The sequence below is a fragment of the Leptinotarsa decemlineata genome, unplaced genomic scaffold (assembly GCF_025532065.1).
Source record: "Leptinotarsa decemlineata unplaced genomic scaffold, Ldec_3_MD MMD2_tig00002082_RagTag_RagTag, whole genome shotgun sequence".
In the NCBI taxonomy this organism is placed as follows: Eukaryota; Metazoa; Arthropoda; class Insecta; order Coleoptera; family Chrysomelidae; genus Leptinotarsa; species Leptinotarsa decemlineata.
Window position 1 is genome coordinate 5229304 of NW_027412573.1, and position 60948 is coordinate 5290251.

At 37.1% G+C, this 60948-nt stretch overlaps 1 protein-coding gene across 1 annotated transcript; it reads left to right on the forward strand.

Annotated features, from left to right (window-relative positions):
* Positions 1–2483: 2483 nt before the first annotated feature.
* Positions 2484–60516, forward strand: LOC111516467 (O-acyltransferase like protein-like). The gene is made up of 12 exons (XM_074176881.1): positions 2484–2684; positions 10522–10661; positions 14768–14991; positions 19071–19156; positions 24311–24504; positions 27500–27672; positions 28665–28833; positions 30401–30591; positions 36776–36923; positions 45002–45173; positions 51920–52062; positions 60233–60516. The coding sequence occupies exons 1-12, from the start codon at positions 2615–2617 to the stop codon at positions 60380–60382; spliced, it is 1860 nt and encodes a 619-aa protein (XP_074032982.1). The 5' UTR covers positions 2484–2614; the 3' UTR covers positions 60383–60516.
* The last annotated feature ends 432 nt before the right edge of the window (positions 60517–60948 follow it).

The following is a 60948-nucleotide window of genomic DNA, read 5'->3' on the forward strand; positions in this document are numbered from 1 at the left end:
AGATCAAAGAGTGGTGCGATGCTAATTTACTCTCCTTCAATATTAAAAAAACTAACTGCGTATCATTCCACTGTGCTTTGCCGGATATCCCTCTGGGTGATGGTGCAATAAGAAATAATGCATGTAATAAGTTTCTAGGGGTGCACATGGATAAGGAACTAAACTTCCAGCATCATGTTAGACAGCTAGGTTCAAGGATCGCCTCGGGTGGTTATGCACTACGCATCGTTGTAAATGAACTAGGTACAGCGACAGCAATGCAGGTTTATCATGCCTTGATCGAATCGCACATTCGATATGGAATCGCTTTCTGGGGAGTCTGTAATCAAGTACATTTCAACTCAATCTTTGTTCTTCAAAAACGTGCAATTTGCTATCTTTGTAAGGCGGCTCCCAGGGTATCATGTAAAGAACTATTCAAAACTCGTAAGTTGTTAACTCTGCCCTCATTGTTCATTCTCGAAACTGCCTGTCTAGTATATAAAAACAAAACACTTTACAAGTTCGCTGATGGAATCACCCGCCAGAGAAATGACATAAAACTTCCTATCCCAAAAACATATTTCATAAAAAATTCATACATATATAACGCTGCCAAAATATTCAATCATCTGCCAACAGAAATAAAACATTCTGAAACATATGCTGTGTTCAGAAAAAAATTGAAAACTTCTCTTCTGGATCTGGCTTTATATAGTATTACGGAATTTTTTGAGACAGTGTTCACTGACGTCTAACATCAGCTCAGTATGTTATATGTTATATGTGTTATTTAATTTATTTATCTTAATACTAGTTACAACCAATTGAAAATTAAATTAATTGATAGTCCTATATTTTATTGACAATATCATGTGAACCATGATATATCAAGTTTTATGAATGTCTACACTTTGTCGATAAGATTATTGTATCTTCAGACAATAAAGTATATTTATTATTATTATTATTATTATTAAGTTTTTTTTTTCGAGCCCTGAAAAAGAATTGAATTAAAATCGAAACGTCTCTAAGAAAACAATTGTTACCCAACCAACCTTTTTCAGAGGGAAGTATTTTAGGACCCTTGATGTTTTCAGTGTTTATTTTTGATTACCCTACTTTCTAATCACATTGTCAAGTACATTTATACGCAGATGATATACAGTTATAGTTGTCTTCTCATAACACCAATACAGAAAGTTGCATGGCCAATATAAACACAGATTTGCACAAAACATTCCTATACTCGGAGAATCTTGGACTGAAAATCAATCCAAATAAAACTTTGGCCTTATGCATAGGGTCTCAAACACAAATAGTAGAAACTCAGTGTAGCTTTAGGCTCACTCTCGATAATGCAAACATTTACTGGGTAGATAGTGCTAAAAATCTTGGCGTAACCATAGATAGCTCTTTGTCTTTCCATGAACATGTGACAAACATTTTCAAAGTATCATTCTTCAAACTCAAATCGCTATATAAATTCAAGTATCAGTTATCAGAAGAAATGAAACTCAGGTTAGTTAAAACTCTTATTTACCCCCATATCGAGTATTGTTGTTCGGTGTATTACAATTTTTTGCCGCAATATAACAAACAGAAGTTACAACGTATACAAAATGCTTGCATGCGATTCGTATGCTGTATACCATATGGGAACATGTCACCCCATTTTTGTTGAAAATGAAGAAGCTGAATGTGAGGTATAGAGTCCAATATTTTTAATCATTTTTGTATCAAGATGGAGTAGTAGAAAGCCAAAGACTTTCTTTCCCAAAAATTAATCACTCCTAAAAAATATAACCCCTTCAATTGATAAAAATGTTTTTGTTTAAGTTGCTCCAAACTAAAACATCTAGTTATTCATATAGTTTATCAAGCAGGCATTCTGACATACATATGGTCAATTTGAGAATTAACTCATTCAACTCATTCAACTTAGGCACCATACTTCCAAATTTCAAGGATGTTTTTCTTATATAGCCCCTTCTCTTATCTGAATGAAATTTCACCCCTTTTAAATCATACTATTCAAAAATTTAGAAAAGAAATAAAATCACAGATGCTTACTTCCCAGTGCTAATTTAAAAAATTTAAAATTCAATGTATATGGTAGTGGAATGGAATTGTTAAATTGACCAAAATAATGTTAAGAATATCAATAGTTATTAGCAACCATTGGATGTATTATTTTTTTTTTATTATTTTTATTATAGTAAATAAGTATGTTTATAATTATTTTCTTATACTAACTGTTTAATTTTTGGGAGGGGTGGAAGATAGCCTTTGGCTAACCCTTTTCCTTTTATGTATAAATGTATTTTTATGCATAATAAACGATATTTTTATTATTATTATATGTTATATGAACAATAAAAAAAAATTAGATTTTGTTTTAAGTTTTCACCTTGGTCTTAAATAATGTCTGGGCGATACGAAGGAGGCCGACGTTTTATCGAAAGTTGTTTGTCGAGTGACTATACTACAACTTATCTATGGAATAGAGTTCATTTTGTTCAATATCCTAATCCGGAATCGTCAGTTATCAAATGTTGGTAGTTCCACTCCTGATCTGTTCAAAACAGTCGTAAGAATCGTAAATTAAACAGTGAGTCTCTGTGTTTAAGGAAATATGTTACACATCTTCATAATATTTGGTGTCTTTTTGGTTTCAAGTGTGAATCCAATTATTTGTTCAACAGGTGAGTTATTTTTTTGTTTTTTTTTTTATTTTGATAAATGCTCGGTGTACATACCTACCTATAGTTTTCAACTCATACAGAATACAAGTGAAAAACTGCAGACGATAAAGTTCGTTTCAGAAAATTGCAAGTGACGAAATTTTGTTCAAATTCTCAGCCAACGTGGATCCCACATTTATAAATGAAAATGACTGAAAGTCAAAAACAAATTATTCGTCAGAAAAAATCAGGAATTGAATTTATTTTAGTTTTGCAACCTATTTAGTCGTTTCAAAAGTTTCGTCCGTTTTCATGAGTCCACTTCAAACTATAATATCTCACTGAATACGTATTCAATTTAATGAGAATGAGCGTCATTTGAATCACTGCACTTTCGCCAACGTAACACAAGTCGATTGATTCCGTCAGCATTAAAACTGGGGGCTCGGGATTTGATGAAGTTGACAAAGGTCGTTTTTGCCTGTTCCTAATTGGTGAATGTTATACCGGTGAGAAAGTTATCGACGTGCTTGAAAAGATCGTGGTCGATTGGCGAGAGGTCTGGAGAGTATGGTGAGTAAAACAGAACTTCGGCGCTCAATTAATTTAACGGTGATTCGTGAAACGTGGGAACCGGCGTTGTCATATAGCAGTATCGGACCTCTTCTGTTGACCAGTGTCGGCTGCTCCAGACGCAATTCTCGGTAGTCTAGTAACTTTATACATCACAGCATGCGTCAAATCCAGTAGTTATGATTTTTGCACACTTGTTTATGATGTTGACCTAATGAATAATCCAAGTTTGAGGCTTCGAGCGCCGAACGTAACTTTGTCAAAAATCGAAAAAAACGCGAAAAAATCGTGTTTTTTTTTTTTTATTTTTAGCGATTGAAATCCTGAAAGAGTAGTTTTTCAAAAAAGCTCGCTGTGGAAGTTTTCAAGTAGACTAAATTTGCTACAATATGATACTGAAACTGTCTCTGTAGACCCAACTGTTTCCGAGATTGAGCCTTTCAAAGTTCATCATTTTTTTCGAACTTCTCACTTTTTTGCAATTCTGTCTTTCTCGAAGCTTTTTATGATGGTATGTTGAAAAAGAAAATGAGAAGTGTGAATCGTCGACGTCTTGTGGCCACAAATCATCCTCCATTTCGACATGGGGCAGATCCTCGCCTTCTGGGAAGCAGCTGCTTCCACCACGCGTAGTCTTTCTGCTTGAGAATCTGAGCTTCTACTGTCATACCATGTACTGGTGAGAATTTTGTGACCTGTGTTTTTAAAGCAAACAGTCGTGTGTTTGAAGGGTCTCTCAACGATCAAAATGTCCTTTCCATACTTTGCAAACAAGCGAGTTCTGACTGTTCATAGTTGAGCTCGTTCTCCTTCTATCTGGTCCATAAATTCATCTACAGAGAACTGACACTCCCCAGCGTTCTCTTCCAGAAATGAATTAATCATTTCCATGGCCTTATCAACTGTGGGATGCTGACGATTTCACCTGGGCTTTTCTGTTGGTGGTGCCTGGTAGAGATTTGTTTGGCAAAACCGATGATATCTGGCATCAAGGGCTACCAAATCTGTGTGCTCAGATATACGCTCTTTTATTTTAAGAACCCATTATCAAGATCATTGCACCAAGGGAAAACTTTACCGCAGTAATGACATTGTTCCGTTTTTCTGGCTTCTTCTTCTTTTCTGCCATAAGGAACTCTTAAGTTATTTTGTCACCACTTACACAACTGTGTTCTCTGAAATTCAACTGCTCAGAGACTGATCTCGTGGCCCTTGATGGCATATTATTCGATTCTCCACTGCTAACAGCTGCTTTGATCAACTTCGGACGAGCACTGTGCACAAATATCTCATTCACGCCCTTCAATAAAGGCTGATTTTCTATGTTCTCAAGGGAAATACTCGACGCAAGAAGGGTTTTTACTGGACGCACTTGACCTTCACTTAAAGTCTCCTTACATATAAAACAAAAACTCAGGCTGAGACTGGGATAAGACATTCTGTAGATTTTGCGTTCAAATGACATTCACGTTATGGGCAGCTGACGGGTCCATAAGTGAAATGAAAAAAAAATTGAATCATTCATTAGGCCAACATCACAAACAAGTCTACAAAAAATCAGAACCACCGGATTTGACGCATACTATCCCATACTTTCAGGCGACAAAGTTACTGGATTACGGTACATTTCGTCGATTTTCTCACAGTAGGACTCTGCTGTAATGATTTGGCCGCCCCGTTGTAGAAACGTATATAGTTTGACAATTTTCAATTGAAGGTTACTCATATACAAATTGAACTGAGAGCTAAAGGCAACAATGTTGAATGTTAGAACTAAATTCTTACCGGGGTTATTTCTATTGTCTGTGCATCACCATTGTAAATAATTGAAAAGTAAGATTATTCCATAAAATTTGTTCCCCGTATCTATATCTGTAGAGCAGGAAGGGTGAGTGTGAGCCCACATCCTCCCAAGAAGTTGTCCTCCTAGGTCATCGTCCATCGTGTCCTTTCCAGGAAGGTGGACACACTCTAATATTGACGATGACTCCGGGCACTCGCACAGGACATGCCTGATAGTCTCATCTTCCTGTTCACGCATCCTGCATAGAGGTGTGACCAATAGCTCCATATTATGGAGGTGTTTCCTTAGTTGACAGTGGCCAGTCAGAAATCCTACAGTTAGGCGTAGATTTTTCGTGGTCATCGCCAGATATTTCTTCGGGGCCAGCTTCCCAGGGTCGCCCAAGGTGATCCTGGTAAGATAACATCCTTTGATTCCATCCCATTCCAGAAATTCCTTTCCTGGTTATTTCTTTTGTGGTGATTGAAATATCAGCCAGTTCTGTTTGGACCACGCTAGTATTTCTTTCCATTCCCCACTTAATTCGTAGGCTAAGTATACTAAGCCTAAGCCTTTTTTGGTTTTTGAGCCGTCTGTATAAATCCGTATTACATTTGTATCATCTGACTCTATGTTCTGCTTAATTTGTATTCTGTAGGGTTTATTAAACACACACCTGGGTTCAATTGTATCGCTTGTTGCTTGCAGAAAAGGTTGCGCAGTAAGCGCTTCCCTTCATAGGCCCAGCCTCAATTGACCCATTCCTATTTCGAGGTTAATACCAGCCGTGCGCAATCGTACCATGGCCATTAATGCAACCTCCTTAACGTACAGATCCAGAGGGGTCAGACCCATGATTAATTTCATTGCCGCGGTTGGTGTTGTTCTCATGACTCCCGTAACAAGATAGCTTCTGCATATCGATAGATTCTACGAGCGAATAGGTGAACCAGTTCGTTAAATACATCGGTGAACTGTTGAACACTTCGCAGGTCTATTATATTTGCGTCCTTAAAATGCCATAACCAGTCATTTGGTTTCTTCATTATCAAGCATCCTCATCAGCAATGAACAAAGAGAAGTTAAGGAAGAATATCAAAGGAAGATTCAAAATTTATATATGCCAAACGATCCCATAAATCTGTCTTAATAGAAAGAGAAGATATAGTTTCATGGCGACGGAGATATCTTCGCTGTATTAGAGAAATGCGTTCTGCTCACAAAAATATTTATTATCTGGACGAAACGTGGGTGAATGCTGGTCACACAGTATCTAAGATCTGGCAAGATAGTACTGTAACTAGTTATCGTCAAGCATTTGTGGACGGTTTATCAACAGGGTTACACGGACCAACGGGTGAAGGGCAACGACTAATTGTCGCCCATATAGGTAGCGAGAGTGGCTTTTTAGACGATAGTGCACTGAATTTTTTTATCAAAAAAAAACGGGGGATTACCACGAAGACATGGACGCCCAACGCTTTGAAGGATGGTTTGAATCCCGTCTTTCACGAGTCGAGCCAAATTCGGTAATAGTAATGGATATCGCTTCTTATCACAGCCGATTAGTAGAACAGCTGCCAACTATGACCACCAGAAAATCAGACATGCAGATTTGGTTAGGACAAAAAGGAATTCCAATGAGTGTCATTGAACAGCATCGTGACAGATATCGCCAGCATGTGGTGGATACAATAGCTCGTGCTGAAGGCATCACCATTTTGAGACTTCCTCCTTACCATTGCGAGTTGAATCCGATATAATTAAAAATTAAGGGTTACGTAGCTCGTAAAAACGTGACATATAAAATTTCTGATGTCCAACGTTTATTAGAACTCGCAATTGAACGGATACGGAAAGAAGATTGGGCTAATGTTGAAGCCCATTGATCAAGGAAGTAGAGAAAATGTGGAGATTGGACGGGTTGGTAGACACTGTTTTCGACCAAATAATAATAGATTCAAGTGTGACTGGGGATTCCTCTTCTGACGAGTCAATGGATTCTGAAACTTCATAAGCATCAGATAGGTAATTATTTCATTGCTTTGTAGTTCTCTTTCTATTTGAAAGGAACATAATAATTATTTTGTGAATTTTCCTGTTTTTTTGAAGTACTGTATAAGGCATAATAAGAAAATGTAATCAGTTGTACCATTGACACCAGGCAGCGCCACCTACTATAACAATTTTTACGTAATTACCTATGTGTTTGAATGAATGAAAATATTATTTTGGTTTGGCTCTGCAGAGTTGGTGAGAGAATTATCTGTTGGTCACTTCAAGTGCGGCGTTGCTAATGAATCACCTTTAATTGAAAATTGTTATGGTATAGTATAGTGAATGACACCAGCCGCTGACCACCTTACATTACTCGTGGCATGGGAAGTGCCTATGTGGCTCATCGGTGTTCGACCACTTTGTCGTAGAGGATCCTCTTTTCATCACACGTAGGGATCCAATCCAATGAAGGATCGTTTTGGTTGCGTAAAGCAAAGAACAGACCCCGAAATGTGACAATTTCTGTCGATTGTTCAAATCGTGGGGCACCCACTCTTTGACCTTTCCAATACGTGTTAACCATCGAAAACCGTATGGGAGCTGACGCTCAGTTCTTTCGCTACTCCACGCTCCACCGTTTGTGATTGGTCATTCTTCACCAGGATCCTCAAATCATCGTCCTGGACTACTGTATGTCAACCATTTTGGAGCTCATCTTCGAGGTAGAAATCTCCGGAACGAAATCTCGCAAACCAACGCCGTACAGTGCGTTCATCAACACTGTCATTGCATAATGCCTGATTGATTTTTCGGGCTATTTTGGCAGCGCTTTGGTCCAATTCGAATTCGTGGAAAAAAATTGGCCAAAAATCGCTCGAGACATCATATGTGATCAGTATATGATCAGTTCATACCACGACACAGTGAAATTAATATTCATTGACATATGGGGTTACAAAAACACATGACAATAAATCGGAATGTACTTTTGAAACAACCTGATATATTAGACACATTTACAGAGAAAACGAACCGGTTTCAGTGGCGTTTATTTTTGAATAAGTCTATATTCTCGAAACTGCACAGTCAGATATTGGGTTATTGATGATAATCTTTCGAGCAATTCTATCTATATCTGTTTAAAAAAAATATTGTAACGGATCTGAAGCCGCCCCTGACCCAGACGCCAGCCGACTGATCGACAAAATATGTTTCGGGATCTTCTCCTGATTCAATCAAATTATCCCACAGTCTCTTCTGGAGTACTGATTTCTTTCCTCCTCCCTTCCTCTCCTCTAATTTTTGCCTCAATTCGGCGACTTCCAAGTCCGTTAGACGCACTTTCCTCGAACACATTTTGTCTTTATGGTCTATTTTCCACAAAACTGTATATGTCCACTCATTTTAATCGAATCAGAAAACACTTATGCATTTCTACACGTCTATGTTTCGCGAGAAAGTTCAATCAGTTTATATTTCCGTAGTCCGGTACTGTCCACTACGCGAAACACAACGAATTACCAGTCTCTCGGCGCGCACAAATGAGTCTCATTGTCAATTTCACCGCAATACAAAGATGGTCCACCAAGCGCTCACAAATTTATTTTACAAATCCCACTCCTGACACCAGTTGTAATGAATTAAAGAATTAACTGTCTTAAACAAATTCATTTCTAATAATATTTCACTATCACAAACTAATTTATATTCAGCACTAAGCAACTACCGCTTAATTCATTTTCAATATTTGAATTCCTTGTTTAACAGCTCGATTTAATTTCTGAATTCAACTGCCCTCTTTGGACAAGAGCCGGCCTTATAAATCGGTAAAGTTCCATTGTAGAATTTTATAGTCGTTCGGTACTCGCCTAGAATTTTCCCGGCGGTTTCAGACTGCATTCTTTAGCGGTGAGTCATGTATTTATTCGATGAATCGGCTGGCGTATGGGTCTGGGGCGGCTTCAAATTCGTTACACTATGTTTAAAATCTGTTTTTTTTGTTATCCATGATACTTCATCATGATACTAGTTTCTAAAAAAAAAGCTGTGAAAGTGATTCCATTTCATATAAAATTTCAATACTGTTATTGATTCCTTCATTTAGCATAAGCTGATATACAATATGTTCGATCGTAACTATCATTAGGCGAATGTCAAAATATTCAAACAATGATTTACAAATATATACATATCTATGACTGCTTACAATCACAAATAATAAACTTCAACCACTCATATGAAATATCTACACATAAGTGGGCAACAAAGGTAAGGCAAAAGTATTGATACAGATACAAAGCAACAAACAAAACACTCTAAAAACATTAGAACAGTAATGAAGTTATTGAACTCAAGAAATAACAATAAATCAAAATCACCCACCCATTATGTGCATTTTCAACCTTTCCTTGAATTTCCTGCATGATAAATAGAATTTTCAGTACAACTTCTATTTTTGGTTTCTACATGGATATTTCGGTTAATTCTGGTATGAAAATTTTCATTATATGTTATTTTTCTGCTCAAGTAGTTCGGAAATAGATGGTGATGCATCTTATATACCATTGTTTGGTACCATTGTTTGATAGTACACATATTCATTTTTCTCAACATGTTGACTATTGGCGTGTCCCTTGGTACACCCAGTATGATTCTCATGACTCTTTTTTGTTTCTTTTAAAGTCGATCTAACTCGTTTCTATTAGCCGTAAATAGTATTAAAGAACAGAAAGTAAGATGTGGTGAAATTAATGTATTATAAATTGTAATTTTCGACCATCTAGATAGGCTAGGTGATACTCTCACCAGAAAATTTACCTTATTGGTGATAGTTTTTATCACTTCCAATACATGTTCTTTGAATGTTAGTCCTTGGTCAATCAATACTCCCAAATACTTCACCACTGTTATCACCACTTTCGATATCCTCATTAGCAATCTTTATACTTAATCCTCTAATTTTGATTTCGTCATAACCTGTTTTATTACTCAGAAAGACGAATTTCGTCTTTTCACTATTCAGTTTGAGAGTGTTGAGATTACACCATCGACTAACTCTGCAGAGCTCACTATTAAGAGTATCTACCAGATCATTAACGTTATAATAACATTAGTATATTACGGTGTCATCTGCAAACAAACTAATTTTGCACTCGGAGATCTCGGAAACAAAGTCATTCATATACAGAAGGAAGAGTATGGACCCAAGTGTACTACCCTGTGGCACTCCATCATCATTAATAATTTCGAAGGAGGTAATATTATTGACTTCATCGTCATCTTTGTGAATTCTTGATATATGCCTTTATGCTTTTGAAACTAAGTATATCAAATAAACACTTGCAGTCGAATTCATTTTCACGACTCAATTTTACTCATATTGTATCAAATATTGTGGATATGGAATAATGAGTGAATGAAATGAAATGATTGGAAATAGGTACATAATATTTTTGTTCATGCGATAAATTTTCCCATCTTGAATATTCTTTTTTGTATTTACAGAATGTGATCTACAAAATGTTCCAGCAGTATTCGCATCAGACAATTTTCCCGAATGCAAGACCAAGGGCAATAGCTTCTGCAGAATTACATTTTCTTTACAGTCTTTGAATAATAACACAATCACGTGGCGAGAAATCAAGGTTAGTTCAAATTCATTTCACTCACTTGAATCAATCAATTCATATGTGAGTCCAGTTCCGAAATAAGTATATGACTCAATAGTCGATAATTTACGGTGACAAAAATTGAAATGATATTGGATGATCCCAAAACACAGGTTATCTTTTTTGACTTACTCAAAACTGCTTCGTTTCAGGCATCTACATGTTATAGTTATATGATATGACCGTAAAGGTAACGTATCTCTAAGTTCATAGCACAGCCAAATCGGTTAACCGCCGGTTTGCAGGATTTCTCCACAAACTTTCCTAAGTGTCTTTCGAAAGTCCGAGTCACTGCATTGTGTTAGACATTGTAGTTCATCCCTACTGTAGTTCAACAACTGTTTGGTATCAAGCTTCGAAGGGTGAATAAACGCCTTGGAGTGAGCCAATTTTGGAAGATTCTGCCATCCAGGTGTTCAATATTTATTTGGCAAAGCCTAAAGCGATGTCAATGACAGGTTCTGGTCCGATGAAGCTGCTTGCAGCATCCTCCTTTGCAAGGGAGTCAGCAGCCTCATTGCCTCCCAAGCCAGTAAGGCCAGGAATCCAGACCAGAGACATAATGTTCAGTCTTCCTATTGAGGAGAATCGTTTTTGGCAGATTGCTACCAATTTAGACGTTGCTCGGTAGGAGCCAAGAGCTTCTAACGACGCTTGACTGTCCGAGAATATTTTCATTGCCTTGTGTATGAGGATGGATTCTCCCAATCTTATTCTTACAGTCGCATAGATTTCTAGACAGGTTGATATTTCTGTCTTGGGGCTGCGACTGAAAACTCCTGCACCGGAACCGGAAGGTGTTTTTGATCCATCTATGAACTAACAATGTCTCCTCCTCCCGGAGGATCCAGTCCTCTCTTCTCGGAAACGGTACTATTTGAGGCAGTTCGTAATTGACAGTTGCTGTGACTTCCAGTGTCAACCAACAGTCTGTTGCACTCTGAATCAAATTGATTACCAAATTAACATATCCGACACGATAATATCTCCTAAATAAATAATGGGATTTTTGCTGTTTCCGAAAGCCCTTCGACTCGTCCATTTCTTCCAAATTGTATAGGCCTATTGCTTTTTCCCCTATCTCTTCCATGACACGTGTTTCTTCAGTGCTGTTCCCAGTACTGTTTTGTACAGAGATGTTCGTCGTATTCTTCTAGGCACAATAGGTAGGTTGTCCATAAATTGCCTACTTTCAGTAAACTAGTATGTCACATTCGTCCTTTCGTTGCTTTGTCCGTAGCTGAGGTATCTGTTGAACCCATTTTATTATCGATGGACAGTGTCTAATGAGTAGCGGTATAACTGTTCTGAGTCAATTTCTGGTTTGTTGCCGGACTGTATCCGTTTTATTTCCATGTGGTCGTTTAATGAAGGTGTTCTTTGTGTGTTTCCGGCTAGGTGAGTGATTCCCAATACTATTTGTGATTCTGATAGACCTACTCTACAATCGAGTTCTGTACCGAAGCCCTTGAAGCCCAGCTGATTCAAAGGCTCAATATGGAGTTGGGTCTTCATGTCTAGCATACTCATCAGCTTTTTTGTTGCCTATGCCAAGCTGGCACCCAGAATAGAGTCAGTCTATATCCGTCCACCAGTTTTCTTTGTTCTTCGCTGTATTCTCAGACCAATCTCAATATCACTTTTGGTTTCATTGGTGTTCCTAGTGCAGCCTGACAAATTTGGTTGAGGCCTCAATTGTTTTCATTGTATTGTATTCATTTCAACCTGGAAGACTGATGTATATCGAAGTGAATGAATGAATTTCCTTGTACCTTGGTGAATTTTGCAGTCTCAATCGCTCTGCACTTGGCTCTCCTATTATCAAACAAAATGAAGATACAAAATTTCACCTACATCTCCAATGCAGATGTAGGTGTGGTTTTCATTGCTTCCTTTATTTTCAAATAAGCAAGTCTTTCCACCCTGGTCAATTTGTTTACAGCAGTCGTTTGCTTCATCTTCGGTCTCCAGACCGCACATGCATATGTTATCTTCGTTTTTCAAATAACCATCGTTTATAGCCAATACATCATGTCTGGTATTTCCTTCCATAAGTGTTTCTGGCTACTTTCGCCTCTATCTATATCTGTACCTGTACAGTAGGGAGGGTAAGTGTAGGCCCACAGCACTTAGGCCACACTTAGGCCACATGTCATCGTCAATCCTGCAGGAAGGTGGACCGGTTACTAGAATACAGTTTCTTCATATGCCTGACAGTTTCAACTTTCTGTTCACATATTCTGCACAGAGGTGTGTCCACTAGCCCCATAGTATGGGGGTATTTCCTCAGTTGACAGTGTTCAGTCAGAAATCCTACTGTTGAGCGTAGGTTTATCCTAGTCATCGCCAGATATTTCTTCGGTGCTAACTTCCCAGGGTCGCCCAGGGTGATCCTGACAAGACTGCATCCTTTGATTCCATCCCATTTCTTAAGGGATTGAGCATGGGTGTGACGTTTGGCTAGTTCCGCAATTGTCGAAGTCATCAGGCCGTAGGTGTCACTGTGTCCTGAAATTCTCAAACCAGCCGCTTCTTTGGCTAAAGAGCCGGCAATGGGATTACATTTACCCCTGTCGTACCCTTCAACCCACTTACCGAGGCTTTGGCTGAAACTTGTTGGCACTCTAGTACTCGCCCTGAGCCTGTTCAAGGTTAATGGTCTAGTATCAGTGCAGATTTATATGTTTTTGCCAGACATTTCTTGGTTATTTCTTTGTGGCGATTGGGATAGCAGCGAATTCTGTTTGAACCGTGCTGGTATTTTTTCCTATTCCCCACTTAATCTTTGAGCTTAGTGATCTGGAGTGAACTCCACATCCTGAGTCTACTTTGGTTTTCGAGCCGTCTGTATATATGCGTATTGCATTTGTAGCATCTGACTCTGTGTGTTCTGTTAAATTTATATTTTGTAGGGTGTATTGAACACAAACCTGGGTTCAATTGCTTCACTGGCTGCCTGCAGTAGAAGTTACGCAGTAAGTACTTCTCGCCAAAGGCTTAGCCTCAATTGACCCATTCCTACTTTGAAGTTCACACGAGCCGTGCGCAATCGTAACATGGCCATTAACCCAACCTCCTTAACGTACAGGTCCAGAGGGGTCAAAGCAGTAATAATTCCCATTGCTGCGATTGGTGTTATTCTCATGGCTCCTGTGATGTTTCAACAAGCCAATCGCTGTATTTGATAACAGTTTTGGATGGCCATTGCTCGTAGAACTTTCGGTCCCTATGCAATGGCTCCGTACGCTAACATAGATCTTATTATTGCAGTGTAGATCCAGGTGACCCCACGGGGTGAAAGACCCCATGTGAGTCTTACTATCCTCCGACATTGCTCATAAACCATATATGCTCTTTTTGCTCTACTCTGTAGGTGAGAGTTCCATGTTAGCTTCCTGTCGAGGGTACTACCAAGGTATTTCACCTCTTCAGAGAAGTTTATTCTGCTTTTGAAGATTTCGGGAGGTTTTAACCCCGATACACTTCTTTTCCTGGTGAAAAGGGCCATCTCAGTCTTCTTGGAATTGATCTACAGTGAGTGTTCCTTACACAATGTTTCTATTAATTTGAGTCCATCCTTTGCTCTATCGCTTTATCTATAAATATACCCAGGGTGGATTATTTGTTGTCCAATGATCTTTTGATTCTGACTCCTACATGGCGAAGGGCCGAATGGTGAAGAGCCGAATCAGTAGACCTACCCGGAGAATGTGCATGCTGATTTGGATGAAGTGGGTTGTGAACTAGTACTTTATCTCTTCCGCCTCTAGTTTCACTCTTTCAAAATGTTGGTTCCAGGTCAACTTGAAATTGAGTATCATTCCCAGATATCTGACCCGCACCGAAAATGTGTCTCCCCACCTCAAAGTTTTAAAGATCCTAGGCCCTCCGTTTCGGAACTCTTGGTGAAAAGAATTCCATTGCCTTTGAAATATTTCAATAACATTTCTAAAGTGATGTTTCATTGATGAAACAGAGTTTTCCGTCATCGACACTCATGTTCATTGATGTTCAACGCCCAAAGTTCACTTATATCATGAAAAAAAAAACTCAATCCAAGATTACATCAATTCCTATTGCAGAAATCTAGAAGTTACAGACACTGCTTCAGCCGTGATGTCGTGTATCGATTTCGCTGCCTTCCGAATGAACTCACAGATAATAATGAGGAGACATTGAAACACATTGCTACACAAAATGAAAACGATAACCTGAAGGATTTTCCATTGAAAGCTCACCTCAACTCACTGTCTTGCTACAAATACCCCATACGGGACACTTTGAGGACTTACGATTATATCGTCATGTAAGTATGAATATGTTTCATCATTTTCGGACTGGAAAACTTTCCAAATATGTAGCTAGAACGAAGGATCGTCAAAGAACTATCGTTGTGATTGACGTGGTGGCCCAAATTTTTATTTCATTGTTGGCAATCATGGTTCTTGCTGTACCTGCGAGTGACATTTGTGATAATAATTGCAAAATAAAATTGAATCACTATTTTTTCTGGTTTTTCAGTTTTTATTTCTGTTCATTGCGAGAAGAACAATACCAAAATATCAAACATCAGTGATTTGATTTCAATTTCGAATTATTGTGACAAATGATTTCCAAGCTTATTGAATATCTTAAATTCTTTGAGGATCGAGTATAAGTGACACCAATCAAAAATCAGATAATACAAATTGCCCGATTGAAAACTTCATTAATTCAAAAAATAATATAAAAAGTTTCTGACATTCTGTGTGTCTACTTACTCCAAACGTTATTTTGTTAATTCCTGACATTAATGGATTTTCACTTACTGTAATCAAAACTTTTTGAACATGAATAAAAAATAAAAGGTACCTAAATTGGTGAATTCGTTCAGAAATATTATCGACAATGAATAAAATGAATTCAGATAACGTTAAAAATTATTTCACCGCATTAGAACGAAAGTTTTATCCTTCGCATTTGGCCAACCAGTTAGCATCATCAGAAGGTAGATGAAACCTAATCTAACAGCTAAGTTACAGCTTTTATTTACATCTAGACAGACCATTACCTGCGGTGAAGAGGTCCATGCAATTAGATCCTAATATTAGATATTGTGTTATTTTCAATTCCATACGTAAATGTGATGTACTGTTTGGAACCTTTTGGACTCTGGAGCATAAAACAGGCTGAATTTGACCGATGGCATATGTTATATTGGCTTCCAGGACCGCTGTGGTTTGTGGCTTATTCGCATACACCTGCAACATCAGATGACCCCACAAAAAAATCTAGCAAGGTTATATCGCACGATCTCGATTGTCAGTGTGACACGTAGCGCCGTCCTGTTGAAACCACATGGTTTGGTGTACAAATGATCCAATTCAGGCCGAAAGAAGTTGATAATCATCGACCTGTAATGGCCTGTCCAACGTCGTTCACAAGGAAATATAGACCGTTGAAGCTGCTAGCCCAAAATCCATACCAAAGAATTTCTTTTTCGGGATGCATTGGATCTCATGTGGATTGGTATCATCCCAGATTCAACAATTTTGTTTGTTCACGTACCCATTCTTTAAGAAATGGGCCTCATCGATGATTTTTCGATGAAAATTAGGGTCAGTTGCCAACTGCTACAGGCCCTTTCAGCGAACAGGACAGGAATTGCCCCAATTCAGGCAGACAGTGACGTCATCATACCAGTCAGGTTGCCTTTCAGCTCTCCCAGTCAACCAGAGTGCACCAAATTGTCACGTGGTGTCCTGTCACCCAGCTAGCTAAGCGGTGAAACAATCAGAGTGTACCAAATGCTCACGTTTTGCAACATTCATAGCATGATTATAATTGGATTTCTCACATTCTTGAGGACCTACAGCTTGATAGCAATCTCTACGAAAAAGCGTTTGACCAAATTGATTTTTACATCCTCATTCAGCGACTATCATAGTTTGGCTTCTCTGGAAGTTTAATTGATTTCTTCACAAGCTATTTCTTTGATAGGAAGCAATACGTAGAACATGAAGGTTTTCAGTCCTCTTTGTACACACCTAGCTCAGGGGTACCACAAGGCTCGAACTTGGGACCTCTTTTATTTCTGCTTTTCATTGATGACCTGGCGAAAATGATGAACTGCCCAAAACTTCTTTACGCTGATGATCTGAAGCTATACAAAGTAATTGACAATTATGAAGACTGCTTAATTTTACAAAATGAAATCGATTTAGTATTCGACTGGTGTTTCGAAAACCATTTACGTTTGAACATATCGAAATGTTACATTTTATCATTTTCTAGAAAAAAGAATACAATAGAATTTTCTTATGTTATCAACAGCATTCCAGTCAGTCGACTAAATGAGATGACAGATCTTGGAATCACTTTTGATTATAAATTCACTTTCACATAGACCAGGCTATTTCATCAGCGAATTGAATGTTGGGCTTTATTATAAGAAGTACCAGAGAATTCAAGAATATTAATACGATTATAACACTGTTCAATGCCTATGTGAGGTCTAAACTAGAATATGGCGTGTTAATATAGTATCAAATTTACAATTGCCACATACATCATATTGATGCTGTTCGAAAACATTTTTTCAAATATCTGTCTTTCAAGGTCACAGGAATATATCCTCAGAGGGGAACCGACTATTCTATCCTTCTGAATCAATTTAATGTAATATCTCTAAATACACGACGAATTTTTGTCACAATCTCCTTTCTTCACAAACTGCTAAACAATAAGATCTCGTGTGCCCCTCTTTTACAAATGATCAACTTTCGCACCCCACGCCTTAATTCCAGATACCAAACGACATTTTACTGTAATCTTGTCAGAACAAATAACAGTTTGAAAGCACCAGTGTCAATACTTTGTAACAACTATAATTCAATATGTGATATGTGCGATATTAATCACAGTCCTCAAAGTTTTATTCTGAAATGTATTCTCACTAGAACCTTTTAACTGTGATCACATTTTCTTTTCGCTTCTTGTGATATATTTCTATTTCTACTTATTTTCCTTTCAGTTGTAGCAATCTTTTTTTTTAACTAATTATACTGTTTTGCATATATTTTCATCAACACCTTTGTACATTTCCTGTAATTGGGTGAATGCCTGTTGGAAATAAAGTGCTATCAATCAATCAATCAATCAATCAAAAAGGCAGTCCATCGACTATAATAGTTAGTGATCAGTTCAACGCCCTACTGATATATTTTGATTGAAAAAGAACTTTAAATAAATAAAACGGTTCAACATGTTCTGTTGCTATAGACTTTGTCTATTTAGCTGAATGTAAACATGAAGAGGAAAAGAAACGCTACCATGAAAGAAATATAAAAATGAATGTTTCGAAAATGTGGGTGTCTAAATGGTCTGTCTGCTTGAATCATTTATGTCCTGGGTCGGTTGAATTTTGTACGGATGCAGTCCCAAGTCACGACGCAAAAGTCGCCATGTTGTGGTCTGCAAAACTCCGAGTTGTTGTGAGCGACGCGAAATCGGCTGTCTCGGATTCTCCTACACACTCTTACAGACAACGGCAATGTTTTCGGAAGATCTTGTGTTTCATCGACGTACGGGTGTCGGTCGATCATTTACTGAACCAAGGAACTCAAATGCATCCACCACATTGTCTATAGTCCTCTCGGTAGGACGATTATGGCGACCGTAAAATTGGAGACGCGCGCGGTACGTTGCCCGAACAGAACAACTATTTTGATAAAACAATTTCATCATTTGCACGTGTTGTTGAATGCTACATCCGTCCATGGCAATTAATTTGACAGATGTAGCGCTTCAACAAGATGGCAGTTATCAATTGTCAAAGCTCGGGAGTCCCTTTTGGAAAATCCTATATATGGTGATATATCCAATCCATCAATTGCAATTTAGTATAAATTTCACCTATGAACTTCTAAAGAAAAAAAAATCAAATGAAAATATACTTCTTTCGAATTATCTGACGACTTTAAGTGTTCTCCTACGTTAAACAAAAAATGCTTTCATCACCCCAAGAAATTTAAAAAGCTTTTCAAAACCCTGTTTCAACAGTGGAAAAACTATATCAAGAGATCACTTGAACTCGTGGAAAATAATATTGATCTCAAAAGAGAATTCAAAGAAAACAGTTGTTTTATATTACAATACAATGTGTATATTGGATAAGAGTTACTCTCAAAAAAATGTTTACTTGTTAACAAAACGATGAAGAAATCACACGAGTCGATCATGACAACATGCCGGGAAAAAATTGTATACTATTCATAATCAGCTTGATTTTGAATCAAAGGTTATCTGAGACAGATACTGAATTGACTTTGTTACTTTTTGTCGTATGAACACCTAATTCTTTTCAACGTTAGTCTTTAAACATTTTAAAAATATTTTTGATTACAGGATAGCTCTGATAGGATATTTCGGAGCAGTCACTTATGCAACAATACTTGATTTTCTAAGACCACGTGACCAGAAAGGAAAATTGGGTTTGTATTATCACCATAATAGTTATAATATACAGTGTCTCAGAGTCAAACGTTACTAGGAGGGATATTTCTGAAATAAAAAGAGATAAGGATGTGCTATTTCTCAAAAACTGAATAAGTGCTACTAGAAAATATCATTTGCGCAAAAAAAAATTGTTTCTGAAAAAATATGTAATCTGCATTCCAACTAGTTACTGCAAAATCCTGATCGAATAGAATATCAATAGCTTCGATTTTATTTTCGATTTGTTCGTTGATAATCCATTTTTATTGTCCGAAAATGGCATCATTTCCCACTGACAGATCAAATCGTTGTCATCATTATGATTAATGGAAAAGAAAGGTTTTGGTTTTCGACTACTTCGCCTTCATACAAAAATATTTGGGAAATTGCCGAAGAAAGGAAGGAAGCAAACAATTTATTAATATTAATATAATAATATAATATTCATTTGTGGTTTCTTATTACACATTAATACAATTATTATTCAATCAATAAAACTTATAAAAAAAAAACTACAAATGAGGCTAGAAACAACATGTATCGGAAGGGTACTGTTGATCTTAGCTCTGCCTTGAAAAGAAAACTAAACTGGAGAAAAAACAAAAAAAGAAAAGGGAAAAAAACCATTTTGAATGTTTGCACTGAAAATTTTTCAGAAGTATAAAAGCAATACCATCATTGACTTTCTGATTGAGCAGATATGATATATTTTTGTAACAGCACTCAGATAAGTAAACTTTACTAACTTTATATTTTTGTGAAATATTATTATGCAAACTATATATGTTACAACTGAAGCACCTCAAATTTAAAGTATGTACATCGCTACGAAATCTTATTTTGTTATACAAATAGGATCATTAAGTCTTTCTGGCAAATTATTTTTTACGAGAATATATATTAAGATCTTTAAGTTTATTTCATAATAATTTACTATTTTGGTTACTACTTATAACCTGATTAAGATATGCTTTTCTCTTATTTCTTATCATGATATTGATTTGGTTTTCAAGTAATTTATAATAGTTCCAATCAGTAACGTTCTTAGTTTTTTGAATTTTCTAAGAACTTTATAACGATGAGATTGAAACCTTTGGTGAGAAAGTTGAATAACTTTTTACGAGATCAATTGCCCTAACACCAAACTGATATTTTTGCACTCGACGCGCGTTTCGCCAACAAAGTTTGCATCCTCAGGAGAAGAAAATTGATCAACTTTTCAATTTCAATTTTCTTCTCCTGAGGAGGCTAACTTTGTTGGCGAAATGCGCGTCGAGTGCAAAAATATCGGTTTGGTGTTAGGGCAATTGATCTCGAAATAAGTTATTCTAAGAACTCTATCCCTTAGACATATTATCATTTTCACATTATCAGAGAGCAATGGTTGTTGAACCTTCCTTACTTTTACTTTTTTTCACTAATTAATTAAAACAACGATAAAAATAAAAACAACAATAAAAATTAATTGGCGCTCCGGCCGACTTCATTGATTCCAGTGGCGCATTTGCTTTTTCAGCTGCAGGAAAACCCGGAAAAACCTGCAGCACCACATCATCTGAAGATCTTGATCTACCAATTTTCTCTCTCTTATAAAACAAAATGAAGGGTATCTCCAGATGCTCCAATAGATTCAATGCATCGCCAGAACACTTCGTGATACGACTATCGTCAAACTTAAATCAGTCCGTTTCGTCTTTGACCAAGGCGTAATAATGACCACATTCAACGCCAGAACCACAGTGAACAATGACTGCATGAATATTATAATAGTGGTCTGCTAGATTGAAATGTTCATCTATTTCGAACCTTCCAAAGAGTTTCTTGCACCCGTCAGAGGTTGAGTCTTGTTTGAAGATCATCAGTGTTATTATTAGATTGACTGGTGCCTCAGCTATACTTGTTTCCTTGTAACAGTCAGTTAGTTTGGCGCATGTTTGGCAATACAGTCGATCATCACCTGTTGAAAATTCCATTTTCAAATGATTTAACAATGAGCTTTGCACGGACTGGTTATTATTCATATTAGGAAAAGCTAGATGAAGTTCCAGAAATTCACATAAGTTTTCGCTACCTCTTGAACATTTACTACAAAGTGAATAAGTGAGGATTTTTCCAGCAAAAGATATATAAGCACTAGACGAGATGGACTGTACTGTATAATTTTTACTGTTGTCAAATATGAGTAGCATCAAATCAGTGAAATATTCAACTTTGTCATTAATATCCTGAAAAAACAAAATGTCATCAGAAGGTGATAATAACAGTAGCTGCAGCTGTCTGTCGATTCGCTTAAAATTTCTATATGTAAAAAACTATTCCTCATTTCTATAATTTTCATGTTGAATTGCACCCAACACTAAATTATGATCAGAAAAATTTAAAAATGAACTTCTCACATTGATCTGCAGATAATGCAAATGAGAAGTTGTTTCGAAAGTATTTTTAGTTTTTGTAATTCAATATTCAAGTAGGGGTATTTGTTTTGGAAGGACATTTTCTCATAGTTTATGTCTGAAAGTTGTTATTTGCATGATCTACACATCATTGTAAACTGTTTATTTTGAAAATATTTTCTTAAGGACAAAACACAAGCAAACTTCCTCTCTTTGAGAGTTTCACACTTTTTTTGTGGAAAGATGGAGAAATGAAAAGTCAAATCATTTATTTCCCAAAAATCTCTCATGAAAATACAGGGTGTAACTAAATAAGTGTGAAACATTTTAGGTGGTGATTCCTCATCGAAAAAAAGATAGGATATAAAGAAATTTCATTGGAGCATCCATCTCTTGTTAAGATAAGATTAAAGGGGGTACATAAAATTTGTATAACAATTTTTTTCACAAGCACTAAAAAAGTTATAATATTGAAATTAACCTGGCGTTTTGTACTACCAAAAAAGACACTTTGCCAGAAATTTATTTGGTTTACCCCATGGTTGTAAGGGGTGGAAAACGCAACCCCTAAAATTTATTTCCAATGTAACTTTTTGTCTTATTATTATTTTACCATTTGAAAATTTACTTCCGATAGCCTGTTTCATTCTAAACAAAAAATGTCTCCTGAATTTTTTGCCCAAAATAAACCAGTTGGCAGCAAAAAAATATTTTACAAACAACTACAGAGATACATCGTCATAAATGCGAAAATACGAAACTAATCTATCTAGTAGGTCGCTATTAGCGATAGTGACAATAAAATTGGTCTGACGCTGTCAGTTTGTGAATTTTCGAAATTGAATCAATAATAATTGTATGTTGTTGTTCTGTTCTTAATTTGTTACTTTAATAATTCACTTGTTGTCAAAATGGCATACACAGATGAGGAAATGGCTGATATTACGTTTACGGTCTGTCGCAGGGGAATGGGTTAGAAGCTTCTAAAAGATATGCTGAAATGTATCCTCAACGGCAGCATCCTTCACATAGAATATTTGCTCGACTTCATCAACGATTACGAGAATATGGTTCATTCGACAAAAGAACGCAGGATTGTGGTCGCCATCGAGAAGTACGAACACCACAGCTTGAGAAAGCAGTCCTTATTTTGATTGAAGAACATCTTACTACCAGTACTAAAAAGATTGCTTTCCAGCTAAATGTTGATCATATGACGATATTTCGAATTTTAACAACTCTTATACCCTTACCATCTGCAACGAGTACAGGCACTGTTACCGCGAGACCTTCCGAACCATCTTGAATTTTGCAATTGAATGCTGGAAATGATTAGAAGAAATTGTGACTTTCTGAAGACGATAGAATTCACAGACGAATATAGTTTTTCTCTGGACAAGATTATTAATTTTCATAATTACCACATATGGGCTGATGAAAACCCTCACGCTATTGTCGAAACTAACCATCAAGAATGGGATGATTCTGCAACCGTGTTAGGAATCACACATTTAAAAATAAGACCCCGTTAGTCCTTAGCTCGCACAAGTTTCTCAACTTCTGAGAGTTATCGTTCGTATGGGGGCGACAGCTGATTAACGGAAAAACAGATTATAATACAGATTTTCAATACAGATTATTACAGAACAGTTTGATCTCAACGTGTGGCTTGGAGTTATTGGGGATGATTCAATTGGGCCTCATTTTCTACCTCCTTGATTGAATGGTGAGGCATACGTTTAATTTTTAGGAGAAGTGCATCCAGTACTGCTGGAGGAAGTTCCTTTGGCGTCAGAAGGGATATGTTTTTTATGCTTGATGGGGCTCCCGCCCATTTTAGTCAAGTAGCACGTCAGCATTTAACTGAAACATATGCAAATCAGTGGATAGGTCGAGGAGGACCAGAGCACTGGCCCGTTCCATCCCCGGATCTCAATTCTCTCGATTTCTCTATTTGGGGCCTTTTACAGCATTTGGTTTATCGTACTCCTGTTCGCGATGTGTAGGACTTAAGAAACCGCATCATCGATGCGTGCAGGGTGCTCAGAGAGACTCCAGTAATATTTGAGCGAATACGTGGCTCAATACGCCGACGTCTAGACGCATGCGTGATGTCTGAAAGTAGACATATTGAACATTTACTATGATTTCTACATGTTGTGCGTTTTGTTATTAATAAATTAGTTTTGTTCATTATCCTTTTATCGTTTAATGCAGGTACTAACTACAAAATAACAATAAATCCAGTTCGCGTTTATGACGATGTATCTCTGTAGTTGTTTGTAAAATAATTTTTTGCTGCGAAATGGTTTATTTTGGGCAAGAAACCCAAGAGACATTTTTTGTTTAGAATGAAACAGGCTATCGGAAATAAATTTTTAAATGGTAAACAAATAATAAGACAAAAAGTTACGTTAGAAATAAATTTTAGGGGTTGCGTTTTCCACCCCTTACAACTATGGGGTAAACCAAATAAATTACTAGCTAAGTGTCTTTTTGGTAGTACAAAACGTCAGGTCAATTTCAATATTGTAACTTTTTCAGTACTTGTGAAAAAAATTGTTATACAAATTTTATGTACCCCCTTTAAGGGGCTGTATCTTAACAAGGGATGCTCCAATGAAGTTTCTTTATATGAAAGATCCTATCTTTTCTTCGATGAGGAATCACCTCTTTAAATCTTTTACACTTATTCAGTAACACCTTATATACCCCTTTTAATTTGAACATTATAATTTACATTCAATACCTTTTCAGGTGGAAATCTCCTCTCGTATTTTTCAATTTTGAGCCAGTGGATAGACCTAAAAAAACCCATAGGTAATCCAGACTATAATCAGATGAAATGTGTACAAGGAATAAGAACATACACAATGACTTTGGTTATTATCGGACACACCATATCCAGTGGTCTTTTCAGTTTTGTAACAAATGAGAAATATTTGGAAAACGTAAGTCTGGTACCAAAATCTTAGATGGCACAAATACGCTGAATACGTAACAAAAAATTGAGATCTTGATAGCAAAATTCGAACTGTATAAAATAAAAATTTTACGACTCGGCACAAATAAACATACTTTATGCAAGCCTAGCCCAAACAAATATAAACTATGGCATACTTGTTTGGAGTGGGAAAACTGAAAACTATATTGAAAATCTAGAAGTGACACAGAAATGACTGATAAAGATAATGTATAATAAAAACTACAGATTTCCGTCAGATAAACTCTTCCAACAATCTAAGCCATTTACAATCCATTAACTAGACTTTCTCAATCTTGCATTTTACCATCACCAACACAAGTGTGAACTGCCCCAAATAGACCATCCATACAATAGTCGACTGAAAAACCAAACAACCAGAAAACCAAAGGTTGGAACTACAAAACCCAAAGATTCCTTTCCTACCTATGTCCGATAATTCACAGAAAAATCCCAAATGAAGTGAAAATACAAAAAGAAGTTGAAGATATGAATATTCAACCAGCCCCACGAAGAAATTCTCGAAGCTTTTCAAAGAGAAATTTCAAAAGTTTAATTCAAATCGAACCCTAACAATACAGAGACACAAGAAATCTTCAAAATACATTTCACACAAATACAAATACTGCTTATATTTGTTTATAAAAATGAACGAAAAAAAATAAAATAATATCTTTGTGGGCGCCCAACTTTACCTATACTCCCATACTCAATTCACTTTTATTGTTATATTTTATTATTACATTTTATAGATCAGACTTATATTTCGATACCATACCCATGCACAAGGTTTCACCTTTTATGGGTTTTTCATTTCATTTGCTATTATTGGTTCCCACTCTGTTGTACATCCAAATATTATGAGCAAATAAATTATTATTATATGTGTGATGAAAATGTCTGATACTTGATGAACTTCCTTTATAACGTATTCAAACAATATTTCATTCTAGGGAAAGGAAGTTTTTGGCTTTCTACTACTCCATCTTGAGACTACCTAAAATTGACTTTGACTTTGACCGATTCTTGTCGCAAAGCTTATATCGGTCAAACTGAAGCACCTTTCCCTAAAAGAGTAAAATAATATAGAAGTAGTTTTTTGAATAATGAATTCAACATTTGCAGTAATAATAATGATAATAATACAATTTATTTGGCTTTTCAAAGCGCCTGACGTTCGCTTTTCTCAGGTCGAGTGGGCTGATGTCGGAAACTGAAGGGTTCATCATGGCTTGCCAAGATGATGTCTTCAACACCTTAGTATACCGCAGTCGCGTGATGTGTATAGAGGTTCCTGACACAAGGTGCAGGGCCTGCCGCGAGGCGCCCGTTGTGGGGAACGAGAAGCGTGTGGGAACGAGAATTTAACGAAACTATTCGTTCACCACCCTCCGGCTCATATAAGCTAATAAGCCTGATGTAGTCCTTCTCGACCACCAGACCAAAACTATATTTGTCGTGTAGTTTTCAGCTCCTGGCAAGACGAATATCGTCAGAAAAGAGAAGGAATAACTAATAAAATATCGGGATTTTCTCTTCGAACTCCGCAGACTCTATCCAGAGCACTCTATCAAGATGGTTGCTCTGGTTATTGGAGTCCTTGGTGAAATGCTGCTCTTTCTACTCTCAAATCTTAAAACCATACTAGCTTGCCATACTAAGGTAGAAATCTTAGCCGGACAGATGCAGAAGGCTGTCATTTTTGGCTCACTGTGCTTGCTCAGAGTACAAGATTCTCGGGCTCTATGATCACTTACCCCACGGTGTGGGTGCTGGCGCACCCTCCGGAATGTATCGGGGCTGCATGAGTATCGCCATCCTTAACTAGCAATTATTCTGAACGTGCGCTTTTGTAAAATAAATACTCTTTCAGCATAAGAGCTCATACCCGAATTCAGCGCAAGTGACAGCCAATACAGCATAATACAGATTCAGGAGAACCTCTCTTCCACAATGATTCGACATAAATCTCCGTGCATAACAGTTCTTTCGTAGTTTATCACATAGTGGATCTAAATGAGGACTCCAATTGAGCTTATGATCTAGAATTAGACCTAGCATTTTTGTTTCTGGGTTGGATGTCACCTGCAGTTGGCTATCTTCATATATTTTGAAAGATTACGTCGTGTTCTGCATTGAGAATTTTACTAATGCTGTTTTGCTGATAATTAGATCTGAATGATTTTTATCATTATTTTCTCATTTATGGATTCTGTTGTTTCTGCAAGTGCTAATGTATTACGATCAGTGACCAGAAAATTTGACTCGTCTGCATATGCAACTATATGTACCTTCGAAAGACTGTATAGGTGTTGTATCAAGTCATTCGCATAAATAAGAAAAAGCAGTGGTCCGAGTATAGACCCCTGTAGAACTCCTTGCTTGCAGGCCAAGGACTGACTGTGAACACTTCGGATTATCATTATGTAACAGAGGGACAATTATATTTACGACGTGTTGCCTTTGGAAAATAATGCCCAGAAATCAGTAGATTTAAGAATTCGTAACTGTTGCTCAATAAATAAATAGATATGAATAAAATAATTCCCTTCTATTGTATCAGTTTGTAATGATGAAACTGGTAATTAGGATAGACACAGTAAGACTAACGCCATCTAGATGTTAGACCTGAGAATTTTCGTCCCATATAGTACTATTTAATAAATTGTATACTATTTGCAAGTTTTTTATGGATGTTATTCATTATGGTAGTTTCTTCGTGATAAATTAGAACTCGTTTTTCACTTTTAGAAGATATTCACTTGCTTACAATACATGTTATCTGGCGTCTGATAACACAACCATTACAACGGGGAACATGCAATCATTTATTCCTAACCTATTACTCTTCTTCTTCTTTTTCTTCATTGCTAACACTTCATTCATACCACCTATGAAATACAAAACAGTCGACATCTACCAATCATACGCAAAATCATTCAAATATTTCAGTTTGTTTTCAGTTTTTCCTGAAAATGTCAAATAAGGTCATAATTAATGGAGGATTGATGTTAGTTCAAACGAATTTTATGATATCAGGATGGCTAACAGCAAAAATGGTGTACAACGAAATAGACAGAAATGGAAAATTAACGTTCCGGTTCATAATGAAGAGGATTTTCTTGAAATATATGGGGTAGGTGAAAACAAAACACCTTTTTCCTTTCGCCACGTTGCCATGGCATGCGTTTCGCTCAACAATTTAGCATTACCAGTAACAGACTCTAACACTTTCAAGTTTATAGTTGGTAATTCAACATGATTAAGCAAAACACGCGTTTAGTTCCAGTAAAATTTGTGAAAAAAGTGTTTCAATTTGATAATTTGTGATATTCCATTTTGAAATTTAGATTAATTTCATCAACGAGCCCAATATTCAAGTAATGTTAATTTGATGATCATAATTGAAATGAAAAATTGTTTTTGATATTTTTGGAAAATAACAACAACAATTAGAAATCGGATTCTTCTTTCCTTTGGTAATATGTATTACATCAAGATGAAAATCATTGGAAATTTTTGTATTATTATCATGCAATTCAGAAGTTTTCAATAGTTGAATATCAGTTTTCCGTGAATTTTTAGACAAGTCATAAACGAATTTAGCTTTTTTGAAAAGTAGTAAATAATTTCAAAGATGGAGTATTCCATAGTTCATTGAATATTGACTTTTTAGCTTTATTCATCAGCAATAAATTATGTTTTTTTACCTTTCAGTGCAAGATGACGAAATTGCAGTGAGAAATCCATAAATTATGGAAAAATCACACAAGATCCAAAATTTTCTTCATCGGCAATAATTGAATCAATATTCTTCGTATTGCAAATGGTAAAACACTATAGTTTTCACATATAGTCAGTGGGCATACTATAGTTTTGTTAAACTGGGTACCCTGACTGAATTGGGCATTTTTCGTTCATTATCAATCATCTTTAACCCTCATTAACAATGAATAACACCCTGAGTAATACAAATTTTTGCTTTTCTTTCACTTAACGCAGCAATATATTCAGAAAAAATATTTTTTGAAAATTATGTAGTGAACAATTTCAAATTATTTGACGAGTATTATATCTTTCAAAGTAAAAGAAATGAACCTTCATTAATAAAATTGTTTTTTTTTTCAGGTTTCTTCCCGTCATCATTTTTGTTATAGCTTTGGAAAGAAGCAAGTGGAAGGAAGCGTTGTTTGCTCCAGCACCTATAAATTTCTTCGAGATTGATAATAATGCTTGCCAGAAGAACTGGTTTGCATCCTTGTTGCTAATCAACAATTTCCTGAATACAATTGATATGGTAATATATTTGATGAAATTGGCCGATACTTGATGAAAATCCATTACTAACGTATCCAAAAAACACTTTGCGGTGAAATTTTCACTAAACAATTTTACCAAAACGCAACATGTCTTTCGCCATACAATAGCTTTTTCGGGCCTGTCTTAAGGCGTGTAAAGACACATCTGAAGAAGCCATTGTATGACGAAACACGTGTTGCGTTTTTGTAAAATTGTTTAATGAAAATCTCACAAAGTGTTTTTTTAATACGTTAGAGATGGTAATAGTTATTTTTTCAGGCACTTTACAAACAGTTCCGATGTCTGGATGTTGAAATAGTTCCTTAAAACCATTAAATCAATACTCTTCAAGAAAAATTGTTCATATATCTCTCAGCAATACGAGAATGCACTACAATTCATGTGAAGCAATGATTTCAAGATCATTCAGTTCAATTTCAATATTAAAAAATGCCCAAACAATAAACAGAATCTTGAAAGCTCTGAGAAACTTTTTGTTGAATGTAAGCTTCTAATTCGTAACACGAAACCGAAATGTTTTTTCACCGATATAGATTGCAAGTTATGTATATAATCCGTACTTATACAGCGTGACTCACGGTCAATGGTAGGTTAGACGTTTCTGGAAAACGCAAAGCATGATTTTTCTGAAAATTTCACCTCTCACATTTCCTTACCTGTTCTATCGATCTAAAATATTTTCAGCGTTGCGGCTTTGCCACTTCCATCAAAAAGTCCCAGCAACTATATTTTTTCAAATATAACACCCCGTATATTAATACATTTTTGGAATCGCTCTGGTATTTTATCACTTTTTTGTTGATAATGTACTATGCCTATCTCTATCTGTTTTCGAGATAAAAAATAAATTGTGCTAAATATGGTCCAAAACATAGCCTTAATTGAAATTAAGTACATCAGTACTCCCAATTCATGAAAAGTTGATATTTTGATGATAGTTTGGACAAACTAGAAATATTCAAATAACACCAAGAAATCGACTCCATATCATACAGGGCGTGCTAAAATTACTATTATTTCCATTGTGCATAAAAGTAGTCAAAAGTTAATTTTTTCAAATGAAACCCCCTATATATTACTCGGTAAATTGAAAGATGATGAAAAATGCTTCAAGATGATATATCATGTCCCTATACCTAAATCGTCAAGTTTTCTCAATACCACCTTCAAACAAACACCCTGTATATTTCTTTTTACTACAATCTCAAGCTATGACGAACCCCATTCAATTTTGATATATCTGATGGAGAATGAATTTACATTATAATTGTTATCATTATGATCTCTGTTATTTAATGAATTTAATTTGAAAAAGAAAAATTGGGAAAGAAAATCAATGTCAAGGTATCACTTGATTCCTTATTTTATATGAGATTGAAAATGTGCTAGAAAGATATATCCCTCGAACTAAAAATCGTATGGTCTGAATGATTTTTTTCCAAACGCCGTTTTGTTTTCATGTTTCATATCTATATTTTATAGGTGACGAGTTGTGATTTCTGAATTTGGTTTTACCAGCTTTTCAACGTGTTTTCTTTTTTCAGTGTCACGTAGGACTTTGGTACTTATCGAACAACTTCCAGTTTTACGTGATTTCTCTGATGATATACTACTTTATGTTCAAATTCAAGATTGGACAGAAGATGATCATCTTTGTCATGACATTCTTCTGGTCGATAACGTTTTGCTCAATATATTTCCACAACATAACAGATCCCAACCCCCATTTCACACGGTGAGTATTTTTTAATATAAATTAACATGAACAGTTTTTTCTGTGTCATTTACTTTATGGTAACATAAACATTCAGGGATATCAAAAGAAAAATTGTACTTGGTTAGAATATATGTATTAGAAAAAACTATCATTTCTCAAAACTACACACATTCCCTGTGAAAAATATTCATAATTCCTCTTCCAAATTCTCTTATTTGAACTCTCCTCTTTTCTTTTAAACTATATGAAATTCTGGGGATTGAATCTATGTCCATGATAATATTCAATCCTACCTAATAGGAATATATCATTTATTTCATCAAAAACAAAATAATAATGTCGCAGAAAAAATGATTTCAATTAATTCTCGAAGTGACTGAACCAAACTGTCAAACCAAGAACCAAAATTATTTAAACTGTTCAAACAATATTTGTTTTATTATGCTATCAAACTATCACTTCAATTCTACAAGTATTTTGTATACTAAAATCAATATACGTAGAATTTTCTCGAAAAAAAAACAAACCAAAACAAGATAAACTAGGACATCATCAGAATAAAGTATCTGAAAGTTAAGTGTTATCTTAACGTGTTAAACACATGTATTTTGTATATTCTCAAATATTGATGTAGTACTGAGAAATTTAAAAAAAATCTTTCTCTGAACTCTTTTTTTCTCTAAATTTGAAAATATGAAGTCGACAATTTGATTTACATTCAATTTCGAATTTAAATAACATCCCACATGAATTGCCTAAAAGCAGGATTTTTAATTTAGGACAATCCATAATTATATTACCTACATAGTGATACTGATAAACATGTATAAAAATGAAATAGTAACGAAAAGATACAGATCATCCATATAATATCCGAATACGAAATTATAGTGTCTTATAACAAAATATATGTGATAGAATCGGCTGATACTTAATGAAAATTCACAAAATTCACGCCTGAAGAATCTATTCTATAGCGAAACACATGTTTCCTTTTTGTGGAAATGATTAGTGAAAATCTCCCAATATAGTGTTTCTGGAATTCATTACAAAATGTATGAAACTGATTGGTCAGAGACACAGTAGCTTTTTGGTCCAAAAATCTGGAACTTTCAACCAAAATAACATAAGAAATATGGATAATAATGTATTCAAACGACAAATGGAAGAAAAGATTGGAATGAACACAAATAAATGGCATATTATTATGATGAATCAATGTTAAACATCTTCTCCGACCCTTTATCCTGTCAGTATTACTCATTTTCCAGACTTAAACAAACATACCCTTTTTTTTACTTTTCCACCCAGGCTCGCTGTCCTACCACTTGGCGAAGCATCTGGTCTCGCTCCTCCAGCCTCATGTCGGAAAAACAAACTCCTACGTCAAGAATTTGATAGACTTCGTTGGAAAAATTATAGAGCCGACAGATTTTCTGGTCAACTTCGATGTTGTATCCTTGTTTACCAATGTCCCACTAGGAGACTCTCTGAAGGGGGCAAGCCTACTTGTTTCCGAGTGATATCATCGGACTCTTCAGAGCAAGTCTCACGGGGAGGTTCTGTAAATGGAGGGGTAACTTCTATGGCAAACTAGATGGCGTGGCGATGGAAAGTTCACTTAGTTCAGTGATAGTCAACTAATTTTGAAGAGACGGCAATTGGCACCTCTGAATTGAAACCGGCATTATGGTTACGTTACGTGGATAATACCTTCGTCATCTGAAAACATGGAATGAATGCTTCAAACCTTTTCCTAGACCACTTGAACGCTCAACACCCCAGCATCAAGTTCACCATCGAGACTGAACAAGACCAGCGGATATCATTTTTAGGTGCACTCATCGAACGATGAGTATCGAAAACACACGCACAAGGATAGATACCTGTACGCACCATCACCACCATCCCAGTCGGAAGCAAAGAATCATATCTACTCCAACTGAACGGTCTCGAAGGATATGTGAACCAGAGCATCTCGAGAAAGAACTGGAACGTCATCAAGTGACCTTGAGATAATTTTTTTTTGTCCTTTGGGAGCTGACTGACTTGTCCATTCAGTACAACTCTCCAGAAAACACTGCAGCCTCTTGGGCTTATTGCGTTTATTCTCCCATCTTCTCATGACACTCATTCCATCAGTCTTGTTCCCTGTACTAGTTTGTACAGGTTCCTTGTTAGATGTTCGTCATATTCTTCTGGACGTAATTTCGTACGTCCATATATTGTCTGTCTCCTGTGATTCAGTTCCTCACATTCGCATAAGATATGTAGAGCTGTTTCTATCCCTTCGTTGCATAATCTGCAGCTTAGGTCTCCGTTATACAGCCTCATTTTTATTCAGGTGTCCTCTGAGCAGGCAATGACCGGTTAGTAACCCTGTCATCATTCTGAGCCTATCCCGACTATATTGAAATAGTTCTTCGGTTCTTTTCTCGGACAGTTCCCTAATGAAGGTTCTACTGTGTTTGTTGCCAGGTACTTTTGTCCAGTACTCTGTGTGCTTCTTATTGGTCCATGTCCTAATCTGGTTTCGTACAAATGATTTTGGTACCCCCAGTGCTGGTTCAGGACCTATTTATGAAGTTGGTGATCCGTGTCTAGCGCATTCATCAGCTTTATCATTACCTGTGATTCCTGAATGCCCTGGCACTCAGTACAAAGTTAATTTCTTCCTGTTTGCAAGTTCATTCAGTTCTTCATGGCATTCCCAGACCAGTTTTGATGTCACCTTCGGGTTTGTTGAAGCCCCTAGTGCGCTCTTGCTGTCTGTTAAAATATTGATCCGCCCATTTCTTTGAGGTCTCAATTTAATAAGCCTTGCACACTGCAAGATAGCATACACTTCCGCCTGAAAGACGGATGTGTATAGTCCTGGCGGATAACTGTAGTTTGAATTTTTATCCGCTCGGTATATTCCAGCTTCCGTTCCGTGTTTGGTCTTCGATCCATCTGTATACCAGATGATTTTTCCAACATGTTTTCGGGATGACTAATGCTCTTCCACTCTTCACAGCTTATGATTTTGGCCGTGAAGTTTGTGTTAAATGTGTACTTGGGTGTCATGCACATATTCAATATGTGCTCCTCCACATGTTCCGAAATTTCTGTTCGGTCCGATATTTGGTAGTTCGCTGAGTTTTCCAGTCTGAATTGGACCATTCTGGCCTCCTTCCCCAGATAGAATGGATACAGTGTACGCGAGGTCAACAAGGCCATAGAACTGAAGTGTTCCACGGGTCAAAATGGGGAGGAGGCTCAGATAATTGCACGTGCATATCTACCGTATATCCGTAGGGTCACAGACCGAATTGGAATAATCTTGGAGAAACACAACATTGAAACGTTTTTCAAACCCACCAAGAATATACGACAGAGTCTTTGGTCCGCTAAAGTCAAGCTAGACCCACTATCAGCAGCAGGTGTATATCGCATACCGTGAACTTGTGGGACGGTATACATCGGAACCACCAAAAGACCCATGGAAACAAGGCTGAAGAAGTATGAAAGAAACTGCAGACTAGGTCAAACGGACAAGTCAACTGTGGCGGACCATGCGCTTAGTGGAGGAAACCACAGGATTCTGTTTGAAAACACAAAACTCATTTCCTCCAACCTGCTATACCATAGCTGACTGGTGCGGTAGGCAATAGAGATTCACAAACACACGGATAATTCCAACTGAAAAAAAGCTGTGAACCCCAACCAAATATAAAATCCCATTCTAAGAAGTTCAAGAATAGCAAAGAGCTCGGCGGTAGGTAAAAAAAAGTCGATGAATGTTATTGTCAATTAACGTGAGTCAATATGAATATGCCTCACGCAGTCATAAAATCCAGTCATCGGAGATACCTCAGGATGTATAAACTCCTGAAGAAGCTAGCCACTTACGTTAGCGAAACGTCAGGAAAACATTCCAGAAATCGACGGTGTCCAAAAGTGATGACACTAAAAACCTCGGCCGCAAAAGCTTCAGTCATATTGTCATGCCACTGTTCATTCTTCTGTATTTATACAGTGCATTCCTTTAATATGCCCTCCCTTTTATTTTTTGAACAGGTCAACTCAAAAAATTGAAATTTGGGATAATGATATCAATGCATGAATACTTTATTTCGAAGTGAAATTGACAGAGGAAACTTTCAAGATGGCGACTGGGGGCCATCTGGAAAAAAAAATGAATGAAAAGAGGGGTCTTGTGACACATCGTTTTGAAGCTCCTGACGAACACACTACATATGAATATGTAGTCAATATATTCACCCACTACAGAATGGAGTAACATTTAATAATTTCCTGAAGACAAACACATTTATATCGATATTTCTGGAAATATTCCTTTTTATCTGCCATATGGCAATTCCATGTTGAGTTATGTTTTGTTCATAAAAACGTCAAAAATGTCAGTACGACAAAAATGAACATCATTGTTAAGTTAGAATATTCTCATTTAGTTTTCGGTTTTAATAGTGGAAAGGTACCACGTCAACAATATTCAAAATGGTCAATTCTTGTCCATTGGAAAAAAAATTGTAGCGATTTTTATTTACGATGCGACGTGCAACTTTCACGAGACCGAACGTTTTCCGATTCGTCCTATCTGTAGAAAATATTTGAAGAAACTTGTATCCAAATTCACAACTACCGGTAGGATAAATAACAAAATGCCCCCAGGTCATCCGTCCATTCCGTAAGAACAGCAAGTGCAAATAAATAATTGGTGAGATGGTAGTAAATCCTGAACAGTCTATTTATTCCGTTTCGAATGTTTGTGAGGTGTCTCCTTCTGCTGTGGGGGGACTTTTGAAGAGGTATAGGTATCATCCATACAAAATTAAAATGGTACCCCAATTAACTGAAGATGACTCTGATCGAAGAACAGAATTCTGCGAAATCATGACGGAAACCATTGCAAGAAATCTTGCCTATCTCCACAATATTTGTTTTAGTGAAGAATGTACATTTTTTTTTAACGGCAATGTTCACTGACAAAATTGCCGTTAATGCAGTGACACCAACCCTCACCTTTTCCGGATAACACATACCCAATATCCAAAAAAAATTAACGTTTGGACAGGAATATTGGGAAACCATATTGTAAGACCTCTATTTATTGATCAAAATTTAACAGGGAAACTGTATTTGAATGTGCTGGACACTACTGTTGACCCTCTCATCACTGAAATCGTCGAAGCGAATCCTAATGAATTCGATATGGATATTGTATTCCAACAAGATGGAGCACCACCACATTACTTCAGACAAGTAAAAATCTATTTGGATACTACTTTTTCCGGTCGTTGGATTGACCGTCGAGCTCCTACAGAATGGCCAGCTCACTCACCAGATTTGGCACCTTTGGACTTCTTCTATGGGGCTGTTTGAATCAAAAAGTGTACGAATCTGAACCTGCTTCAATATTGGATATACGGCAGAGAATAATAAATATTTGTATAGATATTGACGTTACTGTAATCGAAAATGTTCGGCGTGAAATATCGGATAGGCTGTTCATATGTCAAGAAGTTCAAAGCAACCATTTCGAGCATCTTCTGAACTGACCTTAAGCTTATCACCTCATATTATGTAGTTAAATGTCAATGTTTTTAGGAAATTATTAAAAGTTCCCCCATTTTGTAGTAGTTGAAGATATTGACATTATATTCTAGGGTTGTGGAGCATTTGTCAGGATCTTCAAAAAGATGTGATACAGGACCTCCCCTTCTTTATCAATTTTTTTCTCCAGATGTCAATTTCCTTTCAAAATGAAGTATTCATGCATTCATTTCATTATCCCAAATTTCAATTTTTTAAGTTGACCCGTTCGAAAAATAAAAGGGGGGGACATTAAAGAAATGCACTGTATGTATAGTCGTATTTTGTATAATGTATCATGTTTATTCTAGTACAAATAAACATTATTATTATAATTATACGCTGGCGTCAGTCGGGATCATCTTGAGAAAAACTCAACCACAACTATAATTTATTCAAAAAAAGTATCGTATAGCGAAATACGTGTCGCGATTTTCTTTCAAGTGGATTTCTCACATCTCTTCAAGGAATATGATTCTTTCCAACATTTCTAATAATGTTTCCAATCAAATCGTATTGAACTCCGTATTTGGATATTATTTAAAAAGGAAATTAAATGAACAAAGACTTAGTATCTCACTGTAATAATTTTTTACTTATTTTCCAGTGATAATTCATTAGAAATCATGATGTCTTCCTACCAGTTGTATATTTTGTACACATGCATGTACATAAACTATGGCAGTTTTGGAGTTGGTCTGTTATTTGGATACTGGTTTCATCGCTACAAAAATCAAACGTTTCATTGCAATAAGGTTAGTTTAAAATATATTTTTTTAAGGAACGAGGGTTGCCTTTTATATTTCGGGATTAGAGAACAGAAACAAATATTAATCATCAAAAATCACTTTATTGTTTTTCAAAATATTCCCCTTGAAGATCTATACACTTTTGCATGCGTTTGGACCAACTGTCGAAGCACTTTTACCACTCTGATTGAGGTATCTCTATAACATGTATTCTGAATGCAGCAACTGCTTCTTCAGGTGTCGAAAAACGTTGACCTCTCAGTTTGTTTTTTACGTGCGGGAATGAAAAGAAGAAGAAGAAGGACTGCACGGCGGATGACTAAGCAAATCTATGTTTTGTACTCAAAAATGCAGTTGTTTGAGCCGATGTGTGAGAGCTCGCATTGTCGTGGTGAAGAGTGATCCGTCTTTGGCGGTTGGTTTTCCTGATTTCTTGGAAGGCAACTGGCAAACAAATGGTTATGTGCTACTCAGAATGGACTGTTCTACGTTATTCTAGTGCTAGTGGTACGGTTTCGGCATGTTCAGTTTTTCCGAAAAAAACAAGCAACCATTTGTTTGGAAGTGCTTCGTGCGCGAACAAGTTTTGTGGATTTGGCTCTTCTTGAAACTCCCATACAGTCGACTGCTGTTTACTTTCGGGCTCATACGCGTAAATCCACGATTCATCACCTGTCACGATGTCATAGACGTGTTTTGAAGCACCGCGCTCGTATTTTTTGAGCATTTTATTCGACCAATCGACACGAGCCTTTTTTTGAGCGATTGTCAAATGTTCATGCAATATTGAATGTATGCTGGTCTCACTGATGCCTAAGGTTGTCTCAATCTCACGATAGGTCACATGACGATCTTGCAATATCAGTTCGCGCACAGCATCAACGGATTTCGGAACAACAACTGATTTTGGACTACCTTCAAGAAATTCGTCACTGGTCCTTGATGGAGCTTCATTGCCAAAAATTGAATTGAGTTCATCCTTGCACTGTTGCTAAGTCAATCCACGTCGAAAGTTGTGAAAAATAATCGCACAAAAATGTTCACGATTTAATTACATTTTTGGGCTGACATGAATCTTTTAAGCTACTGTAAACAACACAAATAGCGCGCGTATGTTAAAATGTTCTGAGTACGTATAAGCTCAAAAATGTCCAACTTTACGATAGAACTGTCAGTTGTGAGATTGCAACACTAGGGTTGCCAAATCCCGAAACATATGAGGCAACCTATCGTAAAAAGTCAACCAGCAATCTGTATCTGTAGAGTAGGGAGGGTGAGTGTAAGCCCACGCACTTAGGCCACATGTGACCCATTGTACATCCTCCCGAGGAGTTGTCCTCCTAGGTCGTCGTCCATCCTGTCCTTTCCAGGAAGGTGGACAGGTCGCTGGGAGACATCTCCTTTATATCGGCAGGTGTAGGCCAAGACTCGCCGAACACACACTCTCTTATTGACGATAACTCCGGGCACTCGCACAGGACATGCCTGACAGTCTCATCTTCCTGTTCACACATCCTGCAAAGAGGTGTGTCCACTAGCCCCATATTATGTAGGTGTTTCCTTAGCTGACAGTGGCCAGTCAGAAATCCTACTGTAAGGCGTAGATTTTTCCTGGTCATCGCCAGATATTTCTTCGGCGCCAGCTTCCCAGGGTCGCCCAAGGTGATCCTGGCAAGATTACATCCTTTGATTTCATCCCATCTCTTTAGAGATTGAGCATGGGTGTAACTTTTGACTAGTTCCGCAATTGTCGAAGTCATCAGGCCGTGGGTGCCACTTGGTCCTAAAATTCTTAGTCCAGCCGCTTCCTTGGCTAAAGAGTCGGCAATGCGATTACCTTTACTCCTGTTGTGCCCTTTAACCCACCTCAGGATAATGGTATTATCTATCGAGGCTTTGGCTAAATCTTCGTGGCACTCTAGTGCTAGCCCTGAAGTAACACGGTGTCTGTTCAAGGCTAATAGTGCTTGTCTGCTATCAGTGCAGATTGTAATGTTTTTGCCAGAAATTCTTTTCTTGGTTATTTCTTTTGTGGCGATTGAGATACCAGCCAGTTCTGTTTGGACCACGCTGGTATTTCTTCCCATTCCCCACTTAATCCTTAGGCTTAGTGATCTGGAGTACACTCCACATCCTGAGCCTTCTTTGGTTTTTGAGCCATCTGTATAAATCCTTATTGCATTTGTAACATCTGACTCTGTGTTCTGCTTGATTTGTATTTTGTAGGGTTTATTAAACACAAACCTGGGTTCAATTGCATCACTTGTTGCCTGCAGCAGAGGTTGCGCAGTAAGCGCTTTCTGCCACAGGCCCAACCTCAATCGACCCATTCCTACTTCTAGGTTTACACCAGCCGTGTGCAATCGTACCATGGCCATTAACGCAACCTCCTTAACGTACAGGTCCAGAGGGGTCAGACCCGTGATTAATTCCATTGCCGCGGTTGGTGTTGTTCTCATGGCTCCTGTGATGTTTAAACAAGCCAGTCGCTGTATTTGGTATAATTTTTGGATGGCCGTTGCTTGTAGAACTTTAGGTCCCCATGCAATGGCTCCATACGTTAACATAGGTCTTATTATTGCAGTGTAGATCCAGGCGACTACACGGGGTGAAAGACCCCATGCGCGTCCCACTGTCCTCCGACATTGCTCATAAGCCACGTATGCTCTTTTTGCTCTACTCTGTAGATGAGAGTTCCATGTTAGCTTCTTGTCGAGGATAATACCAAGGTATTTCACCTCTTCAGAGAAGTTTAGTTGGCTTTTGAAGATTTCAGGAGGTTTTAAGCTCGTTAAACTTCTTTTCCTGGTGAAAAGGACCATCTCAGTCTTCTTGGGATTGATCGACAGTGAGTGTTCCTTACACCATGTTTCTATCAATTTGAGCCCATCCTGCGCTCTATCGCACAGTGTGTTTACAAATTTGCCGGTCTGCAAGATAACTATGTCATCTGCGTATGCAATTGTGTAGAATCCATTTTTGTTAAGGTGATTAATTAGGGTATCCAGAACTATGTTCCAGAGAAGGGGTGATAAGACCCCTCCCTGTGGACATCCCCTCATGACCAGTCCTTTTACTGTGATGTCTTCTACATTAATGCTTATTGCTCTGCTAGAGAGCATCTGGAGTATCCATTCTCCTACTACCAGGGGTACATTCCTGGAGTGTAGTTGCTGGGTAATTGTTGGAAAGGTTGTTTTATCAAACGCTCCCTCAATATCTATGAATATACCTAGGGTGGATTCTTTGTTATCCAATGATCTCTCGATTCTGCCAACCACATGGTGAAGGGCCGAATCAGTAGACCTTCCCGGGGTATATGCATGCTGATTTGGATGAAGTGGGTTGTTAACAAGTACTTCATCTCTTATATACCGCTCACATAGTCTCTCCATGGTTTTTAAGAAAAACGATGTGAGACTAATTGGTCGGAATGCTTTTGGTAGGGTGTAGTCCATCCTACCTGGTTTGGGTATAAATACTACTCTTACTTCTCTCCACTTACTGGGAATATACCTCAGAGCTAGAGAGGCTCTGAATATTCCAACCAGGTGTGGCATAAGAGTGTCCAGTCCCCACTGAAGTAGGGCTGGTCTTATACCGTCAGGCCCTGGTGACTTGAAGGGGGAAAAGCTCGATATAGCCCATCTTATTTTGTCCTCATCAATTACTGTACTAGCATATTGCCAGTCATATTGTGAGGGTGTTATTGGTACATCCGTCCAGTTCGCCGTTCCAGGAAAGACAGAACCTGGGAAGTGAGTTTCCATAAGAATCTCAGCACTCGCCTGGAGGTTGGCGGCTTTGTCGCCATTTTCCCTCGTCAGGATGCCGATAGTCTTATGGTGGTCATTTGAGAGTGCCTTCTGTAGCCTAGAAGCTAGTGGAAAGTCTTCGACTGCCTCACAATAGGCTCTCCAGGCTTCTCTTTGTTTTCGTCTGCAGACTTTTTTGAACTCTCTGAGGTTGGCTTGATATATAACCCAGTCCTCTTCGAGTCTTGTACGTTTTGCCTTGTTAAAGGTCGTTCTCGCTGTCTTCCTGAGGTGTTCCAATTCAGGGCACCACCATGTGTTGGTTGTGCCATGCGTTTGAACCATCCTCATTGGACAGGATTCCTTATAGGCAGTGTCTATTTTGTTGTGGATAGATACTGTATACCTTTCCAGTTCCTCATTGTTGCCAGGAGTCAGGACCTCTGTTTCCCGCAGAGCTCCTCTTAAGAGTCGATTGTAGAGATCTACATCCGTCCTCTTCGGGTCACGGGATTTTACAGTAGTCCTGAGATCCTGGCTTACCGTATAGGTCAGCCAGCGGTGGTCTGACATAGAGATATGGTCCGAGACTTGCCAGTCTTGGATTTTGTTTGATATTTCGGCTGTCGTGAGCGTGATATCTATTAACGTTTGGCTACGGGCATTAATAAATGTTGGCTCCGTGCCTCTGTTCAAGATAGTTAGATCTTTCTGTATTATATATTCATATAGTGACTTACCTCGGGCGTTGATATCCTTGCTGCCCCAGCTCACGTGGTGAGAGTTTGAGTCGCAACCCAATATGAGCTCCACTCTCTGGTTGAGGCAGTGGTCCACTAGTACCTCCATTTCTCTGGTCGGTGGTAGGGTGGCTGCATCTGAAGGGAGGTACACCGATGCGATTATCAACGCCATATATTTGCCTTTCCCAACTGGACATTCAACTTTGACCGCAGTGAGATCTGAGGTGCTGAATTGTGCCATCGGAAACGCTCTGTATTTCCTAGGAACGTAGACAGCCGTCCTAGGTTGCTGGTTGCTTGGTAAGCTGAAAATTTGACCAGTTAAACTACTGAGACCAGTAATTTTGGTCTTTATTATCCAGGGCTCCTGGATCAAAGCTATTGCATCCTCCAATACATCAAGGTGGCGACATAGTGTTGCCGTTGCCGCCTTTTTGTGTTGAAGGTTGCATTGTATTATTTTTACTTTTTTTCCAACGTCCTTGCCCATGAGACAGTTGTTGGATACAAAGTTACCTTTAGAGGTCCATCTGCTCCCCTGCTAAGGGGGAGGTGGCCTCGCTGTTTTTGGGTGCCTCCTCCGTCAGGTCATCGAATGTCATCTGTTCAGATGCTTCGACTTCCTTTTCGGGACCCATAGTGGCCTTGGGGTCAATATCCACTTTAGGTGGTTCAACTTCCGAGGACTTAGGGTCTTCAGAGGTACTCTCTGTTTCTTTTATTGTTGCCCTAATAGTCAGTGAGGTAAACGCGTAGCTTAACCTCATCGACTTCTTCTTCAGGACAGCCATATCCTCGTCTCCGATCCCGAAGACGAAGAGGTGTCCTTGTGGGTTCATCTTAACCTCATGATGGAAGGTGCACCATCTTGCTACCTTCAGGTCAGGATTCTGCGCCTTCAGCCGACCCAGCACCCTCTCCTTTTCACCGGATGTCGTCTTGTGGACGTCCTCCGGGATCCAGAGTGAGGCTTTGGTGAGCTTCGGGAGCTTATCCACACTGACGACCGCAAGTGATGCCTCCTCCCATGGCTTAATATTCATTGTGGCTTTCTTCAGCCACTCTAGCGTCACGTCGTCATCGCAGACCACTCTGATGATTTCACCGGAGTATGTCCACGACTTGAACGTGGGCGGTTTGCTGTTGTTGCTGGAGGCGGAGAAGATGATCTTGTCCAGCTCCTCCAACAGTTGTTTTTTGATGAGACTCTCTCGTTCTGCGGTAACCTTACCATACGGGTTAGTCTCATCTATGATGGCTACCTTGAGGTGTCTCAAGGCGGCCTCCACGAAGGTTTTGGAAGGTGCAGCGACATTTCTGTCGCTGCGCAGCTTCTTCAACCTTCTTGGGGTTCCCTCCGTGGAGGTACTCGCATGAGGGCGCTTTCCTGCGGTGGCAGCCGGTTCCTTGCCTTTTTCCAAGGCGGAGCTCTTGGCGCCCTCCGCAAGAGGTGCCCTTGTTGTTGAGGATGGAGTGGGAGAGGGGGAGGGTGCACTCATAGTTGCTGCCACTTCTGCCTCTTTCGCTCTCTTCCTCCTCTTGGCCTCGGCGCCGCTGATCCGCTTACGCCTTGGCCTTTGCGTTGTATCGTGAGGTGGTCTGCTATGTCCAGCCTCTTTCTGAGCGGTAGCTTGGGGTGAGCATTTCTGTTCATCCCCAGCCCCCGCCCTAAATTGAGGTGAGCATTGCTGTCCAGCCTCGGGATTGGTTGATTTTTTTTTCTGTTTTGTTTGTGTGTCTGTGTTCATGTGTGTTCCCACGAGTAGCAAGGGAAGGGTTGGTCACCTCTAGCAGAGCCCCGCATTACCAGAGGAAGGCTAGTTACAATGAGGTTTCGCCCGGTTCCTCAAGGGGATCGTTCGTAACCGCATATAACCCTGCGGCCATTCAGCTGTCGACACGATTCCTTACATCTTAGCTTGGGTAGGCTGGTCCGCGGTGGCATGTTTTGCAGGGCTTTTGGGGGGTTTCAGTTCCCCTCACCCTACGTATTTCTGCCACTGACCAGAAGTCCGTCAACCCCGTCCGTTAGGCCACATTGGCTTCCCGGATAGGACCTCCAGTCCCCTGGCCGTTCCCCTATCCGCCACCTGGGGACGCGCCCGATAGGTAGCCCAACCCACGGGAACCAGCAATCAAATGTTGCTCAAAAATACACATGACTTGACAATAACGAGAAGAGTACTGTATTTGTCATAGGTTTATCTATCGATTGGGAAATCCATCATGTACACCATTTCTAAATATGTTGTCATTACTTTTTTTGTGATCGTCGGCATTTAGGTTACAAAGACAACAATTGAAATTTTGCCGTGTCTTTCTCCGTCAGGGCGATGGTGATACCCTGCGAAATTTATCAAAAACGTGGCCGTTGAAATTAAGGGTCTTTCATTAAACGCTTTCTATCTTCAAATCCGAATAAAACAAAGTATGTGTGAGATATCAACAACATTTTATATTCATTTGAAAGGCCTACTGAGGGGTGGTGTACATCCGAAACGTCCAATGTTCTATTACTCTGCCGCATAAATCAGACTGAATTTGACCTATACCATGAGTTACGTTGTCTTTGAGGACCCCTGTGGTTTGTAGATTATTCGCATACACCTGCAACTTAAGGAAATTCCACCAAAAAAGTCTAACAGGATCAAATCGCATGATCTTGGTGGTCAGTCCACATCACCTCCACGTGCCCTCAAATATCTCGTGCAGTATATCCAATGTGGCATGAGTTGTATGGCATGTAGCGCCGTCTTTTTGAAACCCATGTCTTTGGTGTCCAAATCATTCAATTCAGGCCAAAAGAAGTTGGTAATCATCGACATCTAGTGTTCGCCGTTGTCAGTGATAGCCTGGCCAACGTCGATCTCAATGAAATTTGGACCGATGACGCCGCCAGCCCAAAAGCCACACCAAAAAGTAAGTTTTTCGGGATACATTGGACGCTCTTGGATCTCATGTGGATTGGTATCATCCCAATTTCGACAATTTTGTTTGTTCGCGTACCTATTGAACTGTTTTAACTGCTTCAGAGTCCAAGAGCAGTCCCGTCACGCTGAAACCAGCTTTGAAAAAAATCTACCTTTTTTTAGCCTACTTTAACCACAAACGATACTAATAAATGTAGTAATGTTCATTTTTTTGTAGTCTCATCGGCTACTGAGAAAGCACTATTGATATACAAGTAATAATGTGCTAAAATGTTTTGAAATAGGTTCTAAATTGATTGTATTTCATTGTAGTAACAACAAAATATTACTATATTTTATACTCCAAATATACCAAATGGTTATTTCAACACCTCGACACGTGTTTCGATCACCAAGTGATCATCTTCAAGTGTAAGATCAAACTGTTTCATCTTCCTCTTGATGATCACTTGGTGATCGAAACACGTGTCGAGGTGTTAAAATATTTACTAAATCTGTGATAATAATTATATAATTTTTACAATAAATTTCATACAAGACACGTAGCTTCATCAGTTGAATAGAAAACTTTTTTTTAATTTAAACACAAATGACAATTTTTTTACACTCATTTCGCTTCATCTAAAGATTTTTCATTGATACTGTTTGAATTTCAGGTAATGTCGATTTTGTGGTTACTGATGTTCTTTGGTCTACCATCGATTGCTATTTATAGTACCCTTTTTGAGTACTCTAGATTAGCCACCGCAATATTGTTACCCACCGCAAGGACGTTATTTTCACTAGGAATTGCGATAGGAATTTTTGGCATGATTAAGGGAATGGGGGGTGAGTACTATCCATTGATGGAAAATGTCTCTGGACTTTAGATGGAAACCAACGAAAAACAATTAATAATAATAATAATAATTGCTTTTATTGACAAAATGCAGTACAACATATAGTAAATATAAAAAAAAAACAGGTAGTTCTTAAATGATATCCTACATTTTTGTCAAAACGCAGAATTCAGGTTCTGATCTTGTTATTTGAGTAACGCAATCAGAACTTGCTCTTTCATTCAACCGTATTCATAACAATACTTACAAATGAATTGTAATCATTAACCACTTATGCTATCACCTATCCTTATTTCGTTCAATAAACGACAATGAAAAAACAATAAAAAAATAGAAAAATGTTAACAAATAATTCGCCTACAAAACGTTAATGAAAACTAGTAAAGAAACATAAAAATGTTGGCTAGTTATTTTTCCTAGAAACAGATATTTGCATGTACACACATCGGAAAAGTCTAGGAATATTTTTATAACATACTAAATATCATAAAAATAAATGCATGAGGTCGTTTAATTTCGATTAAATTGGTACACTCGACCACCCTGTAGATTTCTATGGGTTGAACAAAGCCTGCAAAAACGGTAACTAATCTTTCATCAAGTTTTTTACAAACTGTAGGTTTTCGGCTAAAATGAATAATCTGAAAGTGTCGAGTTTATACATTCTTTGCAGTTCTTGCTCAGCAATTAAACTGGAAATATTGTGCTTTAACATGGAACGCCATCACTTACCATTGGCTGAGATGAATAGAGCTGTAGGGCTTCTTCAAGGTGGCATGCGACAAAATGATGTAGCTCTTCGTTTGGGGATCTCCCAAAGTGTTATCAGTCGATTGTGGCGGCGTTTCCGTGAAACTGGCAGTCCAGCCGAACAACATCCAAGGCGAGGACGCGCTACAACTGCAGTTCAAGACCGATTTTTGGTCTTAACCGCAAGAAGACAACCGACAATCACAGCACCTGAGTTGGTTAACGTGTTGCAGCAGACGCACCAGGTAACCATTGGTCGTGATACTGTCAGAAATCGACTGCATGAAGCAGATCTCCACAACAGAAGGCCACTTAGATGTCCACCTTTGTCGAGAGGCAATCCCGGTAGAAGATTAGAGTGGTGTCAAGAACATCAAAACTGGAATGCAAATGATTGGGCCACAGTTTTGTTTACAGACGAGTCCAGATTTGGATTTCATCCAGATTCTCGTCGAGTAAGACTGTGGAGACGACCTGGAAATAATGAACGTTTGAGACACGTCCAGGAAGTCCACACATACAGAGGTGGTACAGTAATGCTCTGGGCGGAATCATAATCGGCGGCAGAACCGATCTCGTTTTTCCAAATCGCTCCCTCACAGCTCGACAGTACCTCGACACCATTCTTCTACCTATCGTCCGTCCGTTTGCTGGTGCTGTTGGTGGAAACTTCCACTTAATGCACTATAATGCTCATCCACATGTCGCGCGTCTAGTGACTGACTGGCTCACCAACGAAGGAGTTGATGTATTGCCATGGCCAACACAATCACCGGACCTGAATCCCATCGAGCATGTGTGGGACATGCTTCAACGAAGAATTACTCCGCATATGGGGAACATTCACACAACGTTTCAATTGAGAGAGCTTTTAATCGCTGAATGGGCAAATTTACCTCAACAAGACATTGACAATCTCATTTTGTCGATGCACGATAGATGTAGGGCCGTAATAAACCAGCGTGGAGGCCATACTTTGTACTGATTTCAATTTTTTTTGTATTATGATTTTTTTTCGGGGTGCCAAAGAAGAGCCATATTTTTTTTTAGTTTTGCTTATATACGCACTCAGTATTTTTGACCATTTAATGAATTTTGTTGTAAGTTACATTCGTTTAATAATCACCCGTCAACTTTTCTTTCCCTAAAGCGATCTAAAAAAAATTATTGCCATTTTTAAAAATATTCCTAGACTTTTCCGATGTGTGTATATACACACAGGCATTCATATACTCACATATATAAGTGGATCATTATTTACAGCTAGACAATAAATTTGGTAGAAGAAATTCATTTCTTTCATTCATTCATTCATAAAATATCTTCATTTCCAAACTGTATGTACCTAAATGTATCTATGTTTTGTTATAAAGAATACATATACACTGAAAAAAATATACTGACCACACAGTTGACATAAAAAATATTCTTCTATATCTCGAGTAATTATTTCAGATACCAAATATCGCAATACTATGTAATCCAGCAATTTGAAAATTTCAAATGTTAAACTGAATACATGTTTCTTATTAATCAGTGGGCTACTATTGAAGACTGGCAGCAAACAAATCTAAAGAAATGAACTTCAAACGTTCAAGCTAGTCTCGAATATACCTACACAGTAGGTTGAATGAACTGACGCCAATCAGAAAACAAATACTTCCCTGGCCAGGGGAGATAAGTGAAAGCGCTCGAATGACTATAAATAGTCATCTCTCGAAGGAATAGTTCAGATTCTTTCACAGAGAACGTGATGGACATGCTGGAGGGGAAGTTGGTATCTTTGTCAAACGATCCCTTCAATGTGTCCAATACGGCATTGACAGCGCTCGATTACACGGAACTGAGGCCGTGGGGACTGAGCAGATGTTGTCACAGAATAATCTCGATTTACAACCCTCCGAACAATCAATTACTTCCAGAATTATTGGATGAACTGCTGCTGATGGAAAGCAATATTCCGACAATTGCTGGTGGTGACTTTAACGCCAAGTACAGACTATGGAGCAGATCCACAAATCGAAACGGCCAAGCGCTCTATGCGCATGCCGACAAGCATGAATATTTCGTGCTGGGACTGGGTCAACCTACGTACTATTGCGGGCAGACTAGGCCTGACGTATTAGACATCCCGCTTCTCAGAAACGTCTCTCTGACCAGCGAAATTTACGTTCTGTCGGAAATGGATTCTGATCATAATCCAGTAATCCTGGTATTAGGCAATGATCTTCCTTTTCCTGATCATCACATTAGATCTTCGACGGACTGGGATATCTTCACAATCCAGCTCGGGAAGATTATCCGCTGAAGAGCTACAATGAGTTTCCCCCTCGTATCGAAACCTTGATACGGGAGAAAAATCTCCTGAGAAAGCTCTATCAGCGAACCCTATTTCCAGGAGATAAAATTGCAACAAGCAGGATAGCCAACCAAGTTAAACAGGCCATCATTGATCACCGAAACGAAAAGTGGGAGGAGCTCTTGGAATCCCAAGAGCCTGGGGAGGACAAGCTTTGGCGAGTCACCCGCAGACTCAGAAGGAAGACGATCGTTCCCTGACCAATTCACGGAGAGCGCGGAGTGTGCTACTCCCCCGCCGACAAAGCAATAGCCTTTGCCGACACGATGGAACGTCAGTTTCAGCTCAACGTTGACGACAATGACGAAATCGACCGCGATATTCTGTCAGAAGATCGGGTTCACCGTATCCTCAGGGAAGATGACGACGGTAAGATCCGCCCAGCTCTGTGTGACCGAAATGTTCTGCCTGATGGGCAGTTTGGCTTTAAAAGAGAACACTCCACTGAGTTACAGGCTCTGAGACTGGTCGAAAACACCATGGCGGAACTGAACCAAAACAAAAAAGTCCATGTCGTTTTACTAGACATCTCGAAGACCTTCGACCATGTATGGCACGAAGGCCTTCTGCATAAACTAATCGCGTTTGACCTGCCTAGAGGCCTGATCCGGTGGATTAGGCCTTTCCTGAAAGACAGAACATTTCAGGTTAGAGTAGAGGACTCTGTGTCTGACAACAGAGAGATCCTTGCTGGAGTGCCGCAGGGTGCCGTGCTCTCCGCTACGCTGTACTCACTTTACACCAGTGACCTTCCGAAGTCTGAGCGTGTGAGAAAATCTCTGTACGCCGATGACACGGCTCTTCTCTCGTCTTCCATAGTTCGGGGGCTCGGTGTCGTACACATGCAACGTGCATTGAACGACCTCGAGCGCTGGTCGAGTGAACCTGGACAAGACCCAGGCGATAACCATGGGAAGACTGAAATCCTCTCCGACCAGAAAAGTGAGGATCTCTGGAAGGGAGATCGACTAGCAAGCGCGGGTAAAGTACATCGGCCTTCTAATAGACCGTAGGCTCACCTGGAACCCGCACATCCCAACCGTGAAGGCAAAGATCGAGGGTCGGATCAAAAGTCTGTGCCCTCTGATCAACAGACGTTCTAAATTAAGACTGAAGAAAAAAATAACGATCTATAAAACGATGCTCAAGCTTGTCATCATGTACGCTTCAGGCGTCTGGGGACAAGCGGCTCCGTCTAATATCTCCATTTTGGAGAGATTGCAAAATAAGTTAATACGGATGATAGTGAATGCTCCGTGGTTCGTGCGGAATGAAGCCATACGCAGAGATTTGCAGCTGCCTTCCATTAAGCAGTCCATTCAGTTGAGGAATCGGCAAGTCTTTGATTGCGCAGAAACCCACGATAATCCATTAGTTAGGGAAGCTATGGATTATGCTGTAGACGACCCCTCCCGATATAGAAAGCCCAGGCACTCTGACGAGTGAAGTCCTCATGTCCTCCGTTAAAATATGAACAGTATCTTCACGCCGAACTATAAATATTTATTATTCTCAGCCGTATATTCAATATTGAAGCAGGTTCAGTTTAGTACACCTTTTGTTCCAAATTACCCCATAAAAAAGTCCAAAGGTGTCAAATCTGGCGAGCGGACTGGCCATTCTGTAGGACCTCGACGGCCAATCCGACGACCGGGAAAAGTAGTATTCAAATAGTTTCTTCCTTTTTTGGAGTAATGTAGTGGTGCTCCATCTTGTTGGAATGAAACATCCATATCGACTTCATTAGGATCCGCTTCGACGATTTCAGTGATGAGATGGTCAACAATAGTTTTCGACATATTCAAATACAGTTCACCTGTTAACTTTTGATCAATAAATAGAGATCCTACAATATGGATTCCCAATATACCTGCCCAAACATTAATTTTTTCTGGATATTGAGTATGTGTTTACCAGAAAACGTGAGAGTTGGTATCACTCCCATAATGGCAATTTTGTCTGTAAACATTGCCGTTAAAAAAATGTATATTCGTCATTAAAACAAATATTGTGCAGATAGGTAGGATGACTTGCAATGGTTTCTGTCATGATTTTACAGAATTCTGTTCATCGATCAAGGTCATCTTCAGTTAATTGGTGTACCAAGTCTCCACACAGTAGAAGGAGACACCTCACAGACATTCGCGACGGAATAAGTATACTGTTCAGGATTTACTACCATCCCACCAATTATTTGCACTTGCTACTCTTCCGGAATGGACGGATGACCTGGGGGCTTTTTGTTGTGTACACAACCAGTAGTTGTGAATTTGGATACAAGTTCCCTAAAATATTTTCTACAGATAGGACGATTCGAAAAAAGTTCATTGAAAATCATTTCGGTCTCGTGAGAGTTACGCGTCGCACCGTAAATAAAAATCGCTTCAATTTTTTTTTCAATGGACAATAATTGACCATTTTAGACATTTTTGAAGTGGTACCTTTCTACTAGTAAAACCGAGAACTCGGCTAATACCAAGCTGGATATTATATCCGACCGACATTTATGCAAAATACCTCATAGAGGTTAGTCTCGCAGTTGTTTTTTGTTGATCCAGCAGAAGGACCATGCTGAAATTATTCGAATAGATCACCTGCAGACCGGTTTGGGTCGAATCTTTCCTGCACAGTTGAGAGATAATACCTCCAAACCGATCTGTAGGTAATCTACTATAATTTTGGCATGGTCCTACTGCTGGATGAACGAGAAACATCTGGGACACTAACATCAATATTCAGCGTGGTATCAGTCAGGGAAGTAGCTGTTTTCCGGCAGGCATTCACCAGCACCTACTGTTTAGGTATTTGGGAGAGGTGAATATTTCTAGATTTCATTTCAAAATATTTATTTTCTCATTTTTCACAAAAAAAAAGTCAGTAACTTGTCGTATTTGATAATTTTGCCTATTGAAAAAAGGGTGAGCAATTATACATATAATCATTTTAACGTTTCGAAGACTAAAAACGACCTCCCTCTTCAGAATAGTAAAAAAATCCAAATATATCAACAGTATAGGTCGGTCGGTAGCCAAGCGGTTCGGCGTGGGTGATTTGTTCACTCACTCGAATTGACTGCCGTGTTGGTCGGTGGTTCAAGCCCTAGTCTGAACGATCGATCTTCACTTGCTATCGTCCAACCCGTGTTAGGAATCACACGTTAAAAGGTAAGACCTCGTTAATCCTTAGCTTGCACAAGTTTTGACTTCTGAGGGTTGTCGTTCGTAGGGGTGCGACAGCTGGTTAACGGAAAAACAGATTTTAAACAGATTTTAAACAGTTGTTCTCGCTAATACTCTTTATTTTCAAACTTTCCAAAAAGATGGTGCAAATTGTTGACTTGTGGGTAAAAAGTTCCCAGTCTGTGATATAGAATCGCACCTCAGGGATCCAATATTTTACTAGTGCGATCCAAACAATACTTTCGCATTTTTGTGTGGGATTTCATCCTTTTGAACCACTCTGTACATAGAATAGTATTTTCCAGACGTAACTCAATAACATTCATTCATTATCGAGTTGACATTATCTCACAACAAACCTGTTGTGATGTGTTTTACTCAACAATACAATTAGCAGCAATTCTTATCTCAAAATTATTTTGAACTCCTTCTGAGTAATGGTTTCAGGTATCATCAAAACAATATGTGAATGGAAATTTGCAGAATTCATTGCCAGATGGTCGTATAGCACTTTTTTAGTCCACTTCTTCATTGTTTTTGGCCGGTATCTTTTCGAAGATGGTTTGCGAGATATTTCAGATGAGATTTTGGTGAGTACCGCTCTGTTGCTATGAAACTTCATTCTGACAATATTAGGCCAGGCGTACTATATTATTTTGGCGAAAAAATTCCTTACAGGGCAAACTCAACGGAGAAGGGTTGGAAAGGAAGTCAGTAATATTGGGGCAGAAATTCAACAGCTGAATGTTTGCAGGGGCGGAGGGGTGGCGGTGAAAAGAAATGAAAAACGGTTTTTCGCGGTTTGCGGCCAAAATAATTGTTTTAGAGAAAAAAGCTGAAGAGGAAAGTTGTGAATAATGAAAAAATCTATAACTTTTGTATACATACTTTTTTCACATAAACTTGAAATTTTCGAGTAAAACGCGAAAAACCACTTTTTTCGTTTTTTATTTTTCATTTCACGAAAAAAAAGCGTATCACTATGAAAATTTGAGGAATTGTACTATTTTTTATCACAAATAAGAAGCAATTTTTTTTTCGCGATAAGTTAATTAGTTTCTGAGAAACTTGCGTTTTTTCGAAAAAAAAAGGATTTTTTTCAAGTCAGTCAAAAAGGATTTTTTTGTTGACCTAGACAACTTTCACAATGCTCATTTTTTTCGTAATTACATCAGCTTTCAGATGAAAAAATGAAAATATACTACTTTAAGCAACCAAATCGTTTAGAATGCAAAAAACTGAAAAATTGTGCTTTTTTTCGTGATTTGTTTCATGTTTATTGTTTCATAAATCCAATTTTCCTGAAAAATCAGTATTTTTCAACATAGTACGCCTGGCCTATATAGTCTGGGTCACAATATCCTTTTTTGGAACATCTGTTCAAGGGCACCGAAAATTTTGTCGATTCGGAATGACCTCTAGCAACTTTTTGAAAAATTCCAAGAGGGGCTCAAAAAATTGCAAAAATTATAAACAATTTTGTGAAAAAGGGGGGTTTGGTTTTTTGCAAATATCTTGAAAAATATCAAAGATATCCGAAATTTGAAAAAAAAATCTCAAAGAGGAAGAAATTTACTAAAAAAAAGTTCTGCCTCCCAAAACTCTGTCACCAATATTTATAATTTTAATTCAGAGGTGAAAATAGCGCTAAAACCGGACGAAGCGCGTCCGACAGTCGCTGACCGATACGGACATTTGAACAATAAAAATTATTTCAACCCATCAAATATCATTATCAAAAAAAATTCACATACCTCCTAAACACTTGAATCAACTAAAATTTTGATTTTCCATTTCGTCATCAATGATCAGACTTTAAAAATGAAAAATTCAATTAAAGCAATGAAAACTTTTTTTTTTGTATTTGTTTAAAACACTGTTATGAACAAATGTATTGTTTATAAAATATTTGAAATTTTTTTTAAGGGATTTCTATCAGTGACGAATACTATAATTTTTGAAAACCAAATTGTCTCTTGAAAACATTTTTTTATTGCTTGAAAACGCATTTGTTGATCAACCATTTTTTGCTCCTAAATATGAATATTAAGAAACGATTTTTCATCAAATCATAATTCCTATTACTCTTTGATATTCTAAGAAAAAATTTTTTTCAATTTATATTTTCCTTATTCATTTAATAAACAATCGGTTATGAACAAATCAATTTTTACGATTTATTTTCTCAAATACCAACAAAAAACCAAAATCAACCATGTATCACCAAACACAAAAATAAAAAAATATTGAAGGATTTGTAAAAAATAGAGAAATATTTTTTCACACAAAAAATGACATATGGTTATTTTTGTTTTTTTTTTTTTGGTGGTATTCAAAAGAAATATTTCGTAAAAATCAATTCGTTTGAAACAAATTGTTTATTAAATAAATAAAGAACATATAAATCAAAAAAAGTTTTTTTCTAGATTATCAAAGAGAAACAGAAATTATGATTTTGAAATATTTGTTCCTCAATATCCATATTCAGTAGCAAAATAATTGTTAATCAACAAATGCCCTTTTAGGCAATAAACATTTTTTCAAGAAACAATTTTGTTTTTTATCGACCTTTTTTTGGGTATTTGTTACCTTCTACAATCTGAAAAATATAAAAAATTATAATGGAGGACTTTATACAAGTGTAGAAGGGCAAACTTTTCAGTTTACCCCGATAAGTTACTGCGTAAAAATCAAAGTATTTTTCACAAAGAAAAATCTTCTATTTATCAGTAACTTGTTGTATTCAACAATTTTGCCTATCAAAAAAATTATTGAGAAATAATACTTATCTTTTACGTTTCGGAGGCCAAAATCTGCCTCCGTCTTCAGAAATGGATGAAAAATTCGAATATATTCGCAGTTATTCCTTTTTTGATAGCTTATTTCTTTACTTCTTCGACAGATGTCAAAAAAGTTTCGAAATATGAAATTATGTCAATGTTGTTGATTGAAAACTGAAACATTCGATGTAATACAAGGTACTCTCCGATATCAGTTTGTTGCCATTTCGCCATTATCCAAAGTTTTCTTCAAGATGGGTAGCGAAGTACGGTCTATTTCTAAGGAGCTATTCGAGATACAATTCTCTCCACACATGAAAATATACGCTGATTCTTTTAGCTTACGTCTCTTAGAATGAGGCTCATTGGTAATCATTCTTGTCCTATTCCATTCCACCCGATGTTCACCGTCTGATTTTAAAATGTGTTTTGGTAATTTTGATCCTGTCCATTGTCTATTTTTTATATGATCTCGATGTTCATTCTCACGCATTTTCATATTTCAAAACTTCTTTGACATCTGTCGAAGAATTAAAGAAATAAGCTATCAAAAAAGGAATAACTGCGAATATATTCGAATTTTTTTTCCATTTCTGAAAACGGAGGCACATTTTAGCCTCCGAAACGTAAAAGATAAGTATTATTTCTCAATAATTTTTTTGATAGGCAAAATTGTTGAATACAACAAGTTACTGATAAATAGAAGATTTTTCTTTGTGAAAAATACTTTGATTTTTACGCAGTAACTTATCGGGGTAAACTAAAAAGTTTGCCCTTCTACACTTGTATAAAGTTCTCCATTATAATTTTTATATTTTTCAGATTGTGGAAGGTAACAAATACCCAAGAAAAGGTCGATAAAAAATTGATTCTTCCTCCACAAAAAATGACATTCGTTAAATTTTGTTTTCAAAAATCATAATAGTCATCACTGATGAAAATCTCCCCAAAAATTTCAAATATCTTATAAACAATACATTTTTATAACAATTTCTTAAACAAATAGAGTTAAAAATTAAGAAAAATCATTTTTATGTAACTTCAAATAATAAGTATACGAATAAATTTGAATATTGAAAAAAAAATGTTCATTGCTTCAATTGAATTTTGCACTTTTTAACGTCTTTGATTATTGATAACAAAGTGAAAAATCTGAATTTTTCAATTTTTCCAACGGAAATCTTTTTTGAAGGCTTTCAAAGAAAGCTTCAAGAAGTGAAAAAAATTTGAGATTTCTTGTTTAAAAATTATCAAGGTTTTTATGTGAATTTCAAACTTGAAAAACTTAGTTAATTAACTAATGTATATCTAATAAAATAATCACGGAAAAAATGTTTTCCATGGATTTTCGTTTCTTCAAGTATCTAGAAGGTACGTTAATTTTTTTTCCTCAATAATGAGATTTAATGGGTGAAATAATTTTTGTTGTTCAAAGGTCTGTATCGGTCAAATCGTGCGGGACGCACATCGCCCGCTTTTAGTGCTATTTTCGTCTCTAAATTAAAATCATAAATATCGATGATAGCGTTCCGAAATGTGAACGTTTTTTCTAGAAATTTCTTCCTCTTCAAGGATCTTTATTCAAATTTAGGATATCTCTAATATTTTCCGAGATATTTGCAAAAAACCAAACCCCTCCTTTTTACTAAATTGTTTATAACTTTTTCAATTTTTTCGAGCCCCTCTTGAAATTTTTCAAAAGTTGCTAGAGGTTATTTCGAATCGAATAAGCACTAGATCATAATGTTTCAATACCTTTGGACAGATGTTCCAAAAAAGAATCTTGTGACCCAGAACAATAAGAAACAAAAAAAATAATGGTAGTTCATGGTTTTTGTGTTGAAATCTCAGACACATTCGATAGTTAGTGAGAAATCAACAAAAGTTGGTAAAACTTTTGGTGCTGAAAACGATTCGGCAACACTGGGAGATGAACTAACTCGCCCATATCGTGATATGCCGAAAAAAGTTGTTTCATATAATTACCATTCTTGTTGGCGAAAAAAAAGTAATTTTCATAAAAAATATAGTTTTGAATTATGCATTCCGATTTTGAAATATCTGCATAGTGTTATGATAGATATGAAATTCAAATATAAAAAACAAGTATTGTAAAATATTTGCATTCTGGGACTAGTCAGAAACTTAAGCTGAGCTGAAATCAAATTAAATCAATTTCAAGGCCTAAATTATTACATCATGTCATAAATTACAACAAAATGAATGAATAACAAATTCATTCAAACCAAAAAAATATTCCAGGCGAAACACGTGTATACCAGTTAGGGTGACAGTGTTCCATGTGAGGACAATGTATTACCATTCATTCAAAGTAGAACTCATGTGAATGAGATCTGATTCTTATTCCTCAACAAATGTTCGATATACAAACTGAGTAGAGAAAAGTATCTTCTGTATAATTCAGTGTTCATATAGAAGTATTTGTTTCGAAAGATTTTTTTTCTTTCGTGTAATTCAATGTTTATATGAAAGTAGCTGTTTCAGGAGGACTTTCTTTCAGTTTGTGTCTGAAAGTTACTTCTTTGCATGATCTATACATTCATGTATGAGTTTCAAATTGATTACTTCCTTCCTTTCTTTGGAAGATTCTCTCATCCATTTTTTTGTATCAGATGGAGTAGTAGAAAGTCAAAAACTTTCTTTCCCAAAAATTAATCACTCCTAAAAATATATTCCTTTCAAATCATATATATATATATATATATATATATATATATATATATATATATATATATATGGGAATTTTTTTGTTCATCTCTTCAAGCAACTTTTGATATATCCATTAGGTTGTGCTTTAAAAATGATGCCAAATGACATGCATATGACCGATCAAGTGATTTTTCTTCCCTGTCCAATTTGACATTTTTTCCAAAAAATTTCAGAAAAGCAGTTTTTGCTCGAAATTTCGAAAATCGGTAAAGAGAAAAGATAATTGTTTTTCCATTTTTTACCCATATACCAATTTTTAGCTCTCTAGTACAAATTTAGTTTTTTCACAGTTTTTCGAAAATTTGACATTTGCCGATTTCTCAAATTTAGCCAAACCTCAACAAAGTTAGTGCTTTATGCCTAACTTATCTTTCCAAAACATTTTTATCACCAATTGCAATTTTAAATACAACTTATTTCGCAAAAATTCAAAACACCAGAAAAAATTATGCCAAAAATTATGCAAAGTTGATACAGTTTTTAAAAACAGATAAATATTTCCCTTCATTTCTACTTTTTGTGAAATAGCTTCATACATAAACATAATTAAAAAACAATATCAATGAAAAGTCAATAATTTATTCTTTACTGCACTTTTCAAACAGTTAAACTTTGATTTACTAATTACGAAAAATTACAACGTAATTAAACTAAGGGAAGGAATTATACGAAAGTAATTTCACACTTACTAAATATCTTTTATGAGGTATGAATGAACAAAATTATTTCAACAATCAATTCAGATTTTGTTGCCTAGAAAACTAAACCGTAAAAAATTCTAACAAACATCTGTTAAAATAAAGTTATAATTTAAATTAAGAACACTAAATCAAATCGAAACATATGCCTAAACCATGTAAATACCAATTGAAATACAAAATAAAAAGTCACATTTCGGTGTGCCTTCCACCACGTTCAATGCAATCAATTGTCCTTTTTAAAACATCTTTAACTGCATTCTTTATACTACGGGGTTTCATGCTTACAACACATTCTCGAATAACTGCCTCTAAATGGTTTATATCTCGAAAAGGTCTTTGCTTATACACCTTTTGTTTCAAGTAACCCCACAAGAAGAAATCTAGTGGGGTTATATCAGGAGATCTAGGCGGCCAAAAGTGTTCCATATTGCGACTGATTACTTTGCCCCTAAATATTTCCAAAAGACGATCTTTAACCACCCTTGTAGTATGAATAGGTGCACCATCACACTGATACCACACAACATTCCTTACTTGAAGGGCATATTATCCAAAACTTCAGATAGTTCGGTATTCATAAAGTGTAGGTAGTCCGCAGAATTTAAATTATGTCTAAAAAAGTATGGTCCTATAATTTGATCGTTTAATATGCCACACCATACATTCGTCTTAAACGAATATTGATCTCGACATTCGATTACGAAATGTGGGTTTTCTTTTGCCCACCACCTGCAGTTTTGCGAGCTCACAACGCCATTTGAAGAGAAGATCGCTTCATCTGTCCATAAAATTTGATAAGGAAAATGATAATTTTCTTCTTTTTCCCCTTGAAACCAAAAAGAAAAATACAAGCGCATTACGAAGTCCCTTTCTTTTAATGTATTGATAAATTTCGGATTATAAGGCGTAAATTTATTTTTGTGTAAAATACGCCGTACACTCTCTCGGTTAACATCTGTTCTATCTGCAATATCTTGAATACTTGTTTTTTTATGTTCTACGACATCCAAACTTATTTCAAATTCCACTTCTTCAGTATATCTAGAAGGCTGATGTGCTTTTCTAAAATTACTCTCAACCGAGCCAGTAGATTTAAACTTAGCTATTATCCTACTAACTGTTGACTGATGAATATTTCTTGCAGGATGTCTGGCATTGAAAATATCAGCTACTTGTCGGTGACCGGTATTCTCGCCGCATATTAAAACGATTTCAATTTTCTCTTGAAGATTCAGCATTTTCAACAACACACTAGACAACGAATAAACTATTTTAAAACTAAAACTGATAACCACTATTTTGAGTTATTCAACAAATGTCATATGACAATAAAATATTTTGCTTATTCAGTTCAGTTCAATTGTTTCCCTTAGTTTAATTTCGTTGTAATTTTTCGTAATAAGTAAATCAAAGTATAACTATTTGAAAAATGCAGTTAAGAATAATATATTGACTTTTCATTGATATTGTTTTTTAATTATGCCTATGTATCAAGCTATTTCGCAAAAAGTAGAAATAAAATGAAATATTTATCTGTTTTTAAAAACTGTATCAACTTTGCATAATTTTTGGCATAATTTTTTCTGGTGTTTTAAATTTTTGCAAAATAAGTTGTATTTAGAATTGCAATTGGTAATAAAAATGCGTTGGAAAGATAAGTTAGGCATAAAGCACTAACTTTGTTGAGGTTTGGCTAAATTTGAGAAATCGGCAAATATCAAATTTTCGAAAAACTGTAAAAAAACTAAATTTGTACTAGAGAGCTAAAAATTGGTATATGGGTAAAAAATGAAAAAACAATCATCTTTTCCCTTTACCGATTTTCGAAATTTCGAGCAATAACTGCTTTTCTGAACATTTTTTGGAAAAAATGTCAAATTGGACAGGGAAGAAAAATCACTTGATCGGTCATATGCATGTCATATGCATATGCAACTTTTGATATCTCCTAATGGAGATATCAAAAGTTGTTTTAAGAGATGAACAAAAAAAATCCCATTTGATGCAGACTTTATGTGTGACACTATATATATATATATATATATATATATGAATATATATATATATATATATATATATATATATGAATATATATATATATATATATATATATATATATATATATATATATATATATATATATATATATATATATATATATATGTTATGTTTTCTGCATCAGTGAGGCAAATATCGGATTATTGCAAATTAAGATGTCCTTCAGAGGGAATTATTTTACTTACTCACTCACTTTGTTCAAAAAATTAAACCTAAACCTTTTAAGACGGCTGCATCCGTTTCAAAATAGTTTTGTATTAGGGAATAATATAGGCTCAAAATTCCAACGAAATCAAGATATCAATCTCACAATCAGTACAAATTTTCACTGAAAAGTTTTCGGTTCTGAAAAAACCAGTATACTTAATTTCTTAGATAGTGAAACGCTTCGAAAAGCAGACAGTTCTGGTGTGTCAGATCAGTGTTTGTTTCACAAATCTATCTTTCTGTCCATCTATCTATCTATCATTACTATTTTTTTTCTGTTTCAGATCAAGACATCGGTCTCAGATGTTATTCTATCATTTATAGCTGGACTTTTTGTTCATCTCACCGTAGAGAGACCAATGGCTTACGTTTTTTCCTTTTACTTACCCGATAGATACCAGAACAAAGAACTGAAGGACGAAAAGAATAAATGAATTTGAGGATCCATTATGATCATTTTAGAACAAAGTTACCTCAAAAAAGATGAAACATTGTTTATACATACAATATACAAATTTTTCATTTCTTTCGCATTCCCAAAAAAGAGAAATATATATATTTATGAATAGTGTATTGTGTTATTTCAACTTCAACCACCCCTGTATCCTTCTAATACAGAGACGTTATAGTCGAAGTAACTGGTATTGTGCATACTTAAAGTATCGGCATTCTCAAAGGTCAAAAAACCAATACAGAGGAATGAAACCGCTGCCAACTAGTCCACGTGGACTGGAGAGTTGGCGGTTCGTATTGGATGATTTTCAGTAGCCAAGTGTTATGATTGGCTGAAGAGTCATAAAATTAATTTCAAAAACATGTTACGGTGACGAATAGAATTCGAGCCGTCGTGTTGTCAATGTTCAGTTTAGGAACTGATCGCGATTTCAGTGTTAGAATGCGATATTGGTGCAGTTATTATTACTTAAAATTGTTGTTATCTTTTTGGAATGTGGCGTCCTTGGACAAGTACTAATAGTAATAACGAGTATGATAACAACGC

Excerpts from the sequence above, each read along its gene's own strand:
- LOC111516467 (XM_074176881.1), top strand. The coding sequence starts at position 2,615 with ATGTTACACATCTTCATAATATTTGGTGTCTTTTTGGTTTCAAGTGTG. Across the intron at positions 14,992-19,070 it reads ACTTACGATTATATCGTCAT|GATAGCTCTGATAGGATATT; the intron begins GTAAGTATGAAT and ends TTTTGATTACAG. Across the intron at positions 19,157-24,310 it reads TGACCAGAAAGGAAAATTGG|GTGGAAATCTCCTCTCGTAT; the intron begins GTTTGTATTATC and ends ATACCTTTTCAG.